The 72,089-nt window shown below is 36.1% G+C and overlaps 2 protein-coding genes across 4 annotated transcripts in view; both read right to left on the minus strand.

Annotated features, from left to right (window-relative positions):
• Positions 1-3,099: 3,099 nt before the first annotated feature.
• On the minus strand, positions 3,100-35,252 carry LOC121427420 (E3 ubiquitin-protein ligase Trim36-like). Of its 3 annotated transcripts, none has more exons than XM_041623805.1 (10): positions 35,180-35,252; positions 12,488-13,124; positions 11,977-12,120; positions 9,561-9,756; positions 8,862-9,008; positions 7,688-7,783; positions 6,651-6,904; positions 5,913-6,040; positions 4,908-5,270; positions 3,100-4,526 (listed from the first exon to the last, which is right to left on the minus strand). In XM_041623805.1, exons 2-10 carry the CDS (start codon positions 13,099-13,101, stop codon positions 3,880-3,882), a joined length of 2,589 nt encoding a protein of 862 aa, XP_041479739.1. In that variant the 5' UTR covers positions 13,102-13,124; positions 35,180-35,252; the 3' UTR covers positions 3,100-3,879. The 3 variants fall into 3 exon arrangements, with proteins under 3 accessions (XP_041479739.1, XP_041479738.1, XP_041479741.1); XM_041623804.1 differs by lacking the exon at positions 35,180-35,252 and adding an exon at positions 24,580-24,649; XM_041623807.1 differs by lacking the exon at positions 35,180-35,252 and adding an exon at positions 20,609-20,676.
• Positions 35,253-56,123: 20,871 nt separating this feature from the next.
• LOC121427365 (beta-1,4-galactosyltransferase 6-like) overlaps positions 56,124-72,089 on the minus strand; it is a 33,149-nt gene continuing 17,183 nt past the window's right edge. Inside the window, exons 4-9 of the mRNA XM_041623721.1 lie at positions 64,852-65,117; positions 64,034-64,150; positions 63,151-63,338; positions 61,893-62,117; positions 60,870-61,392; positions 56,124-56,373 (exon numbers count right to left, since the gene is read on the minus strand). Coding sequence (XP_041479655.1) covers positions 61,167-61,392; positions 61,893-62,117; positions 63,151-63,338; positions 64,034-64,150; positions 64,852-65,117 — 1,022 coding nt within the window. The 3' untranslated portion in view covers positions 56,124-56,373; positions 60,870-61,166. The remainder of the gene's footprint in view (positions 56,374-60,869; positions 61,393-61,892; positions 62,118-63,150; positions 63,339-64,033; positions 64,151-64,851; positions 65,118-72,089) is intronic.

Genomic DNA, 72,089 nt, shown 5'->3' on the forward strand with positions numbered 1-72,089 from the left:
TCTACAAAACCAAGTGCGCTTTGTCTTTGCTGAATGACAAAAAGAAACATGGAATATTACTTGAAATGAGACACGTTGGAGGTGTGGGGTGAAGTGCCAGAGTCTCCCGGCTCTGTTAAGGTTGAAACATGTGAAGAAGAAAGACACATCATAAAAATAAATAGTATTGCTGTGGCAAAGATTTATTCACAATATGACAGCAAAATGCAGAACAGTTAACATAAATGAAAATAATCTACTCGTATAAATCTTCACAGCTTAAAAACAATATTAATGATCAAAATTATATTATTTGAAGAACATCCGTTTCCGTCTCAAAATGAGCTCCGTTATTTTCCTTTTCATGATAAAATTTTCATAATTAATCTCTCTTTCATCATATTCATTGTCTCTCTTAAAAATCGATAAATGTAGTAAATGTACAGATGATTTCAACAATGATTATGATAATATGATAAAACAATTCAATAAAAGCTATCTGTACACTGAATACACATAAATGTTCATCTGAGACCTTTCTAGTTAATAGGAAAGCATGAATACTAAGTCTAAAATGCACATTGGGTTTTACACAGCAAAAACTGTGGTGTTAACCGGTGTGCATAGAGAACCACACCAGTTATTTTACACCGGTGTTAAATTTGTGGTGTTAGTTTTAAACCTATAGGTGTTATTACAACACATTTTGTTGTTACATTTACACCCTTTGGTGTTATGTTTAATCTCTAGGTTGTAATTTTAAAACCTCAGGGTGTGGTCCTCTATTAACACCTTTCGGTGTCAGTTTTAACACCGCAGTTTTTACAGTGTATTTTTCAGCTCTTTCTTTTTAATATATAAACATTGCACGTCATTTTCAGAGGCACTTTATCAGCAACAAATTAAGTCTACAAATAGCGAAGGTGAATTACTCGGATCGATTACAGACCAAAAGCCAAAATCTAGCACAGGTTATGCTACAAGACATTGCACACTAATTGATTCACACATAAAAAGCAAAAGGCATATTCCCATCATGTTTTGGTTAGAATGTATAAAGCGCTTTAGGTGCTATTCTTTCTATCCCATATAAAACTGTGTAATACATGTATCATAAAGTATTTAAAAACACACATAGACATGACGAAACGTCAAAATTGTATAAATATGAACGTTTGAGTAATTTGCCGAACTGCCCATACTTTTTCTTCTCCGATTATAAAAAAAAAGTTTGCACTGAAGAGAATAAAAGAGCATGAGCAATGTGCGATAGTTATTTGTACGCATGCTAAAACGCACATTATACCCTGTTCACATAGTAACTAGCAACGAAGAAAATGCTGTCATTTTCTTTATGTGCTACAGTTACAGTCATGAAGTCATAATGAACCAGCATAGCACTAATGCATTAATGCCATTTTAATTATTTCATTGTATCCAAGTGGATGAATACGAATTGTATAAATCAATACTGTTCTAAAATCCCTTAGTTCTATAATGAAATATATCACATTTAGTTTTACAGCAATATTTAATGTAGAAACATTTAATTTCTTTGAAGGGATGAGTGAAAAACTATCGAATTAAGGTACAGAATATTAGTTTTTAAAGATAAGATTAAATCAATAAAGGGGGATTAACTTTGATGATGGTAGCGGTGGTGTTGGTGGCGATGGTAGGGATGATGAAAAAGACGATGTGCGTCATGATAAAATGTTGATGAATAGAATAATGATGATAAATGACAGTGATAAATAATGACGGCAACGATGATGATAATGAATGATTTTGACGACGACGATGATGATGATGATGGGTGGTTTTGACGACGACGATGATGACGGTGATGATGATGATGTGTGTTTTGATGGAGATTGGAGTAATGCCCTGCCAATTACATCGCTTGCAATGATCGATATGGCCATGAATACACAACTGACATTAATAATAAATAGCATAATACTATAATCTTACATGGATGTCGGATAATCTTCATCATTCATTAAGGATAAAAACTAAGTTAGTACACAATATACAAATAAAATAATCAATGTAACTATCCCATAATTCTCAGGTTCATATTAGTTTCTTTTGGAGCGAAGCGATGGCCTCTGTATTTCACTGAATCAACATTAAGTAAGGTACGGTCAAATCTCAAATCAACAAAAACTGCCACATGCAGCTTTAAAAAAAAACAAATATTGTAACTCCAGTTGGCCCTAAAATCGGAAACCCTGCCATCTTTCAAATTCAATATAAAATATTTAAAAAGGCTTTTATCTTGACCGATGTTCACAATATCTAAAAATGATCTGCGTTATCACGCAAAATATAAGTTAAGGAGAGATATCAACTTTGCTCGCAATAAGCGCACAACTTGTTCATACTGACACCACTGAGTTAGAATATAGAGGGGCCTTAAAAAGCACTGAAAACCTGGGGGTTTTTTACAATAAAAAATGAATACAATGTATGTGTATATTAATGCTTTTCTTTCGTCGATTTTGCCTAGATGATTGTAACAAACACATAATAATGAATAGCAAATTTGCAATATTGTAAGATTCACAATGTATGTGTATATTAATGATTTTCTTTCGTCGATTTTCCCTAGATGATTGTAAGAAACACATAATAATGAATAGCAAATTTGCAATATTGTAAGATTCACAATGTATGTGTATATTAATGATTTTGCCTAGATGATTGTAAGAAACACATAATAATGAATAGCAAATTTGCAATATTGTAAGATTCACAATTGAATTTGTAACCTAATCTTGACCGGTAATTGATCACGAGTTTCTTGCCCAGTTCACAACGCACATAATCAACGTAAATAATCACAAAAAGAAATAAGAATGTTACAGAAGATGTGTATTTTGTATTGGTCCAAATGTTTGGAATGATCTTTGTTTATGTTGGATTCGTTTTGTGTTTAAATGAATCAGATCTAGTTTTTCAGCGATAATGTGAAAAATGTTAGGTGCTGTATAAATATGATATGTTCTGATACACACAGCTTTTTTTTCAATGTAGGGTCAATCTATGCTCCGAAAAAAAGAAGAAAATATGTGTGCAAGGAAAACGGCCATTTTAACAAAGTCTAAAGCAATGCAACATTTTGTATCATTGATTGAACAGTTACCTAGCAACACAAAGACCAAATCGAGGGGAAAAATGATAAGTGCTTGATAATGTTAAGTTATAGACTACATAATGATAACTTAATCATAACAAAGGCCTCTCGAACATTGTCTGTGAAGAGTTAGGTCTACGACTTTGGCAATAATTATTTTCAATTTCAGAATTTGGCGTTTAGTTGTATGAAAATAAATCCAGAGGTCATTGTTTGAATATACGCTGATACTAAGGTTTATTGAGATCACTTCCACATAATTAGATCAGCGACCCCCCCTAAAAAAAGAGAAAATAATAATAGCGTAATGTCATGTATCGAAGCCCACGAATGAATACAGCACATTACTCTGATAAAGCTCGTTCATCGTAAGGTAAGCCAGCGTCCCAGCCACCAGACGACTGATGATTCAAGGCAAATGCCATTGGACATTTACCATAAATGTTCGATTGTAAGAGAAGGTTGGATCCCACCAGATACCTTGATCTTCCTGATGGGAAGCGGCATTACCTCGACGAACCATCATGCGAAAAAAAAATCAATAAGATTGGTGGATCAGGGGAAAATAGCAGCGGATAGTACACCATCGCTAATTCATTCTAACTGTTCCTGACCCGACGGTGGTTAGAGCTGGTTGGATCCCACCAGATAACTTGATTTTCCTGATGGGAAGCGGCATTACCTCGACGAACCATCATGCGAAAAAAAAATCAATAAGATTGGTGGATCAGGGGAAAATAGCAGCGGATAGTACACCATCGCTAATTCATTCTAACTGTTCCTGACCCGACGATGGTAAGAGCTGGTTGGATCCCACCAGATACCTTGATTTTCCTAGAGAAAAGACATTCCTTTGAAGAACCATCGTAGAAGGACACTCTACCTGCTTCAGCGTCTAAGAGCACACCAACAACATTAGATTGAATACTACATGTCCTCGGACTCGAAGGTTTCGACGATGCCTTATTCGAGGTCTTTCGCGGTGATGACGTCGGTGACGGCAGCGTCAATTTGCCCATGCAATGTGTGACGAAAACCGTGGGATCTTGCAGCGAGACCTCGTCGTCGAGTTCGTCGCAACTGTCGTGTCCGCTGTCGCGATCTGCAATGGCGTCGCCGTCACTGCTGCGGCTGAAGCGCTCCGCCATACGCTCACTTGCTATACCAACGTGGATAGCGAGAGTGGCCTTATCAACTTGGACCTCCCAGTAGTGCTTTCCCGACGTTAGTTTCTTGTCCCCTACAAAGTGGACGGGTTCCAGTGCAATGGGCGAGGTCGGGAATGAGCCGGAGTTCGATGAAAACATGGTTGATGTTGGCGACACCAAGACCTCTTGGCCATCTTTCCGAACCTTTGATGAAATATGAGGCACGCTTGACTGGCATTGGGTCCATTTAAAAGGTAGCACTGAAAATGAAATACAGTCAGAATAATCTTAGTTCCAATAATAACTTCAGACCACTATATTCTTACATAAAAATTTCAGAATAAAAAAAGGTTCTTGTCAAATTAAAACTTGCTCATGATAAAATTTTAATGGTAATTGTTTTGAGGATACTTTTATGATAGTGCTTTGTAGTGACTGCACTACGAGTGCTGATTTTCCGTAGTTTTTTTAATTTGAATGAGAAAATCAACACTCGTAGTGCAGTCACTGTACAAGCACCGTAAGTGCTAAATTAGCACTTCATTTTTTTACAGTGTATGAGCGATAGGGGAATAAACTTGTTAAATACATACACTAAAATATAACACCTGTAATCTTTTTTTTTATTAAAGTGAATTTACCTGGAGCCGGTGGTGTTTTCAAGAGTATGCAATCGCTGGACTTGGTACCAGCCGGATTAAAAGCCTTCACTCTGAACTTGTAGGAGGTGTCCATCTCTAGATTCCTTGGCTCATACCGGCAGTCTGTCAGGTCCGAGACCTTCGTCCACTCGTCATCACTTTCAGACGCGCCTTGGTCGCCATTGCCATTGTTGAGCGGGAGACTGGTCGGTCTTTCTAAACCTTCTTCCGCCTGTTTGCTGCTTTCCAGCTTCAGGTACTCCACTGTATAAGAATCAACAGCGCCCCCGTCGGTCGATGGTATCCATTCAAGGCAGGCGTGGGGATTGGAAGCTTTTGGCTGTAATACTGGTTGTCCCGGAGCTGAAAGATAAGTACTTTTTATGTTAACAATGCATGATAAACTTTACTATCCACGGTGGCAACGCATGGACATCTAGATCAAGAAATCCCGTCAAGTTTGGTATCAACACACAATGATCGACAAAAACGACATTGGAAAAAACTGATATACATTCAAAGAAAGATAAGTACTTTTTATGTTAACAATGCATGATAAACTTTACTATCCACGGTGGCAACACATGGACATCTAGATACATTCAATGGCGCACTATTACCCATGACATTCGGTGCATTCAAGGAATTTATCCTGCCAGGTACCCATTTATCTCACGTGGGGTGAGTTCAGCACAAAATGGGTAAATATTTTGCTTAAAACACGTCATGGCTTGGTTCGAACCTACGTCCGTTTGATTGGAAGACGAGATTCGTAACCACTAGACCACGACGCCCCCTCATCCCCAAGTAAAATATCTATACCCCTGATAATAAAAATGAAAATTATGGAATCATGAGCCTGTTTTTCAGAAAAGATAGAATCATTTCCTAAATGATGATGATGATGTAAAAGGAGTGGTGAAATCATCTAAGATTTGAAACTGATTTGGCATTTAATCCGACTTTGCAGCGGATCGCAGTATCAGGTGAGCTTTTGATAGTTACCTTTGATGAAATCAAGTTCCCGAAGAGATTTGAGAGCACATGTCGAGTCTAGCTGGAAGTCACCAAATGTCTCGTAATTTTCACACATCTCCTCTGTTTGCTTGAGCGACTTGGCCGTTTGCACCAATCTGTGAAGAAAATCAAGAAAAAAAAGTGTATAGATGGATTTTGCTTTGTCATTGGTGATTTGATGAAAGGTACAGAAAGACAAACATTCCTGAAATCGGATCTAAGAAAGATTCAAATAAAAAGATCAAAATTGATCGCATTTGGGGAAACGCTAACGCATTACACGTTTTTGGTTTTCATTACACCTCCAGACCAATCAGTATCGACTCTGTAAAAAGCATGACGACGTAACTCTGTATTTAACCTGCAGAAAAAATTCGCATGTTCTACATCAAGGCTATTTTTTACAGACCCGATGTCAAGAACATTCATGTCCCACTCCGAAAGTCCATAGCTCAGGACGTAGAGTTCCCCTTCATATGTAGGTTTGGGTGATATCATTCACCCATAAAAGCGATGAATTAATATTTACAAGATTTCAAGTTTTGTTTTACAAATAAATAAAGTATGGAAGTAAATGCATGATCAGATTGCTTTATAGAATATCAATGTGGTAGTGTCTATCTTGGAATTGATTTGGTTCATATTTGCAGATACCGTTGGAAAATAATTATCATTCATAGATATGTACAAACATATACCATATTCATGAGAGATATCAATACAAACCTTCCAACGAGAGGTTTGGCAGCTTGTACAAACATAGCCTTGTCAGTTTCCTTCAGCAGTTCAGAAGCCAGGTCGGCAACGCTGCATCCCTGGAGGACATCCTTGTAGGTGTCCAATACTTTGCGGATGTTCTGTGTCCTTTGGGTCACCTCCTCAGACGCCCTCTGCGTCAAGTCAGTGTGTCTTTCGCTGAGCGTTGATTGTAACAGTTCCAAGGCTTCAGCCAACGCCTTCTGCATTGCGCCTGCACTCTCCTACAAGCAAAATCATGTAATAAGTCGCGACATAAGATATTGAAGAACTAGATTGTGTATAGAGACATATTATATTCGATGCATGAATATATCACACTTGTCAAGCTGCTCCAGCAATTGAAGATGTTTACACTCTTCCTTTAAGGAATCTAGAACATTATAGAAAGATACTACCCACACAAATTCACTATGTCAGTCCACTAACCATGTTAACAGTATCCAAATTGAAACGGGCATTAATTAAAAAAAACAAGATACAAAATCAATAAATTTCATAAATAAGTATGCCTTGTATGAGAGGGAAGACAAGACAGACATTGCTTAATCTAAATTAAGATTTAAAAAATCATTCAGCAGCAAGGATGTGAGCACAGCTTTCGTTTCGTTTACCACTACTGCAATATTTCTAAACATCAACAACCAGTGAGTAACAGTGGGTAAGATCGCACTATCGTCCTGCATATCATCCATTCAACGAAGAAAATGATCAACAACCTATATTAGCTATTTCTGTATACGATTAGCCATTATGGCAGTTGAATAATATTCTTCGACCGTATAGGTTTTACCAACACTTAGGGGTCGTTTCATATAGCTGTTCCTAAGTTACAGCATGATTTTAGGTATAATGGCGACTTTTGCGAAATAAATTTGTTCATTTGTAGATGACTTAGCACCTGAGAGTGTTCCAGTTATGCATAAGGTCGAACGTAACTTTGCAAACACCTTTAATTATTACACACCACCCTGGATGAAGATAGAGGATATCCTGCTATGACTTACTTCAATAGAAGATGAAATCCTCTCAAGTTTCTCCACCTGATCCGTGATGTTTTGCCGCCGTTTTGCAATGGCACTGATCGTCTGTTCCATCTTTTCCTGAAATAAAAAAAACGGACATGATATCATTCAAATGATATAATCGACAAGATCACACTAATCAACACAAGTATAAAATGTTTGATTTGAAAATTTATCAGCTAACCCAAGATCACATACTTTGACAGAATTAAAGTTACATTCAGTGATCAGATTTATACAAAATATTACATGCATCGTAAAAATATTTTGCACAGAACATCACACTCGTACTGTTTATTATTTTTCGGCACTTAAAAACGCATAATACTCTATCAATTAAAGAAAAAACTCCAGAGATTATATACAAATCCAGTTTTCGTTGTAATCCAACCGGCTGACCAGTGTATCGAATGGCGACTAAACCTATTCACTATAACGACGATCAGTGGCAGATACAAAGAAGAATGTTTGTTCATTGGTTAGATTTATATGAACTCGTTTTTGCATGCATCATGGAATCAAAATTTCCCTTTGGGCACACTTAAGTATCTCAAGTGTATCTCCAAGTTTCTTCATTGTACTTATTCAAGACTCCATAGAGAATAGAGTCAAGGCTTTTCGTGCTGCATCGCTAAACATCAACAAGATCGATTGGAAAGTGGACCATGATGGCTATCTGAGATGATGAGCACAAGGTCCAGTACTTTGATATAAAACCCGGGATAAAACCTGACCAAGCCCGAAATTTACAACGTTACACTCAGTACTTGATAGAGACTATAACCGATTATGATAAACACTTGAAACAAAATAAAACTTGATAATCCAGAGAGAAAAATTGGGGTGTTTCCTGTCGGATCTGCACGAATTTGCCATGCATGCATCATGAAATCCAAATTTGGAGACAATAGTCATGATCATGATGATAGTAACCCTGAAGGGATTATTATACAAATCTCCGTCGAGAATTGAACCTTTGGTAATTCATAAGATATCTTGGCAATATCCATCTGCCTGCAGATGTATTATTTCGGTGCCAAAATACCATAAACATGGACAAACTTTAAGGCATCATTATTGCCGAATAATACCAGTTCAATGCCAATCATTGACAGTGACTTAATTCCCAATTGTAATAAAGTTAAACAATTATTACCTTCATTGCAGCGTATTTTCTTTCTATGATGGAAACTTTGTGATCGGCATGTGACCCGCTGAACTTGCACCTGTGGCAGATTGGTTTATGACATCCCTCACAGTACATGGTGATCTTCTCTCCATGGTGATCATTGCACATCAGGGTCTATACAAGAATGATCATAGTAACAAGTTATAAATAATTAAAACAAAATATTGATGAAGTGCTACTGATTAATCCGATATTTCTTAAAATACTTGATTTGATAAAAGGCAAAGGGCTTAAATACCTATTATGGTTATAGTTTAACTTCTACTCCATGTTACCTTCATAGATATACCAATACAGAACTGGAACACCCGTCAGATAGCACATAATTTTCAAACATTATGATAATGAGGTTTTGTTCGTATCCAAACCCTTAATTTGAGTTGATTTTCCCTGAGACCTATTAAAGCTCTTGCTTCAATAAAAATAAACTTATATAATAATCACCCCCATAGTTTACCTTTGAGCTAGTGACCATCTAGCCGCCTTTGGAACTGAAATGAAAATAATTTCAGGTTGCCTAAAGGCTTACATCTTCTACATATTTTCTTCTTTCCCAATTTGAATCATGAATTGGCAATTTTTGGTGGTCACTGGTCCTATTGGCATCAGTGCCTTAGACGATGCAACAAGATGTAGCGCTATAATTTTCAGATTGGATTAACATACCTTTGGTCTGTAGTTATAGGTGGGACCAATGCAGACATGTTGAGCTCGTGGTGTCCCCCAAGGATGATATATGGCGAAGCACTCCGTACAGTAAGGTGACTTACAATCCAGACAGCTTTTGGCTGCATCCTCAGGCGGTTTTTTCTTGCAAGAGCCACAGGGGATACTAGCGGCCTTCTTGGCTGCCAACTTATACCTGATGAAGATATTATGAAAGAAATACAGACGTAAAGGTGATATGATCCGGGCTAATGGTTCCATTACTCACCATATAACATAATTTTTCTCTCTGTAGGTCTTTACAATTTTGGTAATCGTTAAGTAAGCCTACTACAACCGCTCTCAGTCTTGAAAAAACATTTTATCGAAATACCTCAACGACGGGCCCATTGGCCAAAGCACGGAAGAGAATATTAATCTACGTGATATAATAATGAAATATGAAGGAAAATCGGCCAGGCTTCCAAGTGAAACTACGCAATAATACTTACATCATCATTTCGAAACTATTTATTTTTCTTCGTTTTTTTCATGTATTATCGTTCTTCGTAATGGTCTCATATCGCGAAACGACTTATGTAGAATTTCAATGAAATGTCAACTTCGAAATGGGAGTGGCAGCAAGGATAGCTGAATAAGAATTAATCCCACGCACATACTTCAGCTTACATTTACGTATTTGGCTTTGAGACAAAGAATATCTTATTACCCCCAATTATGATATCAGTAATTAATCTCCGTTGGTTTGACGCAGATCTGTAGCTGCAGCCGAATTCTTTGGGCAGTTCATGAACTCTCTCAGTTTGATGTGTTTGGGGCTGTTTGGCATGCTTGACGCAAACACACACCAAGTAACCTCATAGCCACGAATTCATTCACGTACAAATCATGCACACACATCTCACCCACACCCAACCAACATGTACCCAAAGCACAAGCTATAAACCGCAACGCACACACTCACACACACACCCACACGCACCCTCACTCACACACACACACACACTTGCACCCTTCCAAACAAACAACAAAATATGTACACACTAATTGACACTGTCATGGGTGGGTGCTGTACAATGCCTCGTGAAAGTTCAGGAATGTCGTGGGTGAAAAGACAATGTATGAAATTCTGACATGCCAATTGCGAAGCTAAATGACATTGGCCCTGACATATTCATTAGCTTGGAAGTTGTTTATAGTTTAGTTTTGCTGTTGTCTTTCAATACAGAATGTATTATTTCATTATCCTTACGTCCTTCCCATATCTTGCTATATATATACAAGAGTTAACACTTAACAGTAGCGTGAATCTGACCCAATTTCTACAAAAAAATAAAGTTTAGGCCTGATAAATGGTTACCCGAGCTAAACCTATACAAAGGCACGAGCTTCCTTTATTATTCAAACTTCCTAAGTAGGCTATATATGTTTCGTCCGAAACCAAATCTGTGAGGATTGGCAAAAAGATCGATATCAAATTCCCAAATAATGTTTGAAGCAAACAAGCCCAAAATAAAAACATTGGACCTCGACATCTAATAAAACTTCTTATTGAAAGGCAGAGTAAAATGGAAAATCTGGTAGGTGTTTTGGTGAATCTGATGAGTAAAAAAATCGCATTGTCGAAAAGCCATCCACATCCTACATGTCCTACATTAACTTTGTTTAAACGTTAATGATACTCTTTCTCTAAGTGCCCTGCACCGGATTTACTCTTACCCCTCTCCTTTTCATGTTGTCCGTGATCAAAGCAAACATAACTGTTTCTGATTCTGGACGAAGTTATGCTAGATCGTCCTTGCTGATATACAAACACATTCAGAAATGATCCAGCAGGTTTTGGACATGGTCGTGCTTGAATCTCACTGCCGAACTTGATCATCTTGATCAAGCCCAGTAAGATAATCAGTTAATCTTCCATAATCATCGTCAGTCTTCCTTAATCAACATTGCTCTTGATACCTTCTTAAACATTTCGGAAGCAGGAGGTTGTCGAGCCCCAATTACATTACCGAGGTCATAGAGGTGGGCCGAAAAGTAAAAAAAGAATCTTAATTGACCCTCATCCTCAAGATCACATCTGCAGTGGGCCCTAGTCAGCATACTGACTCCGTTTTCGAGACAGCTGGAATAACCAAAGCTTGAATTTGATTGATCGAGACTGAGAGAACACATCAATAGCGGTCAGAATCTATCTGATCTTAGTTAGATCTAAACATACCGAAACAAGATAATGAGCGTGCTGATAAGGCGCGCAGCAATGGATGTTACTTTTGCGGAAATGGCTTTGATGTTTGCCTGGTCTTATCACGCATTAAAACGAGTCTATGACCTTAAAATGAACATGACGTTTGTATCGACCTCTCCTGATCAAGACGGACTGCCTGATACTGTTTTCAAATAACTCTTAATTTACCTGTCGACAACGACCTCCAAGGCGAAGTTCCTGAAGAGACCATTGATGCCTTTATCTCCCAGATGAACTTCCTCATCGCAGGTCGGGCAGTGGATCGATGTTGCCGTCGGGCCATTCAGTTTTCCCGTCGATGGTGTTCTTCCTCTGTGAGTCAAAGTAATGATAAACATTTTTTTTTCGATCACGAATTCATCTAGGATGAAATTACATATATCAGTTATATAAAATGGTTGGACAACTCTAGAGCAGAAGCTATCCAACAACCAATACAAAGAAGATTCGTCGACAGTTTAAGATTTCATTTCTTTGTGAGCTTTTCATAAAGATATTACAGAAAGTCGTCTCTTCGTCTTCTCAGAACAACATGCTGAGGAGAGCATATCGTTTATTTATTTGGGGGGAGATGGGGTGGGATATGGGTAGGAGATTGAGTGATCAATGAATGAGAAAAGATCTGGGTCATTTTACATTCTCCATCGGTTTAATTTTAAATTTCCGACAAGGTTCTCACCTCATTCCAAGCGTTCCACTGAAAGAATCTGATCTGCTTCCCAGACTGGTAACGCTACCCGTGGATCCTTTTCGTCCCCTTGGAGTCTCAAGTGGACCAGTCATCGCATCACCTCTGGGTGAATCGGGACGAGAGGATTCAGAAATAGGCGATTCTGGCCTCGATCCTAATCCTGATGTGCCAAGCTTTTTGGACTTCGTGCCAACTTTATCCCTTGGCGTAATCGGACCAGAACCCGTCACACTCTTCCTTTCCCGGAACGATCTCCTCATCGAACTCCTGTTCGCCGTGTTGAAGCCTCCGCCGGGCGTGTCCAACGGAGAGGTGGGCGTGCTCGATAGTGACGTCAGCGACAACTTTCGGGACTTGCGATTGGCTGCTGCGCTGCTCGGTCTCGAGGAAGTGGGCGTGGTCGTCTCATGGTTGGTATCGACTGACTGGAGACTTTCGCTGGAGGCGTGGAAGCTGCAACGTCCGGAGTTACCGGTGAGCTGTGCCTTGGCACATCGGTGGCACACATTGTGATTGCATGGAAGAAGGAGTGGTGTGGTGAAGTAATCATTGCAGATCGGACAGATGAGCTCTCGCTCGAGGTGCTCCATGTTACTAGCCATGGTGGAAAGACGGTTTACAATATCTGCAGAAAATTAAGAAAAATGAAATGTTAAAAAAATGAAACGACTTGCAATGGAGAAAACTAATCCCAGAGTCTAAAAGCAGTTATCATTGCCTCATCATGCTAAAAAATAATCCAAATTGGTAATGTAATTTTATGTAAACAATAACCGAAAAATAAAGTGTCAGAGTGATCAGTTCAGGTCCAAAAACTTATCAAGACGGATTAATATACGCGAATAGAAGACAGAGATATGATTCTGATATATTGCACGAACACGTCATATTCTATCATCCCTAGTAAGAACTTTTCGGAGATCCATGCAGAGATTCGAGACCAAATGAATTCAGGTGAGCAGTTACCCAACGAGGTTTTGATCCGATCAGAGGTTCTGTTCGATCATCATGATCATGAACCCCTCACATGATATGATCAACACCAGCATCAGCTTGGGAACATTAGTCATTTCGATCTTAGGGCCTATTTAATTAACTCAGCTATACATTTTATGTCCCCTATTACATAGAAGGATTGAACAATATAAAAGATCAGGGGTAGTTTGATTTGGAGATGGGTCAGGTGTCGTCGGCGGTTTATGATGTCACTGTACGTATTGACTGCTTCCGTCTGACTCATTAAATCTGGCCAGACTACATGGAGTTCAGAGAACATTTTGGTGGGCCGTTGGAAGGGTTAATTGCAGATTGGTCTACAAATATTTCGTCTACTTTTCGTTCAGTCTTATGCGATATGGTCTCACCGTCTGGTCCATTGGCGTACAGATGGTGGGGGGGGGGGTCACTTGTGAGCGCTTACCCCCTCCCCCCAAAAAATCACGACAAAGAAAAAAAAAAGACAAAGGGGAAAATAAAGAAAGAGGGGACGGTTAAATATTTCATTTTCTGAATACAACGTCGAAATCTATTACCAAATTTTTTTTTATAAAAGTTTCGAACTATTTGCCCCATCCCGATACCCCACTAGCCCTCTCAAAATATTTGGTCTAATTGCGATTTGGCATATTTATCACTTTGCTTAAATTCTAGTTGGCTTTACCCATTTCATCGAATATCCGTTTGGTCTAACATCACTTGGTCGACATGGTAAGATGGAGTTATTGATCAAATTCTCATTTTTACAATAAAAAATACCAAGCAGCTAAAGTGGTAATAAAATCACTACTAAACATGCTAAATGTGTATTGCAACAGGTGTAGTGTAGACGAAACATCGAGTAGACAATAGACATAATTATGTAGAAACTTTCTACTGTTTGAAGAAGGGAGGGGGGGGGTTGTCGGCAGATAGTCTACTCAATACGGTCAAAGATCTACGTGATATCATCAAATCATTAATAATGTACGTAACGAAGGGGGGGGGGGGGGGTAAAGTGAAAGGTGACACGTTGACGCATCCAAGGAAGTATGCTTTGGAGGTTTGACAGAATTTTTCTGGTTTCCAATCGAGTTGAGTCAAACCTCAGACAAGAACAGAGATGTTACTCATCAATAAATTAAATTTGACACATGACATATTACAAGTTGAACCAAGAATAATTAAAGGAACGAGAACAAGAACTTTGCAATCTGACCGGCTACACATAGTTATGAAACAATATTAAATTGGGCAAAAGTTCGAGTCTGCACCCGAACAGCATCCGAATTCGACAAATAGGGAAACACTCAGCTCGAACAAGTACATGAAATATAAATCTTAACAGCATAAGTTTCACAAAAATCGTGTTGAAGGAGGAAATCAAAACCGTAATAAAAAACAAGGATTGTATGGAAAGAAGGGTACTGATATGTCACACACATTATTATTTTTTTGTATCAGAAATATGAGATTAATAACGATTCACTGTGATCGTGATCAATGATCCAATATCCAATGTGAAAATAGGTTTAATAGACCGTTGTATTCAGACATTGCACCCACGATACAACATAGACTTCTTACACAATGATAAAAGTTGATAGTAAGCATGGTAAGAGAATTGAAAAAAAGAATACAAAATACATTGACGCACTTTAGATTAGATATATCTTTATCACGAATAAATGATGAAAGCGTGTAAAATTCCATTTCTGTTAATATGTTGTCATCAGACATAAGCAAGCAACGAACACAGTAATCATAATATGCTTGTTACCATTCGGGTAAACGCAATCTGATGTATATAAATTTCAGTAGATAACAAGAGGCAACGAATTCCGTATACGAACTTACCACAGCCTGAGCATATTCATAGATAAATGAAATTGATTGCATATCCGACTACAAACGTGTGATAGGTAAATGGTTAACACTTGATGTCACAACATGTAGCTGTCTTGAACGTTCGTAGAAGATAGTCTTCTCCGAATAATCTAGCAGTAAAAGCGTAATCAAAAGCGAATGGTAAATCATTTCGAGCACGGAGACAGCGGATTAACAGCTATGAGATATGAATTGATTATGATTAGCGTGCACACTAACGAGATCGAGTGAATTTGTATCACCTAAATTGAATTAATTTGGTACAAAGTCATCAAGCTTCTGCCAATCATTGTTCTGACTCAATGCGTGAAATATTCAATCGGTCTGCGTTGAGGCGTGTCCCACTACATACATAACTCAATAGACTGAAAAATCTAATTATCAAAGCTTCTGGATATATGCATTAATAATTATAATAGCACTCTGAAAAATATAATGTATTATCATGATTATTATAATCATTAATATAAACATATGCTTCGCAGAGGGAGAGGTATAAAGTAAACACATTGAAAAATTAAAAAGGAACATTATTGTTTTTGCATAATTATGATTATTATTATCATTATTATTATCATTAATATTATTGTTATCATTATTATTATCATCACTATTATTATCACTATTATAATTACAGCATCTCACCAGTATTATTATTATTATTAAAAGTAGTAGTAGGAGGAGCAGTAGTAGTAGTGGTGGTAGTAGTAGTAGTAATAATATTAGTAGTAGTAGTAGTAGTAGTAGTATCAGTAGTAGTAGTAGTAGTAGTAGTAGTAGTAGTAATAGTAGTAGTAGTAGTAGTAGTAGTAGTAGTAGTAGTAGTAGTAGTAGTAGTAGTAGCAGTAGCAGTAGTAGTAGTAGTAGTAGTAGTAATAGTAGTAATAGTAGTAGTAGTATAGTAATAGTAGTAATAGTAGAAGTAGTAGTAGTAGTAGTAGTAGTAATAGTAGTAGTAGTAGTATAGTAATAGTAGTAATAGTAGAAGTAGTAGTAGTAGTAGTAGTAATAGTAGTAATAGTAGAAGTAGTACTAATTGTAGTAATAGTAGTAGTTGTTGTAGTAATAGTAGTAACAGTAGTAGTAGTAGTTGTAGTAATTGTAGTAATAGTAGTAGTAGTTGTACTAATTGTAGTAATAGGAGTAGTAGTTGTACTAATTGTAGTAATAGTAGTAGTAATTGTAGTAATAGTAGTAGTAATTGTAGTAATAGTAGTAGTAATTGTAGTAATAGTAGTAGTAATTGTAGTAATAGTAGTAGTAATTGTAGTAATAGTAGTAGTAATTGTAGTAATTGTAGTAGTAACTAGGAAGAGAGTGTGTGTTAGAGAGAGGCGATCGGAGATGTGGGAGAAAAGAGAGGAGGGATGGGGTAGAAAATGATATGGTAAAGAGGGTGGCGGTAGATTTGGAAGATGTTTTAAAAAAAATTCATGTTTAATCCTGTTGAATTAAGATCTATCTTTATTCATCTTTTGATTAAAATCCATATCATTCATGTGGTGCAAAGAATGGTATTTTTTGTATACTTAAATTGTTTTTAGAATTATCACTGTCAATTGTAAATATTATTGTTATCTGAAACTAGTATGGTAAATTGGAATTTACATTGTAAATTTTGTTAATTTATTTGAAATTATCCTCATGTATGAGCAACTAATATGCCTTTTTTATTGTGAATTCAATGGCAATTCAGTCTTCGGGTGCAAATTGGATAAAATATATCACAAATCTTGAAGTTTGAAAAGAGTAATAAAAATAATGTGCGATTCCACATCCAACTTCAAAACGTTTCTCTCCCCCAACGTAATTGTATCGCTTTTTATTTTAAAAGAATGAAAATAAAATTTCGCCACGATACCCGCCAGCTGTGTGCTTTTTTTACGTCATGTGTGTTTGATTTTCAGGTTCAAACACGGTGTGAAAAACTAACATATTACTACATCGAGAAATGGAGACGAGAAACAAGAAACGTGTATTGTTGAGAGCACTGCAGCTGTAGCTATACCGAGAGACGTTTTTTTCAATAATGGCGTGTCCAGTGGTAGAAGGAAGTATGTCGACCTTTCCTCGTAATATGTCCATATTTCCTTGCCGGCAATTGCATTTTCTTTCCATTTTTTGTGCTGAAAACTAGCACTAATATAGCTGATTTTATGTTGTTCGTTTGGGTCTCAAGTTGTGTATCATTCAATGGTGAATGGATATTTACGAATATTTGATTTTAAGCACAGGATAGTCATGTTGATGACGACGACGACGATGATGATGATGATGAATGATGTTCATGGTGCTTCTGCTGCTGCTGATGATGTTGATGATGCTGATGATATTGATATTGATGATGATGACGATGATGACGACGATGATGATGATGATAATGATGGTGTTGATGGTGAAGACGATGAAGATGATGATGGTGATGATGATGATGACGATGAAAGTGATGATGACGATGCTGTCGATAATGTTAATGATGTTGATGTAAATATTGCGGGTGATGATAGTAGCTGATGACTGTGATTGTCAGGTCAATGTATGTTGGTGGTGACTGATAGTGCCGCGGAGGTGGTGGTATATAATGATGATAACGATGACGGCCACGATAAATATAAAAAAATTACAAACGTTCACATATTTAATATCTTCTTTATAATCTTATCGCGTCATTGTATTTGACTTACTTTACTGCAAGATCGTCGGCCAAAATGAGAACATTTTCCACAGAAATGCTATTGGAGCCCATTTTATATAAATATATGTTTAAGGATGACGAATCACGTTCCTCGAAAACATAGCATACACTTTACCCACCGTTGATCCCGGGGCGTTGATTCAGATACATAAGAAATTCTCAATTAGAAGAAAGGGCACCTATTACCTTTTAACATCGTCATCATATACGGAGAGTCGACAATGGAAACACAATAGACGTGTGTCTAGGGGACTTCATTCATTTAAAATGTCAAACGCCTTACTGCCATGTACACAAACGAACCATATAACGAGCAGAATATAACAATGTATCGAATTCATCAATACTGCTGGACCATATTGGACACTCTTTTGTGGGAATACAATTTTTTTTCATCACGTTCAAATGAACGTGTCAAATATTCATCCAAATAATGTATACAATGTTCTTAAAATGATTAAAAATGATATAGTTAAAAATGAAATGTACAGATCAACATGAGAGAGAATGTGGAGAGAAAAGAGAGTGGAACAAAGAGACAATGCAGTTGTGGCAAAGAGAGGGAGAGATAGAGAGAGAGAGAGGGGGTGGGGAGGGGTGTAAAATATATAGGAAGCATAGGGAGTTTGAGGTGAGAGGGATTTAAAAGAAAAATCATCGGTAAAAAAAGAAACACGTTTTAAGCTGAAAGATCTTAAATAGCAACGTCTAGAACAAGTGAAATAGAAACTTAATTACATAAAACTAACTAATTACATAAAACTAACAAATTGAATTACACACACAAGAAACTAATAGTGACCCATTGAAAGCCCGCCGACGTTATATTAAAAAGTGTTTAATAGTTGTCAAAATATGGATACAATAATGCTGTTTTTCGCTCTTGCGCATCGACAGCCATCTAATCAAATTGACAGAATTTACATTCTAACAGAGGAATTGTCAATTTAATTTACAATATATCCTACTCACTCCTCTTATCATCTCATTTCATTGGTATTATATTTTTCAATCTCTTACATTGTTCAATGATCACAGAATTCAAATTCGCGATCAATATCATTTATATTCAAGTCCCTGGATAAAAAAGATCGCGTACCGTTATTCTTTCCACTCTATCCATTTTAATCAAAACGTCGATGTAATCAACTTCGTATTTTTCAAAATTAATGTAAATTTGGAGCGTGAAAAAGTGATGGCACTTTCAAAAAGACATTTGCATAGAATTAGAAAGTGTGTACTCTATGATTAAAAAAGGATATTTCCAACCTTACATTGTGGTATTTTTTATGTTGAATTATATTTTCGCTATGCGTTACAGAATTCATAATCCAACGAATTTGCCTTATCTTGTTTGTTGTAATCGACATTGAAATCACGAATATTATGATTTCGTTTTTGCTCAATTCACCAGTAACATGAATTAAGTAAAAACAGACAAATTTATTGCAATTCCAGTCTAAATGGACGAGATAGTTTTATAAAGAAAGAAAGAAAACAGCTGAAATTCTGATAAAAAATGGGCAATCAACGATAAAAGTTGAATCAGCACTCCTATCACCCACTTGCATTTAGAATTGGCCTCATTTATTTAGGTAAGTTTGTTTTTAGAGATTGCATTACTATTTAGATTTATTAAGCATTGTGTAATTATGAAATTTATTTACACTATTGCACTTGTAAAAGATTCTGCAATTCAGCCTCTGGCTGTGAGTGAATTCTTCAATAAACCTTGACCATTTGTCATTACTTCTAATGATCGTGGAAATGTTAGGACCTACTCTTTCTTTTGCTCCCGTCCTCCATTCTACTGTCAATTTTGTTATATATATTTATACCGTTTACAAAAAAAAAATTGTTTTAGTACTTAGTCTTCTACAATGGCATACTGATGGAGGGGTGGGTGAGGGAAGCCCCTATATCCATAAAATTCAAATGAATCAAATTCTGCTCTATATGCTCTAGTTGTTTTCAATGCATTGCTAAAATGATATTTTTATACCATTTTCGCCCCTTCTTAAAAAAAGCAATATACAGATAGAAAAGATCTCGTCCGCTTATATTTCATAACAAAATGCGTTTTGGTAATATTCACGCTTGATTTTCATGATTGATTGTACATTGTAGTCAATGCAATCAAATGTGTCTACGATCATTGCTAAGCTTTGTCTTACGGACCCCTGATCTCAACATTTCATACTGTATACTGATTTAAAGGTATTCTTTCTAACCAAAACTGCTTCATTGCTTGTATATATTAATTTTAAAATATGAGAGGACAAATAAATATCTTGAATTGTTATAAAACAATAGTGGAACCCTTTTGTCCCGCATTTGGAATCCTCGAGAAAAACGATTCGAAAACAGGTTCTTTACAGGCTCAAGAACCTTAAATGGTTAAAAGAACATAACGTTCCAAAGTGGCTGTTTAAGGGAATTAACCTTTATAACCTTTTAAGAAACTTTAAAAGGTTTCAAATAAAGGGCAAGCATAGAAATGACAGGATTCTCTAAGAACCAGTTTTCTCTAAGAGTGTAAGCCCAACACTTACCATCTTGACACCATGTTTTCGAAACAATGAAGGCACCAAGATCCAACTTGAAAAATCCCGACTGAGCCCCCTCCTCATCATCCCCTTCATCATCATCTACATTCTCCTCCGCTATATAATCCAAAACATCTTCATCAGTAAATCCAATATCTTCCATGATGGTGGAATTAGTGTGCTTCAAATGAGTAATAATATCACGTATTTCTATCTGTCGTAGTATTTTAAAATGTTATGTACTACAACTGGATTCCGAAATAATATAGGCGCCATTTACAGTCAGAAGAATATGCCATCTTTGCAAGGAATATTGCAAGCGCGTGGTATTGCTGACGTATCTGATCTTGCAGAGAAAGGGCTGATTTCAGGTCCTTTTTCAAATTCTGCTTTTTCTTTAAAGTTTATGGTTTGGTAAATAAAAACGTATTTCATGATACGTAATCCTTTCGGTAATAATCTCAATTACACCTCTCCAGATTCAATCCAAGTGATTTGATGATGTGTATCCACAATGCTTGTGTCATGTACTTGTCTCGAAAGGAAAGTCTGCGTTATACCACTGCGGTATACGTCTATAAAATTGACAGGATTGATACGATGAATGATATCCCTCCTCTCTACTTGAAAATTATAATTTCATTCTTTTGTTAAAAAACTAGCGTCGCGACATGACAAGGACGCATCGACTCCCTTAATAATGAAATAAGGATAAAATCATCATCATCGCGATGTTTTACTTCCTATGTGTAAAGAACACGGAGAGAGATTTCCAAACGTTGAATGGACTAAGGAAAGCATTTCGAAATAGTAATCTCGCCACCCTCAATTCCAACCAGTTGTATCGTCTTGTGGAATTTCCATTACTGAATGCTTCACTTTATCTTTCTCTACTAAACAGACTCCAGAGGAATGGTAATCTAAAGCTCAGTGAAGTTCATATAGCATCAATGGTATAACGAAATCCAAATCTACACTGTCTTCTCCTGGGCGTGGTTACAAACATGAATACACTTGGTATCAGTGTCACCATATAAAGAGTGGTAAAAACACCTGTAAGTCAGTTTACCATCTTCCATCAAAACATAAGATTCACAATTCATTAGTATCAAACTGATGAAATAATTCGATATTGAGACACAAGCGATTAAAATCCTCTGAGCGATTGCGAAACAAGATACAAAACACCACAACCACTTGCTAGCTGATCATAAAGCTCCAATGGAGCAAAGGGCACATAAATGTACTCATATAATCATAAAAAATATGCATATTGCCATCGCGCGTCATAGTTGTAATGTACATTCGTGTACTGACGGTGACGATGAGCGGTTTCGGCGGCAAAAGGCACGTCTGAAATATTGACTGTCAACATACGGGCAGACGACCGAGCACCTGTAGCAAGCGACGATGAAGAGGCTTTCAAGTGCGTTTCCATGGTAACATGCCGTACCGGGTGTGACAAAAACTGGGTCTACACCAGCTCCATCAATGATTTACAATTTGATTTCAAAGTATTCTTTCGACATAATGAAACTTTTTTTAATATTAATATTCCACATTCGCGGAATTGGAACTGGAAATTTCCAACGCGTACCGGCAAGGGGTCCTTATTCAATCGGAGATGATATTCATTATTTTAATTAAACATCACCTTTTAATTAGAAATATTAAAAAGTAATAATCATATTGCTACATTAACATGTGCTATTGATTTTTAATAAAATTAATTTTATTATTATCAATGTTTATATTATTATCAATATAATTGATAATGACTAATTTATAACACCATTATCATCATCATTGATAATATTACTTTTTATAATCATAATTATTATCATTAAATTTCATTATTATTTTCATCATCATTATTATTATTTTTTATTATTGTTATTTATCATTATTATCAGGAACAACAGCAGCAGTATTCTCAGGATTAATATCACCTTTTTCAAGTATTAAGTTTCAAATTCCAACAAACGGCTATTGCTTAAGAGACGATTTTTTTCGAGATGATGTATACAATGCGTGGACTTAAATACACAATTCGTAATACGCATTACATTTGAATGATGCATTTCAACTCAAAGTCCATGTTTTAACATACACCCGTGTTGAATTACAGCATATCAAAAACGACGTCATAATATTATTTAGGTTTATATGTCTTTATCAGAGAATCATCTGTATGTTGTGGACACAATACTTCAGTTTGTGAACTCGGTTAGATTTGATGAAGGATGAGTCAATATCAAAACAAACACGGAATGGTTCTTGTAAATGGAGTTGTTAATACGATTGTGTTTGTTTCTACAAATGATAGATGTCTTTATTTGTCCATGTAAATATCATCGTTATCATGTTATGTACACGGAAGTTGAAGGTCAGACGTTGAGACTGGATTAAAGAATGGAGAACCATTGGGGTTAAACATCATGAACAGGAGAACTTAGCAGGAAAGGGAATGTTTCGCAATTTACTGCTAAAACTGCTTTGCCAGACGAAGTTACCGATAAGACAGTGTCAAGGGAAAAACGCTGTAACTTTGCATCTTAGCATTTAATTGCCCTGAATAACAAAGAAATGTATCTTTTTATACCGTATATGATTAATACTGTGGCTGTAAGAGTAAATTTGACAGTGGCAGGAAACTGCTGTCTCATTCATGTTATTCGGACAAAATGTCTCGAGTATAGCTATCAGCGGCATAATCAGACGGGTAGCGGCGTAGTGAAACAAATGCTTTGGAAATAATCTCCGACGAGCGAAGCGAGCGAGTTTAGATTTTTTAAAAAAATCTATTTATGTATCATTGATAGAATGGTAATTTGAATGTGTAGAGTACAAATTGGCAAGATTTAAAAGGAAATTTTATTTAAATTTAATATTTTTCAAATGAAATATGCTTTTTAATAAAAAAAGGAATTTGGGGCAGCAGCCTAACCTACCCTAATCAGTCTGCCAGTATAGACAAACTAGATTATTTCAACAGTAACGGAGGTGTTATGCAGGTATTTGTATTCATTGGCTGTGAAGTCATGAAACAAATAGGGGCTCTTTTTATAAGGTGCACCAGTTTCTTACAATATGATGCAAGCGAGCGAATCGAGGGAACGAGTTAAAAACACAACTTCCAATATTTTGCCACATATTTTGAATGTAAAAAAAATCAACTTAAATACTACAATCTCTCTTAGATTAAAACTAAAGGCAGGGCGACCCCCATTTAACACGTCTACAAATTTAAAGGAGCAAATCATAACGTCTTTTAAGAATTCATTTAAAAATCAATGTGTTGAGTTGGAAACTGCCTTTCTACACTTGACGGCTTCCGCGAGCGGATATCGTAGAGTTTCCGACATCAATTAGCTTACACCTCCGGGGAACGATGAATCAACTTTGGAAGGGAAGCAGCGAAATTCCTCATTTCCCACCTCCTAATTATAAAGCTTTTCATCCCGAGAGCTTCGGATTCAGAAGCTTGCATTAGTGTCAATTGGAAAATTTTTATGTGGGTAGCTGGCTACTGCATAAGAAGGCAGAGATAGGGAATGGTGTGTCAACATGATCAATGTATTGCTACTTTTTTTAGGTGATCTCTCAAAATTACGACTAAACAGAATTAAAGTATAGTATCTACCATGTCTACGACGCAGACTGTTAAAACACCACCAATAAACCTAAACGTGTTTTGGTGTTGTAATCATATGACATCCCCTCTTAAAAAAGGGGCATGTTATCGGGTGGGGGATACGAGAGATTACCTAAATGTTAAGTTATTTACTTCTACGAATGAATAATGTCCATTATTTAAAACTCTCAAATTATAAATGTGAAGGTTTAGCCTCGCCGGACAAGATAAGTTACGGTATAAGTTCCTAAAAGCATACAATTTTATGATCGTTTATCATGCAGACAAAAATACTAATAATTTTTTCTCATAATTTCTAATCACTTACTTAATATACACTCACCAGCAAATCGCAAACAATAACTGTATGCTAATTTCAACTTCATGAAGCGATGAAATTTTAACACTCCGATCTATCCGTTTGAATACAGTAGCAGATCTGACAATACACATACTACAAGTTATCCATGTCCATGTAAAAAATAACAATCCAACAGGTCTTCCCTTTGTCTTCTGAAGATACACTGCATATATCTTTCTACAAATCTACCTTTACACGAAAATCATGTTATCTCCTCTGGCTGCTCTAATTAGTCTTATATCTCTCGCCCACAATCAATGATTGCGAATCAATTCCAGACGACCTTCTTTAGGCCAGTCACAGCAGGATTGACTCAAGTTTCCAAAACCGATCACAGCAACATTGTCATATTATTACCAATGACATACAATCGGACGGTTTTGAGTCGATTTCGTTGGTAGGACTGTAGCATTGGCCGTATTATCAACAAGGACAGTGAGCAAAGGGGATTTACCAGAGGTGATTCACTACCAACTAAAATCAATTTTAAGAGAAAAGCAATCAATATCATGGTATTTGATTGGTCTACCACATCTAAACATTGATTTCAACGGTATGTGAGTCACTCCTATAGGGGCATCTCTATTCGATTGATGACGAATGATGATGGGAGACTAACCGCCATTGAATTGTTTTAAATACCAAAGCGACCACGCCCACTTGTCATCTTGGCACATGCGTGGCGTACCGTTATATCACGACGAGTCTGGTTTATTTACGTTATGATCATCCGAGTGGAAAGAACTTTTAGAATGTAATGTAATGTACTACAAGTAGTACAACAACTCAGGGGCGGATCCAGGATTTTCCAAAAGGGGGGACGGCACAATTTCCCGAGGAAAAAATTGACAAGCAAAAAAAAATAGGTTTTTAACAAAAGATTAAAGACACTTCGTCCACTAAAAAGTTTGACAAGTAAAAAAAAAAGTCTTCACTTTTAAAGGGGGAGGGGGCATTTGCTCCCTCCCCCTGGATCCGCTAGTGCAACTATATTACAACAACTACTACAACAACCAGACAACAATCATGACTATAAAAAAAAAAAAATCTTACCATGGTCCATGACAAATGAATGGTTACGTGTCATTTTCTCCCAGCGACAATAATTGATATACCTTTTCTCGGACAAACCATGGACCTATTAGTCCATGTACAAACTTTTACCATATCCCTGCCCAAAACAAAAGGATCATCAGCCACAATATACTTTTACGTAGAGCATTATGTTAAACAAACTGTCAATAGTGAAACGACATAAAACTGATAGATTTGTTATCCAATGAGACTCATCAATCAATATTGACACTAACAAATTTAAAGCAAAGCAGTCATTTCTGCATCGAAAAGAGAAACAGGGTAATGCGTTTCCGCTCTAGAAAATCTCCCTGACAATTACAAAAATATAAAGTAGAAAGGAAAAATAAAATAAAAGCAGTAACTATCAAATAGAGGCTTCAGCTTGCAAACATCTCATTCGGACAATATGATATGACATTGATTCAAGAAATGAACATGACATGTGTAATGATTAATGTGTGAATATGTTACCGGATTTAAGGTTGTACAACAAACTATCACGACCGCACGAATCAATCAAAATCATGTTAAAGACACATAATTTTCAATCGATATTTGTTATACTTATGAATACTTTTTCATCAATTCAATTTTATTTAGTTTGTTTTCCCATTTTTTTTAAAAGCCTATGATTTTGTGAATCCATACACGCTTTTTATATGGTTAATCATATGTCTACTGCCCACCCTACAAGGGATGGGTATCACATCAAACTTGATTAAACATAGAATGATAATAGACATTTGTCGTTTTTACAACAATCGACATTCGTCACCGTCCGTGGGGGAGCTGAAATATTTTCAAAATGAGGTGTAAACAAAGGATAAAATTTCATTCTCTTTCGTCAAAAGGGCACTTCCAAATAGTTCTACACCATGACCAATTTTATGAAATTAATATTCTGTTACAATGGTATAATAACCTGTTGGGGAATATGCATTTACATACATGTATATACTTGCACAGTAAAATCGCTGTTTAAGATTTTATACAACGCTGTTTATTATATGAACCTTAAAGTATTTGTTTACCCGTTTAAACAATCATGTTTAATTTATTGAAGACTAGATATTGAAAATTGAACTTTGTTGCTTAAGATTTAAACACTTGTTTAAACTGTTTAAACAATTACTGAAGGTTCCACAGCGTTGTATTTTTTTTACTGTGTGCCATCAAATGACGTTCATATTACAAATAACCGGATATTTTTTTTCCCTGATAAAGTCCAACAAGAAATTTTGAAAACATTAGGCCATTATCCACGAAAAATGATTAGAAAAATATGTTATTTTCACTGACGAATAGAACAAGCAGATCAACCTATTTCCTGTTATCTTTACAAATTTCTCATTGGTACTTATTCACACAAGTTTAATGTTCAAAGTAAATGTATTTCGGTCAATGTCCATTTCAACACTATCACATTACTGTTGATCATATTCCGAAATGCCATGTTGATATTTCGTGCTCGTGACGCATTTCTACGTCTATTCTACGGAATATTTGCATGTAGGCATATGCTCCCTGCAAACCACAACTATGTAATCATTACATGAATTATGTATGATTGGATTGATTCAACAGAGTTTCGTAGGCCAAAAGTCATCTTCTTTTTAAATTCCAAGAACCTACTATATTCGACTTTTATCAATATTCAAAATATGTTTTAAGTACCGGAAATTCAAGTACATGTTCCCAGATTCGTTTTATGATATATTTAGATTGAGTCAAAACATAGTACACACTCACATAAGTAACTATCATTAAATTCATAGATATTTAAATAGAAAGTTACATAATATGAGCACAGAACTCACTTCTTCAAAATCATGACAAGGATAGTATTGTTTCGAACAGTGTCTGCGACACAATTACGTTCATAGTTTAATCGCAAGTTCCTCCTTGTCAAGTTTGAATGATAAAGCCCCCGTTCCCCTCCCCATTCATATTTCCTTGAGTCAGTCTACTTTATCTTAGCAGTGATTAATTTTATAATTTGTTCATTTCTTTGGGGTCGGTTGTTTCGGTTTGTTGTTGCTGTTTTTTCATACTATTGATAAACAAATGAAACTAAAATTAACAATTGAACTTAAGCATGAATTTGTTATTCTATCACAGTTCCAAACCTTAAAATAAGCTCAAATCCTTCAGAATTATCTGAAGTGTTGGTATATATTATTTAGCCATGAAATTCTGGTAAAAATCGCTGTGAAGTGTTCTTATGAAATGATGATCAATCATAACATTCTCGGAATCAGATCTGCATCAATTTTAATGTCAACTGATGTTACTCTGTAAAAGCTGTAGTGTTAAAAGTGGCACCATTGGTGTCTATAGAGGACCACACCCTGAGGTGTTAAAATTACACCCTAAAGATTGAAATAACAACCCATAACACCAAAGAGTGTAAATGTAACGACCAAAGGTGCTGTAATAACACCTATAGGTGTTAAAGTATCACTGTCAATTTAACACCGCAGTAAAATAACTGGTGCGATCCTCTATGTACACCGGTTAACACACCAGTTTTTGCTGTGTATCCATCTCAGGATAGCATCATGCAAGCGTTCGGGTTCTTAACCAATTTTGAAAAAATAAGATAATAATAATCTATTGAAATTGAAAATGAAAGCATGACCCATCTACACTGTAAAAAATGAAGTGCTAATTTACCACTTTCAGTGCTTGTATAGGGACTGCACTACGAGTGCTGATTTTCTAGTTTAAATTTGAACTAGAAAATCAGCACTCGTAGTGCAGTCACTAAACAAGCACTGTAATACCATGGTGACATTTGTTCTACGGAGGCCGTACGGCGAGTCGAAACCAGCCGTTTTAACATTTTGTACCAGCTAAGTATAGGTGGTTTGAATAGAAATGAATAAAACGGCCGTTTTCGACTCGCCGTACTGCCGCCGGAGAGCAAATGTGACCAAGGTATAAGTGCTAAATTAGCACTTCAGTTTTTACAGTGTATTCCATGCCCATGAATGATCACGATAGGACATTTTTATTTGTTTAAGTGGTTCATTAATTGATATAATGAGGGATTATCCATGCAGTGGGTGCATATCAAAAACTATTCACTGATGACGAGGAACTCCCGATGATGCCTAGCTTCCGTCGCTTAATTGGTTGCTATGGTAACGTGAGTTATCACAGTCTCATCACTGATCGATACCATGATGCTGTCCCACCCGTACCTGTACACTTTCCAAGGGTTGTTTTCACGAACCGTCATGTCAGTGAGCTTTACGTACAGATTTGATATTAGCCAATCCTATACAAGGATCCTTGTAGTTAAAAAATATCGTTAGTGACTGCTCGCTTCATGAAAGTGTCTTCTGATTCTAACCAGATAAACGTAACGATCAAACAATCATGAACAAGTTCAATTTTGTCATTCTGATTGTTTAAAACTGAATATGTGACTGACTTGCAGAGTTGCGTTTGATCACAATTCTTTCTTGAGTGCGACTGAGGACAGAAATAAAGTTCACGTAATGTTTGCTCGAATGAAACCATCTATTCAAATCATTACAATCGAAATCAGTATGGAAATGGTGAATGTGAATGCGCAAAGCAAGAGTGAATGCAAGCGCAAAATTACCCTTTTATGAATTTAATGAACTAAATTGATAATTAATGAATAAACTAAATTTATGACTGAACTAAATTTATTTATTAACAAAAATTATGAGCACTTACCCCAGAATAAAAAAAAATCAAATATACAAATGAAAACTTTGCTAAAACTATCCAACAAAATGCTTTAGTCTGTATGTCAACGCACGTTTTTCGCGTTGGCTTCTGTTTTCGTGTTCTTCCTGTTATTTCTAGATTTTGGCGTCTGCGAGCGAGAAGAGAGAAAATTGATTTAATTCACTTCTTCCTTGACAAAAGCCAAAACACTAATCTCAAAAAAGAAAATGTATCACAAGATGTCTCGATATATCCTATATTTTAGGTCGCTGTACTGAATATACATAAAAAGGAAGATGTTTTGTATACAGTTTAAATGATCTTATCGAAATCACAAATACTCCAAAAGCAATTTTATATTTGTCTCGGGTAGTTTGTTGTTAGTCATTTTCTATATAATGTGGTGAGCAAAGTAATAAAACAACAAAACGACAAATACATCTAGCTTTTCAATAAATCTCTCATTTGATTATTATGTAGAACCAAATTATTTTTTAGTTTATATCAGTACAATCAACATCAGAACCATTCTCGAAAGCTTAATTTATTTTTCCTTAATTATTTTCAGATGGGCACATGTAAGCAGCGTTTTATATTTTTGAAAATATATACTGATAATGTCCGGTATCGCCTTTACTGCAAGGGCTATTCGAAGGTTTTCAACGAGGTTACGATGTACGTATAGCTGGATATCGTTGGTGATTAGCAATATCGTTACCATGGTAACTTATAAGGTATTTATAAAATTACAGGAAACCTGATACAATTAGTTTACTGTATTGCTGCTGCATTACTATTAATATTTCATACGAGATACTCTCAGGAGAGAAGATTGCAACGAAATTAATGAATGGTTTTGTTTTCTTCTCGCAGAAGCGAAAGGGGGACCACCCACATTGATAGTCAAGCTTTGGATAATCTGTCATTAATCTTAAACATTTCTCGTTTCTCTGCCTTTGTAACTCCTTTGATGGCATCTCAGCGCTCTCGACGTGCTTGTATGCTCTTTGATGGCAGAAAATTTGCTGATGATTCCACCAGCTGTAAAACGTATCACGTGTTCGTTGGACATGACTGACCTTAACCTATCATCAATGACCTTCACATTAATTCCCCAGCCCGACTTATATACAGTCACAACATCGAAACCGACTATCAACCGGTCGATAACTTCTCGATGGTAATAGCGTAGTAATATCTATCGGTCTCGTGTCGGTCTCACAGGTATGACTGGATAGCACTCAACGACACCGTTTAGACCGTTACGGGAATCGCCCACTTCACATATTTTTTCATTTGCTTTTTACCATAATTAACCAATACGCGTTGAAACAATTATGGTAATCAGCGATTTCTAGTAAATTAATAAATGAATTATTTCTATTGACGTGGAAAAGCTTCCCAATAACGGGGAAGGAGATGGGGTCGCCCTACCTATACACATTTTTTGAGAGTATGTCGGTAAAACTTGACTTCAAAATGAAGCGTGCAGAGAAAGAATGTGATCGATGAGGTCACATGTTCCGTTACATCAATCTGAGACCGCACATGAGCACAGGGGACAAATCTGGGCTGTAATTGAAGTTTGATATGGAAGGTCTGATTTTCAGACTAGCATACCAACTGTCTGATCACACATGTTGACGGGTGACTGATTTATCAGAGACATGTGAGTACCGCAACCAAGCTCGTGATAGGAGAGGCATCCTTCTAAAAGAAGCAAGCACAATCTCACAATACGTTGACCGGATTGACTTCGCACAACCAATAATTGCAACTGAATAATTTTGTGCGTTGAAATGTTTTCCACTTGTCAATATCTAATTCATCAGAGCAGTGCGAAAGCTCTATAGACATAATAGGGGCACCAGCAAATCAGCACTGCGTATGCATCAATTAACAACACAACCACTGTACACACAAAACTTGAATTGAAATGAATGAATATCGACTCTGAATTAGTTAATGAGTTTGGTTTCATTGAAATACAAAGGCAACGCTCATTACTTTTTATTTAGATTCGAAACTAAAACCATAACATAAAATGAAACCAAATTCACAAAGCCTCTCATTTGTTTAGGAATATCAAGTTACTAATCCAGTGTATGCTTATAGGATTCTGTGCTCGAGTAGTAAATGATAATTGTTTTGATATCGAAATATGTAGTTCAGTCGGGCAAAAACATCGTCCTATTCAAGTTGTCAATAACAAACACAGCAAAACTGTGGTGCTAATAGTGTACATACACTATAACGAAATAATAAAGTGCTAATTTAGCACTTCCAGAGCGTGTATAGTGCATACTGCACTTCGGAATGCCGAATTAGTATTTCAAATTTGGACAAGAAAATCCGTACTCCGAAGTACAGTCACTATACAAGCTCTGTAAGTGCTAAATTGGCCCTTCATTTTGTGTATTTTACTGCGATGTTTAATTTGTGGTGTTATAGTTTAAAACAAAGTGGTGTCATACAACACCCGTAGTTTTTAATTCAACACTCTGTGTGGTGTTAAGTTCAATCTCTATGATGTAATTTTAACACCTAAGGTGTGGTCCTCCTAGTGACTCCAACTGGTGTCTTTTTTCTTTTAGAATGTACGTTACCATGGTTACGCCCAATAGGTCCCACTTATCATCTTGATCCAGTATTTCACCAGTATTTTTTCTACAAATTGCAGATGCCTCTGGAAATGGGCAGATAGTGGAAAATGATATTCATAAACAGATTTCCAGTAACTGGTTCCGCACTATCAATCACAGACGCAAGCTCTAATTGCAAGATAAACACAAAAACTATGCTTATATTTACTTCATAATTGCCAATAATAATCAAACCTTTCTGTAATTCATTTAATCCCATTCTTAAATCCTTAATTTCTTTTTAATCATACGTAATATATTTTTATCCGTGTTATCCTTATGAATTCAAAACGAGATTTTGCGGTCATATATTGTTTACTGGTATCAATCAGAGAATGAATCAATATTAAGGATGCATACAGGTTTTTTTTTTAAACATGATATTTTCTAGGTAATTAAACAATAAGTTTATTTTTGGTAAAACATACAAAAGTGCCCAAAGTAGCTCTATGGTTCTACTGTCGATGCAAGCCACAGTGGAATTCAGTGGTAATGTGAAAATGTGATGTCTGTATTTGAGCAGACGGCAAAGTGGAAAACCATACGGTAAAGTTTAAATTAGATTCAACTTGATCGAATCCAATTCAGGCATGATTACACTCTTCTAGTTTTGACTAAATCAGATAGCTCAGCATTTTTTTTAATGCGTCAACAACGTACTGCATGATGTATTTTGTTTCTAGCACATTTGTTTGTCTTTTTAAGCTTGAACATAATTATCATTGGCTATAATGCCTCTTTTTGAGAATCTACCCCCCCCCCCCCCACCTCTCTCTCTCTCCTCTTTTCTAGCATTCTGTAATTCTCCGAATTCTACATTGACACAAAATGTCATACATACATACTGCATCATATGCCTCACGTCCTTACTAAAAAAAATGTACACTATACTACTATGTGATAATGATAATGGGAGGTGCCCGATCGAAGGTTTCCGCTTCGGGATCACCCCCCCCCCTTTTCCCTTGTCATTTTTTATAGCAACAATCATGCCCTGATATGAAAAAAAAATACATCTCTTTTTTTTTGGGGGGGGGGGGTTATGGGCAAACATGGTGTTTTGGGGAAAGGGGGTGGAGTCTGGGATAGGTGAGGACATCACAAAAGAATGATTTCAATTAATCAATTCGGTATAATGAGTCATGCAAGTTCAGGTTAAGGTCACACCACCACACTCGAGTCCATCACAATAGTTAAAATCGATAGATATCGCGGTGTTTGAAAGAATTAGCCGAGTTGTAATCATGATGTTAGAGATTGATTGTTTGTCACCGGTATTGATATATGCCAAAATCATATCGGGTTGGTTTCATCCTTGCAATTTTTGTCTGACCAAATATGTGGGTCCTTTCCAGTGGCAGGGGGGGGGGGGCACGTGCCCCGGCGCCGTTTATCCTAGATACGCCACTGATTGTTACTCTCTTTGCTTTCTAGGAATTAAGGGAAATTGTAATGCTCTCATGCTTTCATGAATTATTGGGCAGTTTTGATACAATGGGGGTTGCATTTTATGGAATTGCCACTTTTACTTAGCGAGTACTTCTTTACGGAATTGGTCGTAGAAAATTGATCAATTTGCTTTTCGTTACGCGAAATTTCATTCTATCTATAACGCACATGGAGATCAACCAAAATAAGAAGTGGTCTCCTTGATCATCAATAAACTGAATAAGCATTTCTATTGACATGGTCAGCATATATTTCCCCCCCCCCCCAGTTCTCCACCCGAACATTTCTTGGGAACCTACTATCGAACATGAAATTTCAGGAAAGTCCCTATCATCAACCCAACCTTGTGCAAATTTATGCATTTTCCGTCACGACCTGAAGGTTTATTCGCTCGGGAATTTTACCTCCGTTGTCATGGTGATGGATATATCAACGATTGTCAAGGATTGGTGGGCACTAATCGCCATGATCATCACTCTCCTGTATGGCGTTCAAGATAGTTCTGATTCACTGAATACATCAGGCTAAAATAGCAATTCAAGAGGAAATACTTTTTGTTTACATCAAGAACTAGGGGAGAATCGGGATTTCAAAGGGGGGGGGGGGCATGGGCCGGATATGCCCCTCCCCCTGGATCTGCAACTGTCAAGAAAAATTAACATTCTTTGCTACACTGTTAAAAAACCCGTGATTTTACAGAAAATAAACAGAAGATTTTGCAGAAAGCAATAACAGAATCATTCTGTAAATTCATAAAACAGGATTTTTTCTGCAATTTAACATAACAGGTCTGTTAAAAAAAGGGGAAAAGGGTGTTTTATTCAAGGAAATTTGTAAGATTCCATACACCAAATACCAAATTCCTGTAAGATTACGCAATTCAATAAGATTACAGATGATCTCGAGACTCTGCTGCAGGAACTTCTTTTATTTTAAGGATAAACTTTCTAACAGTGTAATAAACATTTTAGGGGTGGTGTTTTCCAATAGCCTGTCATATAATCCGATCTTACTCATATATATATATATCTATATTATAACGAAACGGTTAAGGCATTTCAAAATCTCATATAGTGCCTCCAATATCTGTTGTGATAATAAAAGTGATTTTCTTTGTTGAGAATAAAAAGATGAAGCATTGTCGTACAGATCATAATTATTCACCATTTAATGATTTTGAAAAAGACACCCCCAACAAAGTTCAAAAGTATCGAAACCCATAATCATAATCAATCATTTTGAAACATAAATGCAAAACGTTGGATGAATATTACAATGTGGCGGAGGGGGTGATCCGTGACCCTCTGTATTGATCAATATATAATAAATTCTTTATCAGTAACATCGCTGTTGGCTTTTACTGATGTTTAGCACAAATCGTTGAAGGCATGCTAATATATATTCTATATAAGCCTATATATCTCCATTTTAGTATTTACATTACACTCGTGTATATTAAAATGATTGTCAAAACCGAGTGGGCTCTAGTGCCTGCATCTTTTATTATTATTTTTCCAATAATCGGTTGTATGATTATTTTTACATCAATCGGTTGATATCTATTAAGACAATTATGATGATTACAATAATCAACACTTTGATTGTGGGTATCAATGGGAATACAAGAAAGAAGCAAAATGAAATAGCTATGCATAATTTTTTTTACCGTTGTCATCAAGACATCCATTATGAAAGTGAATACAAAAACTTACCGTTTGTAAATGGAAAATACTGCACAGAACTCTCTAATATCGTCCTGATTTTTTCTCGTAATAACTTTGCATGGATCAAGATAGCATCGGTCGACACACCCCCTGATTCTGTAGCCGCTATTCCATTACCGCAAAGCTGACAAAAAAAAACAGAAAATAGTAAACTGCATTGTCAGTAAATGAGGGCGTAGTATGTTATATTACACGCAGCACAATATTACTATTATGTCACAAGGTGTTAGTAACCGGGAATAGAAACATAATATGCACGCGTTAACAGGTGAAGGATTGTACTAATACCCGTTTATATTCGATATTGAATATACGCTAGTAATATAATTAACATGATCTGATGATTGGGGAATATCCGTTCGTTAGGTAGATGATGCCATCGAGAAACAAATATGATTTTCGTTTCCAAAAAGTAAAATTCAACAAATTTAAATCCACTGTGGTAAATGAAGATGAGTATTTAAATAAAAAAAGAACACAAACGACAACGATAAAAAAAAATGATGGGACGTCCTTTCTCTAGTTATCATAATAGGCCTATACCTGCGTAATGATGTGAAGCAGCAACAGCCAAATGATGCCAGCAGCAATTATTATCATCTGCTAAAATTAAAATAACGTAAAAGTAAATAACCAATACACTTTCACTTCCGAATATCGTGCTGACAGAGATAAAAATCGAATACAACTTACACGTGTCACAACAGGGAATTCCCTCCTACATTGTCAATATGGGGAGAATATTATGCGGGAGCTATTTGAGCCAAAGACCGGCAAACTGAATGAGGATTGCCTGAATCGTGATTGATTCGGGGTCGTCGATCGAGAGCGCGCGCAAACGCATTTTCGTTCTGATGGTTTTCGTTTTTGCAGAGGAGAGAGAGTGACTTCATCCCACGTTTTACCCCACCCTCGAACTTCTTTCAAACACTTTCCTTGTGTCTTTCTATTTTTCCAGGTCTCAATTTTTCTCCCCCCATCATTATCTTGTCCATGCTTACTTGTTTATATATGAATATCATTTTGTATATCAACTATTATGAAATTTTGGGGATACATTGTCAGTCGGCTGTCTGTTTCCATGGTGACGATTGAAAAGCTGCTTCTGTTGTATGATAGAAGACTTGGAACCCAGTATGCTGCATCCGGTACTTAATGATATGTCGGATGATGATCAACTAAGCCTTAATGTTTCAATACACTGAGTTAAAAAGTATGAAAATCTGAAGATTATATAAAACAGGTACTCACAACTCAGTATACTCTGTATGTCTGTCTCGGTTTGTGTCTCCCCCTCTCACTGTCTGTTTGTGTCTCCCCCTCTCACTGTCTGTTTGTTTTTGCACACACCCCTTTGTCTCTCTTCACATGCAAAGACCCACACACTCGCTTTCTCTTTCTCTTTCTCTTTCTCTCCCTCTTCATCTGTCGTTCTCCTCCTCCCTCCTTTTTCACCCCCTCCCCTCCCATCACAATACCCCTCTCCACTATCTTGCCCCCTCCCCCACCTTCCCTTGGGGTCACCCCTCCCCTACCCCCTCACCCCAGTCGGCAGTCATTCATTGCACTGTGGTGGGTGAGTCAGAGGTAAGGTTCCCGCTAGGTATACTTCCTTCTGACAGACTGGAAACCCTTCATTAGTAGCACCACCTGTGGTCTGTCTTACCTCTCACACTATCGTTAACCAACTTAAAATCATTAACAGTTGTAATATAATTAATCATTTCACGTGGTAATATTACGTTTTTCATATCCATATAGATCAATAGATTAGAAGTAAACGTTTCAAGCCGATTTTTTTTCTTATTTTTCTCTTAGTTGAGTTCAAATCATATTACTATCATCCATCTACTTTATCCATATTTTACTATTTCTCAAATTATGGTTATGTAAAAAATTCTTATGAAATGCGTCACATTGACAACTTTTTTCTAATCATACACCAATGTTTTTCAAGTGTTCCAAAAGTCAATTGAAACATTAATCTCGACCTTGAAATTACCTATTATATGACTTGTTGATAATTGGTCACATCATTCACAAACACTGCTTGGTGTGGATATACTTTCAGAACAGACAGAACATTATAGAAAAAATATAAACCAATTGTTTGTTGTGACTAGACTTCTGTCTCCACTTTATGAATAGAAAACGAGATGCATATCGCCATTGTTCATATTTCGAATCATGGCCGAATGGTATTGACATTAACACAATACTACCACTTACATCTATTCTTCTATTCCTACCGTTTTAGTCTACCATAACTTCGTTTTAGGTCTTGAGCAGATATTGAATTCGATTGAAACATATACATCACATACATAAACAATGTGTAAAGGGAGACAATAGTGTGATGAAAGGCAATGAATAAAGAAGAAGAAAAAGAAGGCAAGAAGAGGAAGAGTGGAAGAGTAGAAGAAGAACAAAAAAGTAGATAAATATTTTTTGTACCATACATAAATTTTTATATCTTATAATGAAGAAAAGACAATTAGGAATAGGTCATTAAAGAGAGTAAAGGATTACATATCCTTCAGTTTAATTGTCAGAAAGCTCAATAGAATATAATGCTGAGAAGTGTTTGAACTTGCCATCACAACCCGATTAAGCATTTAGGCCTATTTCTTCTTTGAGTAAAGTTTTTTTTTATTCCCCTTGGTCCATATTTATTCTTATGCCCCTTTCAGATGATTTTTTTTTTTTGGGGGGGTCTAGCCCCCCTCCCCCTGGATTTCTAATGGGGCATCCCTAATGACATTTCCCGCAGCACCTCCAACTTTCTTCAAAGATTATTTTAAAGATGTTTATTGTTGAAATAACGGAGACCAGTGAGCATATCAGTCGTTGTTTTCTTTAAAAAAGGCAAGCTCTATTAAATTCTTAAGCGCACTGGAATATAGATGGGGCTCTTGGGGGCACTGGGGACCCAAAGAAATCCAGGGTCAAGGAAAAAAGGGAAAAGCATCAATATTTTTTTTATTTCTTTTAAATCAAGGCAATAATGTTCACTAATTCGCAACTTTATTTTCTGAACAGAACAAAAATATTGACTAACTATACCATGCACTGACTGACTAAGACGGATCATATACTACCCTATTCTTACTTCTGATTTTCAATTTCTTTAAAATATCTTTCTCACTTTAGAGAGAACGTAACTTTATTTTCATCCTATTTGCCCATGATAACAATCTATGCAATACAATAAAGAAAGAGACCTGAGGGAAAAGGATAGAGAGTGGACTAAAGACAAAAATAAAATGCAATATTCTCATCGAGATAGTTTTTATTGTCTGCTCAAACTCCCACGGGCAACAATATCAGTAAGAAAGATTGGTTACGAGAGTTTGGGGTCCTCGAATGTGACAGTTGAAAATTTTAATCAGATTTATTATCTCGTACACAGTTTAATGAACTCAAAGTGAATTAATGGAGAGTTGGTTCATATCGAAGTACAAAAGGTGAAACACACGACCCAACATTTAATTGAAACGTTCTCAAGCCTATCTAACTTAATCAGATATTTTAAAAATAATTATTTTGGGTATCCAGAAAGTCCTTATAGTGTTCTGATGTTTAATAATGGGAGCGATTAATAACCACATCGATGATGAAATATTCCTCGTCCCTCTTTCATTTCTTTCTTCCTTTTCTCCTAATACCCTCTTTCGATTTCTTCTTCTTCATCGTTTCTTCATCTTGTTCTTCTCCATGCATATACCGGTATACTGTTTATTCTTTGCCTTCCCTCTGAATAACAAGCTCCCATCCCCTTATTTTTCTAATTTCCTCTTTCTTTCAATCCTTCATTGAATCCCCTTCCTCATTTTGTTTGTACAGTTAGCTTAGTGCTAAAGTTATCTGGAATTGCTTTACAAAATGTTTCAAACTTTCGTGTACTTTCAATAGTTGCGCTAGATATAAAGTTGACATGCGCAATAAAAGAGAAGCCTTTGCTGCGAATCCACTCTCGTCTTCGATAGGCATGATAGAAAGGTCATCACTTTGCAACGTGTATAGCCAATGGTGGTATGAAGTCATACTCTAAAAATAGTGCATGATGCGATGTCCAGGGCAAGGTGATATTTCAGCCCCTGGGTTTTATTTTCGAGGTAGAATAATTTCTTTTTAGTTCGAGATATCGATTTAATTCCACAATGGTGAAGAAAATAAACACTGACTTGAACACGATAAGGTCTATGTAATGCAATGAGTCATTTTCTATAAATGCCTCAATGTACAAAAAAAGTTCAGGCAAAGGAACCGAAAATCGTGACATTACACGAGCTTCTTCTGTCATCATTGCAACCATCATAATACTAATTAAAGATACTGTCGTATACATTTACGAAAGAAATTACTATTCCATGTAAATATAAAGATTAAAGTAACATGATTTTCCTTAAAATATTAGCTTTCTCCATTGTATAAATTTCAAATAGATTCACTCATCCTTGTCTTTTTAATTGATTTATTAAAAATGCATTAAATACATCATTCAAAGTTTACTTAATGATGCTTTCATCTCGTTCATTTAGAATTATTAAAGCATTATTGGACATTCTTTCATAAACTATGGGTTCCAAACGAAACTGATCAAACTTGACAGGGGCACTGCACAAATTCCACTCAGTCAAAATGAACAATGTTTTGACACAGGCTAGCTCCAATAATCATTACTAAGCCTATGTCAATAATTAATTAACTAATCACAGACAGGCTATAGCCCCTCAGATCAATCAGTTTCAGAATCCAAAGTCGCAAAATGGCAACAGAAAGACCAATGAACATGAAATGGGATTATAGAAATTACCCAGTTCTTGATTTTTTCTCAAAGTTTCTGAAAGTAGTCCCTCAGTCTTATCGTTCTGTCATTAATTTTGCAACTGTCTTTATGGTCCTAACTAGTGGATATTGCTTGATTTTTCTGTTTTGTTTTATCTTTCAGTGTCTTTTTGGAGTCATACCTCTGAGAAAGCAAATTTCACTGATCTTAAGTTGGAGTACTGCATAAAGACGTTGCCAACAGTCAGTCTTGGTCTTTCAATGGTCTTCGCGCTATTTTTCTCAGGGGTAAGCTGAAATTAGCGATGTAGACACAACCAACCCCTTCCAAATATGAAACTAAAACAGTTATTACCACTTCAGTACCACAAGGGCAACTAACATTTAAGAATCAAATAAATCAGCGTCCTTTTGCATCTGCAATAATTACCCATAACCTCCCCTGGCTCTCTTATGGGTTTTGATTAGATGGGATTCGATTTAATCCCGAGGAATAATTCAATTTATTAATACACCAACGGTCACAAACATTGCTTGCCCAGCAATTGACATATTAAATCAAATGAATGTAGACTGGGCTTCGGTATAGGTGAATGTTATTTACCCAGAGTTATGTGAGGAAACGTTTCCAATAAATAACATAACATGGCCCTCCCATTTTACCAAGATGTATCTTTGACAATGTTTTGAAATAAGAGGATGTCGTCGTGCTGTGGTTGAGTAAGCCTTTTTTACATCACGGTAGAAATTGCAAATGTATATGACCCAGAAAATTCTGATTGCTTCAAAAAAAAGTTTACTAATTACTCACTCGAGCATGATGATTGCTCATTCTCAGGGTTATTTTCATATGATAGAAGGAATACTCCTTAGAAGTCCTTTACCTCAAAGCAATTTTCGTAAAAAAGTACACTATTTTGGTTGAGCGAGAGGGTTGGGAGGTCATGGAAGAGTTGAGTTTATGTTTTTTGTGTTTTACATCACAACATCACACCACACGGCAATTCTTTCTTCAGACATGTCAGATGCCATCCTAATTTTGTCAAGATTCAATCTCTCAAAGAAAAGCTGACATCACCTAAACCAAGATAGAAAATGACATCAGTCGAGTTGATATTTCTTACGGATCGTCACGATCGTACAGAGCAACTCGAGATCCCAAAGCGACTTTGAGGTTAAATCGAGGTTTCTCAAAACAGGAGAGCTCAGTGCAAATAAGGAGATTTTTTTCATTTTCTTTCTAGTACACGGTTTGGCAATCATCGATTGTAAGCGATGACGTAGGACGAGTAGATGCATCGTGAGGAACGGGGGGGGGATTCTCGCTTTCTACTTTGCACAGTAACAGTTTATACCCCCAACCCCCCCCCCCTCTCTCTCTCTCTATTTACATCTAAAGATCAAAATACCTATCCAAACACCTGTACTTTCCCCTGAATTCGGTAATTTTCTAGTTGCAATGTTCTAAAAAACACACACGTGGAAATAAGCCACTGCGCGACCGAGGTCGGACTGAATAACGAATTCAGTGGCAAAATACCTGCCCTCGTGTCCCTGTGCATCTAGAGCATTGACTTTGTGTTCAGAAGGCGAATGCCTTAGATGACAGAGTGGTGGGGAGTCTTCGCCTTTCATTAAGAAAACTAAGATGAGTTACTACCATGCATCTGGTCATGGTTTGTTAAATTCCTCTGTCCACTATCATCATTATCATCATCTTCATCATCATCATCATCATCATCATCATCATCATCATCACTATCATCATCATTATCGCTATCATTATCGTCGTCATTATCATTATCACATCATCATCATCATCACCATCATCATCCCCCTCATCATCCTCTACCTCATCATCATCACCATATACCATCATCGTCATCACCACCATCATCATCATCATCATAACCATCAACATCCTAATCACCACCACCACCACCATTACCACTATCCTCATATCATTTGTCTACATTGCGATCTACATCAAACTGCAGCAACACTGGACAGTCAATGTGAACATGGTGAATGCATGTGACGTCATTTTACGCACTGAGCGCACATCTCATGAAGACAGTTAATGGTAGGTCTAATGCACACTCGATGCCAGCTATTACGTCATCTGGTCTATAATGCATTATAAAGCTTTTCGATTTCTCACATATCCACACATATTATCAAACGGAAAAAACAGATGAACGCTGTTATTACATCAGTATTCAATATGGGACCAGATCGCATGTATCGCTTCAGTTAGTAGGCATAAGGAATGTATACGACATACATGTACTATACCATCCGATCATTTCAGGCTATAGGTCTAATATTTGGCGTAATAATTTGATGAGTCACATTAATCTGCATATCCACATGCATTTTGTATCTATTTGTCCGTTTGCCTACCCCCCCCCCTCCCCCTCCCTCTGCCTCATTGACTAATAATAATAATACACAGTTCTTGTATAGCGCATATCATAATTATGAAAAATGTCTCTATGCGCTTCCAAAGGACTTGGATATTATTGTCCGTCATTCAGTCTCTTTTCTCTCTAAATATTTATCCCTGTTTAGGTCCCTTTATCTCTCTCTCTCTCTTTCACACACATCCACACACACGCACAAACACACGACACCCACAGAAACAAACACACCCTTTTGGGCAATTTGTACTCCCCTGCTAGTACCCCTCCTGCAATCTGCACCTATTCCATCCCTCTTCCAGCTTTCTAAAACATGTAACCATCACTATGACCACCAAGATCGTTTCCAACTCGCAAAACAGTGCTAATCGGAAAACATGACTATACATCGAAAACTCAAACAATGCTCTTTCAATTTCACACAGTGTACCTGGCAGTGTTTAATAATGAAAAGGATCGCAATATCAACAACAAAAATGAGCGATGCCAAAATCTCATTCCCGAATGTAAACGTGCCATGCATTTCAGTTTAACTGAGTATAACGTCTTCACACGTTTATATAGCGATGAAATGGCGCCTCTGTAGTTGTCGAAATTGATATCGGCGTACACAGAACTGAAGAATATGACATGATCACCCCCCCCCCCCTCCATCTCTCCTCCTCTGTCTTCTCTCCCTTTCTTATTCTCTCTCGGGGTAATGTACTGGAAATATGCTGGCGATAGACACAGCTCCGTCAACTCTAACACGTGGTCGCGTTACATCATCATCATCACAGATTTCATCAGTCATTACTTCTTGACTCGATTATGAACTCTCACGAATACAACTTTTATTAAAAACCTGTCTCGGTATTCGGCACACATGATGTGAAAGAAATAAAGGACAGAGAAGGGCGTTTTATTTTATTTTTCTTTCTCAAGGTCAGATGAGTGTGAGTCATTTTGCCAAAGCCTTGAGCGATTATAATTTTTCAGCCCATAATGTTCACTTCATACGCAATATCACTTTATGTACCTTACGGCATTGGCGGCGGAAGCCGAAAATTTCTTGGGAAACAAAATTGACAAGCAGAAAAAATTTAAAAAAGGTTATCAACCAAAATTTTCAGGGCGGGACTACCAACAATTTTTGACATGCCAAAAAAAGGCATCAAAAAAAAAATCAGGGGGGATCGTCCCCCATCTCAAATTTAGAGGGGACACGCCCCCCCCTGCTTCCGCCGCCTATGCCTTACGGTAATATGGAATATATTTTATTGCAAACTCAGAAAATCTGAAAAAAAACATCGTAGCTTCTGACCAGTGATCTTTTCTCCAAAAGTCGTAGAGGTTTTCCTCAGCCACGGCACTCGCCATCTCCATTCCGCCCCAACTCCCCCCTCCTCCATCCCCTCTCCATCTGTATTTCTACCCATCCTCTCCCTCTTTGCGATCCATCATGCCAGTCGGATCATGACGAGGGTGGATAATAGCTAGGGACTTACATTAATGTCAGAGCTATGGTTTATGGTCCCATAAAAAATGCAAAGGTCGTATTGTGAATAGAAGCTTGTGAAGCTACAAAAGTGCAATAATCGCGTGGCATAATTATGTCATTATACGAAAATTCATACATCGAACCATAAAAGCAGAAATGATGGAGATTAATACAGATAATTTTTAACCAGAAAGGTCAATGATATATGAAATAAAAAATCATGCGCATTAGGCATGTTTGGGAATGGTTCACTAAAAAACGAAAAACAAGAGCACATCAACCATTTTTTTTTCTAAAATTCATTATTAAAGATATGTTTTTTGCATTGATTAGGCCGCAAGAATTTTTCAATAGACTTTCGATGACGATAAAATGGCACTGAAAGATTTATTCAATACGAGCATGAGATAAAGAAAAAATACACTTTGGACGCTCAAGAGCTGTGCGCCGTATCGAAAATCTTCCTCAAAACTATTGCCTCATTGCACTGGAAACCAATGATCTTGATGTTTGATATTTACTGTCATCGGTAATGAGGACGACGGTGATGGTGATGTTGAAGTTGATTTGTTGTTGGTGATGACGTTGATTTGTTATTGTTGTTGTTTGTGTTGTTGTTGATGATGGTGATGATGTAGATTCGGTGTTGATGATGTTGTTGTTGTTGTTTATGATGATGATGTAAAGAGGGAGGATAAAAAATAAAAGTTGTGAGAACGAAAAATATACTAAACCAAAAAAAAAATCGAAGAAAGAAATTGAAAAGACTTCTTACTTATTCAAGTTCGGAGCAATTATACACAAAACAAGAATGATACGACGAAAGGGTCTATATAGGACGTTAAAAACAAAACAAAACCATTAAACAAAAAATAATGGATTCATTTATTGCTGAAGAACACATAATTGGAGTTTTCTTAGATCTATCTAAAGCTTTCGATTCTATGGGCCACTCATTACTTTTATTTAAACTTAATCAATATGGAATTCGAGGGATCGCGTTAGACTGGTTTAGGGATTATCTTTTAAATAGGGTTCAACATACATTTGTCCACGGTGTCTTATCTTCTTCATTAAATATTTCCGTTGGGGTACCGCAAGGATCAATTTTAGGCCCCTTGTTATTTCTTTTATATATAAACGACCTTTGTAAATCATCTAATTTGTTAACCTTTTATCAATTTGCTGATGACACAAGTATTTTTTATTCTTCTAAAGATTTAAATAATACCATCCACATCCTGAACAATGAACTCCAAAATGTTTCCGACTGGTTAAAAGCAAATAAGTTGTCCCTGAATATAAATAAACTAGATGCATCTATTTTCAAAAAAATAAATCTTTAACACGAACCCATACTGACAAATCTAATAATAATAATTCAATTGACAACGATCGTATTCACATTTATATCGACAATAAACGTATCGAATTAAGTAATTCCATTAACTTTTTAGGTGTCACATTGGATAATCTTTTGAGTTTTAAGTACCATATGATAAATGTATTACATAAGATAAGTAGGAATACTGGTTTACTTTATAAACTTAAGCATATTTTGCTTCATAAAAATCTGATAACTGTATACCATTCCTTAATTTTCCCTTATTTAAAATATTGCAATATTGTCTGGTCTACCAATGTAACCTCATATGAATTGGACTCAATATACAAAATTCAAAAGAAATGTTTAAGAATAATTACTAATTCCCATTACCTAGCACCATCCGCACCTTTATTTAAGACATTGTCTTTACTTAATATATATGATATCAATAAACAAGAACTCGCAATATTTATGTTAAACAAGAACTCGCAATATTTATGTATAAGTACAAGAAGTTGTTGTTACCCACTCCTTTTTCAGATCCTTTTCAATATAATAATCAAATTCATAACCATAATACCCGTTCTTCCAATAAATTTCATCTATGGTCTATCAAGTCTTGTCACGAAGCTAAATCATTAAGTTATGTAGGTCCCAAACAATGGAATGAGATTCCCCAAATAATATCTAATTCACAATTTATATCTTCCTTTAGAAAACAGTACAAAAAATTTCTAGTGAATGATTATTAATTTTCGCAGTTGATATATCAATGCATTACTTGTACCCTATCTACCCCCCCCCCCTTTGATTCGTGTCTTTTTGTATTTTTTTGTTGTTTTCTCTGTCCCTTTTCCTACATTGTATTTACTACAATGATATGATATTCTGGTTTTTCTTTTTCATTAATATTGTTGTCTTTTTACTATGTTTTGGCGATCCAGCCTTACAGGTTTCTGATAACCTTCATGGAAAGCCACGCAATGTATTATATTATCTAATCACATTATTTGATGTTTCTTTGTATTTTTATCCTATTTTGCGAAATAAAGATTGAATTGAATTGAAAACAGAAGGGTCTTTAATAAAGAATTATCCACTTTACTCAATCATGTGTGATGGATATTTTTTAAGTTTATAACATAAATGTATTACTAATCATCATCTGCATGCTTTGCTTACATAGAAAGCATCGTGATTAATATTTTAATTTACGACATTCACTTTTTCCAATTGTCGTGATTTTTACAATGAATTGTTTTCAATCTTCCGATTTCCAAAAATATCCACAATTTCCTCCTTGCTTAATGCTGGATTTAATAGATTTCCACTTAATCTCCATCACATTCATAACGGAGCATGACAAGAGATAGTCATCATCTAATGTTTTGATCATGCGAAAAAAAAATCACATTTGTATTATTTTACTTTGTAAGAAATGTATGATTAGAAACTTTCCCTTGTATTAAAAAAAATATCCGATAAAGGGCTATTTCAAACATTTCTTTAGGAGCGCATTCCTATTACATGTATTAGCAGAAAGAGAAATATTTGTTAAATCATGCATGTCTAATCATGAAAATAAAGAGGGAAAAGTTGGCTTGTAACACTTACAGGTACAGCTTTTTTCACGTTTGATACGTTTGAAGAAGATGCAAAATTAAAACCATCTAATTGTATCGTAAGTTTTCATCTCGAGGAATTCATAATTGCACAATTTTCCTAATCATTAAGACAATTCTGGCGAGACACTCTCGAAGTTGTAATATGCAATCTGAACAAAAAAAATGAGTACAATATACCAAAATTTGGGGATTCGTTTGAAAGAATTTTCATCCATCTAAGGCATGTCGGGTGAATTTCAAATGCAAAATAGAATATTCTTTACCTAAATTTTCAATCGTCTGACGATTAAATATGAATGTTTTTATTCAGTATCTTCAAAACTTGCTTGAGTGTGAATATACACCGACATTGTTTTCTCGAATTTCCCTATCCTAACTGAAGTAACTGATTATTTCAGCTACAAAGGAGTGCACGGTGGGGAATGAAATAAAATGCACCCGTCTCACTTCAGTTATCGTACGCAGTGTGAGGGCATGACCGGTTTAAGGGGTTTTATTTTCAGTTTTTAAAGGTCAATTCTTTATTTTGGATGATACCTTATACCATTCTCCTATACCCCCAAGGAGTTCAGAAGCTATTCTGTTTCCATAACCCAGGTCAATGCATGCTAATTTACCATTTTACACCCTGTACACTGGAAACCATAGGGTGTTCATAACACCAATCGGTGGTAATGTAGAACCATGGACTGGTGTTAAACTACACCGACCCTGTCTTTAGAGGGCGATGTCATTTAGTTCAACACCGAATAGTATAGTGTAGTACAACTTCAAACCTTAACGGTGATTGAACGCAAAAATATGTTGAAGGAAAATACACAAAATATGTTATACACTGTAATTATAATAATGACACACCACGCCCTGGTGTTAAAATTGCACACCATGCTGTTTAACACTGAGAGGCGCTATACCTTACAACATTACGTTTAATACCAAATAATATTGAAATAAAAAAAACATTTCCAAACCATCCATGATGTTGCATATAACTGTTTAATGGAAATAGGCGAAACTTACAAATGTCATAACTCTATTTCACATCCAATTTCGATTAAATTTTCAGTGTTATGCTTGTTGGATTTTTCTCTTTATATTCAAACCGACTTTTTGTTGGTGTGGACTTGTCCTTAACGTTTTATTCAATTCATGTTTTTACAGCATAATTCCACTTACCTAAATTCATTCCTTCTCATTTTGTTACACATTTCAACGTTAACATGGGTTAATAACCATAATCCAATCTCGATCCCGATTGCAAATATTCAGTGCACACAAAGACCGGAAATCGAATCCTCAGGCAGAGTCTTGTAAATACAACACAACGGGAATGAAATTATCGATTTTGAAAGCAAATTTTCTCTTTCTCTTTGCATTTTGCACCTTTCGGGGGGAGAGAGAGAGAGAGCAGCAATTTCCGAATGATAATGGATGTGCCGCAAGGTCACATATTTACCCTACATCATAAGATGATCCTTGCTTAATATTAGAAGTAATCTCATGATCACTATTTTGAACACTCATTCAATGAACAAGGTTATGATATAACCTTGTTCTCAGTTACATCTCCATGTGTGGCAAAACAAGGTTGGCAATGTTTGGCTTATTTTCGCTTTTTCTATGGGACAGATGCTTGATTTTTTACACTATCAGTTTCCAATACAGCAGTTCATCATATAACTTGGCTCTTATGTAAATTTGATTCTTTAAATTATTTTTTCTTAATTAAAAATAGAGATTGGAAAATGATAATTTTCTTGCCATAATTACTTTCCACCAATAGAGGGCGTACACAAAAATATGCCCAAAATTCAAGTTTTTTGAGCGCTCTGGTGAATACAAAAATTATTCCGAAGTTAATAATGAAAAATAAATCGCAACATTAATTACTGACATAGCACCAAATAATGTCCCATTCGAAGAAAAGCTGACGACAAAGTAATGATAATCTGCATTTAGCTCGCGAAATGGAATGACCAGAGAGAATAGTGATATATTAAGAGTCATGTTTACTCTGAGTTTGTTAGAGGTATGACTGGATTTTAAACATGGCTCATCATTACAAACAGGTTGATTATAGTTTATACATACCTGTGGCACGAGAAGCAGATATTCAAAAAAAATAAAAGTGCTCATGTCATTCCGATCTGCTCGAATAAGTACCTGATAAATGCTTGCCCGCCATATACTTTCGGGTGATACATCCCCTAAACATGCTTAAGAGATATGCCAACTTTCACAGCTTAACTAAATATTTAGAAATGTCAAGAATCTGAGATTTTTGGTCATTTTACTGTGATTTATCCATGAGACGAATCATAGTGCTAAACCTGAAGGTCGAAACTAATTAGCATGCCATTTCATTGTATTTCAATGACGCTGGTGTGCTGAGAAATAATATAAGAAATTACGTTTGTATCATCCCTTATAGATAAAGTCTACTATAAAGAGAACTATTCCTAATGGCAACCATATACCTGATGGACTTCCAAAGAGGGAAAAATCGCCTTTTTTTTAAATTGTTATACAATGGGCTGACTGACGTGCGTTGTAATGTCAAGTGATCATCATTTGTCAGACATACTTGAACACCCCCCCCCCCACACACATTCCCACAAACAGACACACTGACCCAGCTAGAAATAATCACATGCACATTTACAGCACCTAAAACAAATTGATCTATGCAATACAGAGGCTTGCCAGTCCCTGTTACTTTATAAGTAAACCTATTAGGCCCGCATATTAATTATAGAATCATTTACTCACCTGCACTTCCGTTCAGTTCAGAAATTCATCTTCGTCAATAATTCAACTCTCTATTTTATTTTGTCTGAACGAAGGTCCTGTGGTGTATAGGCCTACACGTAGTCCAAGAAGTCCTGAGCGTCTATAGTTTCACTGGTATACAATTCTCAATTTATCTCGATGAACCGGTAAACGATTTCGTAAATGTACCCCCGTGTCCTATAGGATATAAACATTTTATCCTGAGAACATGCTAATCACTATTTTTCAATGACACAGCGCCTATATAATGGCAATGTAGTCTGCTTTCGAATTTCTCCCCGCACGTTGATAGCTATGCGCGTACCGTTATTGCATCCTGGATGTAAGATCCAGAGTGTTGAAGATGTGTCAATTTATCTTTATTTTGCTTCTCCTAAGTGATCCAGGCCTGTTAATTCCCGTCTTAACTGAAGGCACGTCAGAGTACTCTCTGATTAGATTTGATCAACACCCATTGTCATTTACAAAAGCACATTGATGAATGTACCGGCCGGTATAATGTACTCGTGCAGCGAGTACATGCATGCCTTTACCCATCATGCCCTTTATGTTATTGGATGCAAATCGATTGGGACAATCGCGAAAAGCACGAGCTCGAGAGGCCCTGTTTTCAAAATACCGCCGCACGTCAAATTCTTTGGGCAAACCATACAAATGTATCTTGGATCAACACGCATCTGTATCCGCAAATTATTTGTCCTCTTACAATGTCTTAATTGGGTAAAAAAAATCGCCCTATCTATGACCGACTTTATCAATGTGAATATGGTTTTAAAAAGCCCAGAATTATCTGCGTTGGCAACTGTGCAACAATTCGTTTAAGTGAAATGATTTACTTTGTTTGATAAAGTATTGAGGCGTAACGGACATCATAACATACAATGCGTTTCATATTTACTTTCTGTCATATTTTTGATTTTGTTTGACCATGAGCCAAGAGTGTGCCGATTACTAAATGAAATAGTATTTCAATATTTAAAGCAAAAGTACATTGAAATATTATAAAAAATGGAGTTGATCGGGGAGGGGGTGTATGTGAGAAAATAACTTGGGGGAGGGGAAACAGCTGGAAAGAGAAACAAAAAGAAAAATCGATGCATAGTTCGTTGAATGGCAGAACACTAAAGCCCATTCAAATAGTTTGTCTCCCACGTTACAGGGCGTGTGGCATACTAGACTCCATTATTATGCTAATGAGTATTGATTGCAGGCCTTTTCTTGCGCACCCCCAACAGAATGAAAATATAAACGTTCGGAACTGCGAAGGTGGCGGTATTACAATTATGATAAATTCGCCACTCTGACCCCTTCGTTCAGACGCGAGAGATCTCGTAACGATATTACCGCATAAAATGATTTTATTCAGTGGATGAATACATTAATTTGTTCGTTTCTTTAATCATGTTAATACTCTTTTATTGATGTCATCCAGTCGGAGCTATTATATCACACGACTTTGACCGTACAGAAGTCCAGAAATAAAAATATTTGAAAATTAAAACAAAAATAATGTCGGCCTATCATAGAAATAATTACTTCGAAATGAAAGTGACAAAATTCGTCACCTATATTTGAAAACCTATTAAGATTAAAAGTAGGGGGAAGAAGGACGGTGTTTTCATTGAAGTTATTGATTTCCTTTTCTTTTCTTCTTCTCCTATACCACTCTCTTCCAAACTACTTTCTCGTCGAAAAATAGAGCACATCCCTGAACGAACAGCTCCTGTTAATAAACCTGTAAGGTCAGCCGCCAGGGTCTCAACAAGAGGCTACTGCTTACCATACGAGTCTTTTGGCGCCATCTAAATAGGACACAACACCTTTTTCATTATTTCTTTTCATATAATATCAATATACACCAAGTGATAATACAAATATTATGTACTTCACCTACCATGTCAACTTTTCATTTAATGCACATTTGTGTTTAGTCGAGCACTTCTATAAATACTACATGGACAAATAATCAAACAAAATCATTATTGCATTGGTGCTTGCATATTTTTTAAATCAAAGTAATATTCAGTTTCTAGTCGTTTAACACTTTAAAGGTTTTCCTCTTCGATTATATTGAAAACCAAGTCATTTGTTTTTCTTTAACATGATTATTAATTGTTTGTTGATTAATATGAAGCTTTGGATTTGTACGCAGAAATTTATATTCATGTCAGTATGTGGATTTGTGCTCACATTCCCACCCCCACTGTTCGACACTCGGCTATAGGTGGCGCACTTATCATGCACCTCCAGGGCAAGAATGAGGTAATATCATCTAAATTCTAGTGTACAGGGGTGGTGTAGATCAGAAAGAGTTGCGTTTAAACGCAAGTAAAAAATATTAAGCGCAAGTCCCGAATGCGGGTGCTTCACTGGCTGAAAATCAAGTTGCGTAAGATTTTTGAGTTGCATTTGATTGCAACTCTTTCTGCAACGGGCCTCTGATCCATGGGTAGGGTTAAAACAGGGATTAATTGTGACATAAAATGGACACTACATAATAGGCTTATGCCAATGGATTTAAATCTGGTTCTCATTGAAAGACTCGAAATATGGAATCAATGTGGTTAACAAATCCAAGTCAGATTAAATCATGTTAAGCAATAATAGAGACCTTGCACGAATCAGAATACAATGTAAAGCCATTGCAATTATACACTGCAAAAATTCCGGTGTAGATTTAACACCAGCCCGGAATCTATGTAATTATGTATTGAAACAACGCCAGTTTGGAATCAAACCGATGCTGATTTGATACCAATTGGCATGATTGGTGTTGTATAAACACACATGGTGTTAGACTAATACAAAAACCGGTGTTGTTTAACACTTCTCTGGTGTGGACACATACAGATTCCGGGTTGGTGTTAAGTCAACACCGGGGTTTTTGTAGTGTACTATATTATTTCAGAGCATTTAGAGATGTGTTATAAAGTAAGTAAATAAGTGCTAAATAAGCAAATAAAATTACTATTCTTATGTAGTACTAAAACTCTATAAACAACAACAACAACAATGGAAAACTAGGGAAACGTGTTTGGTTAAAAAAAAAACGAATTCAGAATAGTAAGAATTTAGGTGCAACTTTGCACCTTTATGGCGTGTAGAGTGCGAAGGAAGAAACTGAAACGATGCTCCCATAGCACAAAAAAATAAAAAGCTGTGCCTACGAAGCCGTAGGGGAAGGCGGGGTAAGTTGAGCATAGGGGCAAGTTGAGCCACCAGCCCCAGGCCTTACAATGAATGAGTCAGACATTGTGGTGGTGTCATGTATTGATGACCCATAGCATAACCCCTAACCCCACCACATTGTTTCCAACTTTGAAACAAAAAGTAGTTTTTAGAGGGAAAAATATGAATTTTAGCCAAAAAAGTAAAAAAGAGTGTGAAATAGATAAGTGCTTTATAAACACACACGTCTTTAAATATAATAAAGACATGATAACAACATTATTAGTCCAGGTATGGATCTTCATTCTTGTCACAGTCTTTTAAATGATGGATGCATAATAAGTGTGTGGATACAAAATTATCGCACTACTTTCGGACTGGGGTAAGTTGAGCCAAACAGCATGGGGCAAGTTGAGCCATGGTAATTCCTATGGTAATGTATCTTAAAAAACAAACAAACCATAAAAATCGATTGAAATGCAGGCTGAAAGGAGCAAATTTACATGACTGCTCTTTTCCTTTTACAGGATGTTAGTATTTATAAAGAATTAGCAAGTGAAAAGACTTTAAACAAAAAATTGACATGCTGGTTCTCCCCCATACATTTTGTACATAGTTTTTGTGGCTCAACTTACCCCAGAAGGTGGCTCAAACTTACCCCATATATGGGGCAAGTTGAGCCATTTGACATCGTTTTTTTCAAAGGCCACGATGACTTTCAGTGTGGGGATAGAAAGTTATATATAGGTGGAAAATATTTCAGAAGAATTAAATTTCAAGGCAAGGTACTTATTTCGACAAGATTATTAATCATATCAATTCTAACAAGCAAAAAGCAAAAACTGTCACAACTTACCCCGCCTTCCCCTACCTATTGTGACAGTAATAAAAAATAAAATATTGAACCTGTTTTTCTTTAAGTTGTTTATGACTACATAATTGCATATTTCTTTGACATGAATCTGTGTAGGATTTAACTTGGCACGATAATCTTGTCGCCATCCATGTAGGCTTGCAAATTATATTGACAAGTATTGGTAACAATGACAATATTGCGATTGACCTATGGAATATAAAAATTCATATTTATTATCGCTATACTGACAAGAAGAAAGGCATTTAAAGTTTCATTTACCTTTGGAGTTAATTGGAGCGTCAATATTTACATTGTACATAAAGATGAAGATGGAGTGCAAAGTGAATGACCAACCACTTCCCCTAAAACATAGAGATACAAACTTAAATATGTTAAATACTGAAAACAGATCAAAACATCTTACAATATTTATCATGTTTATTAAAGAAATTATACACCAGTCCTGAAACGGAACATGTCTAGTATTTCTTTGAGATTACCCGCGAAACAAAGTGAACCCGTTAATCCTCCATCCTCATATACTATAATATGTAATATCTTCTTTTTCCTTCTTCCTCCTCTTCCTCCTCTCCTCCTTCTTCTCTTCCTTTTCTTTTTCTTCTTCCTCCTTTTCCTCCCCCTCTTCTTCTTCTTTTATGTCTTCTTCTTCTTCCTCTTCTTCTTCTTCGTCTTCCTATTCTTCTTCATTTCTTCTTCTTCCTTGTTCTTTTCTTCTCATTCCACTTTTCTTCTTCTACCTTCTTCTTATATTTATCCTTTTTGTTCTTCCTTAGCAACCACCAGGAATGTCATGAATACATGGTTCAGAATCAGTAAGTTAACTTTATAAATCTATTTCAGCGATTCAAATCCATCATTACCTCGATTGAAAAGAAAGAACAACGTTTTGATGACTGGAAATTTGTTACTTTTCAAGTCGATAGTCTGTAGGGAAAGGCGGGGTAAGTTGAGCCTGGGGATAAGTTGAGCCACCACCCCCATTCCAATTGTGAATGAGTCAGAAATTGTGGTGGTGTCATACACAGCAAAAACTGTGGTGTTAACCGGTGTACATAGAGAACCACACCAGTTATTTTACACCGGAGTTAAATTGGTGGTGTTAGTTTTACACCTATAGGTGTTATTACAATACCTATGGTTGTTACATTTACACTTTTTGGTGTTATGTTCAATCTCTCGGGAGTTATTTTAACACCTCAGGGTGTGGTCCTCTATCATGTCTATTAACTCCAATTGGTGTCAGTTTTAACACCACAGTTTTTACAGTGTATATTAATGACCCATTGCACCCACCACATTGTTTTCAACATAGAAACAGAAAGTAGTTTATCAGAGGGAAAAATACAAATTTCAGCCATAAAAGTAAGGAAGTGTGAAATAGATAAGTGCATTTACACCAAATGCATCTTTAAAGGTCAAGTCCATCCAAGAAAAATGTTGATTTGAATAAAAAATATTAATAGAGAAAAATTTAACAAGCAATGCACAAAAAAAAAATAGCAGATGTAAAAAATAAAAAAAGTTTTTATATTTTTCTCATAACAGTTATAAAATTATGCATAATTCAGATTATGCAAATGAAAGTCAATGATGTCCATCATTATTTCTCACTATTTCTTTTGTTTTTATTGTTTGAATTGAATATTTCCATTTTTACAGAAGTGACAAAAATGTAAAACTTGTCTAAACCTCATAATGTTAAACGATGTTAATTCCACATGCTCAGGGAGGAATAAAACTCGATTTCACATGACAAGTTGGAGAAAATCAGAATATTTCATATTTCCTATAACAGAATACAAACAAAGTGAGTGGCTGACGTCATCAGTTCCCTCATTGCACACGGACTAGGATGTGTATGTTTTGTGAAATTAAGCAAAATCTTCAAATGTCATTACTTTCTCATCTTACATGCGATTTTGATGAAATTTTCAGTGTCATGCTTGTTGGATTTTTCCCTTTTTATTCAAATCAACTCTTTATTGGGGTGGACTTGTCCTATGACAATATTGTTAGACCAGGTATGGATTCTCATTCTTGTTAGGATGATGGGTGCATCAAACACGTGTGGATGTAAAATATCTCATGAAGTTAGGACTGGGGAGAGTTGAGCCAGCCAACATGGGGCAAGTTCATTTGCTTGTCAATTTTTTTCCCTACGTCCCCCCTAAAATTTTTGGGTTGAGAACCTTTTTTTTTTTTTTGCTTGTCAAAAAATTGTTGGTTGTCCCCTCCTAAAATGTTTGGCTTCCGCCGCCAATGGGCAAGTTGAGATATGGTAATTCATATGGTAATATATATATACCTACATCATGTATAACAAACCTCAAAAGGCCGTTGATATGCAGACATAAGGGACCAAATTCACAAGAAAGTCATATTACTTTTGGAGGATGTTAGTATTTATAGAGAAATAGCAAGCGAAAAGATTTTTACATAAAAAAAGTAAGGCTGGTTCTAATTTGTGGCTCAACTTACCCCAGAAGGTGGCTCAATTTACCTCATGGATGGGGCAAGTTGAGCCATTTGACATCTTCTGTTTCAAAGGTGACATTGCCTTTCAGTGTTGGGGTATAAATTTTCATGTAGGTAAAAATGATTCCCTAGAATAAAATTTTCTTTTTTTGCAAGGTACTTATTTCTTCAAGATTATTAATTGTATCAGTCCTAACATGCAAAAAGAAAAAAAGGGCTAATCTTACCCCGCCTTCCCCTACTTATTTTTTTTGTAATTCAAGTTTTATTGATCCTTTTCATCAAAATATACATAACAAAACATTCATGGTATAATGGATCACATATTAAAGTTCAGATGACGTTGGCATATAAAATAACATGTCTAACATACAAAATAGTATAAAATAATAAAAAATATGTTTGTTTACAACAATAACAACAACAAAAAAATTCAGGCACTTGGCCTATAAAAAAAAATAAACATAACAAAACAAAATAGCCTTCTGCTTTATCGCCTCTTTAAAGTATTCAGAATGATAGCCCACTTGCCATCATGTTTTTCTAATTTGCATTTCCTTTGTGCAATGGTATGTTCAACAGTTTCAAATGATAAAAGAAAGTTACAAAAATGGGAGAGAGTAGGTTTTGTTCCGTCACATCGGCATCTAAAAATATATTGTTTACCTGACAGGAGCAGAAAGTTCAATATACATATATTTCTGGGAATTTGGGGCTTACAGATACCAAAAAGAACATAACTTTCTAAGAGGAAATCAGGAAGATCTAGTGAAGCAAAGAGTGTACCAACATTATTCCAAAATTGGTTAACAACATGGCAAGAATAAAAAAGATGCACTAGAGTTTCTGGTGATACTTTACAAAATGTACAAAGTGTATCCGTTACCTTTTTAATACGGAATAACCAAACCTTGGTAGGAATCAAATTATTAAGAATCTTGAATTGTAAAGCTCGAAGTCTCGTATCTATAGTAGTACGTAGAGGTAGTTTTAAAAGTTCTCTTACTTCTTCTTGTTGAAACCCATAGGTGTCTTTTAAACGTGTAAATATATTTGAAATTGATGGGTTATTTTCCTTCATAAAAAATGTGTAAAATATATACTTTGGTACACCTGTTACTTCTCTAGTGATGTCATCAATAGTTAAAGTTGGAATCGATGAAATATTGTCAAGAATGGGATGAAAATTTTGAGATAGAAAAAATAATTTCCATTTTGATGGCATAAACTTGTAACAGTCGAGAAGCAGAAAGTATTCAACAAATGTTAAGCCTTTATTTTTGGCATCTTTCCATCTTAATGGTCTGCCATACTCATCCAACATATGTGACACCTTAACAAAACCTTTGTTTTTTATCTCTGGCTTATAAAAAGATTTTCCATTTTGTAATATACATCTGTTATTCCATAGTATTTGATCACATATTTTAATGTTTTTCTGAAATACTGTGCTCCAACTAATCATGACATCTTTATACCATTCAGGAATTGTCAAGTTTAAAATATTAAGATCATAATTACAATGAAATATAAAGTCACCACCTACATTTTGAAGCAATGTCAACAAAATAATCTTCCATCCCTTAGAATTGGATGTAAAAACTCTCTGTATCCACTTGACTTTTTGCACTTGTAAAAGAGATTTTAAACAAATCATTTTGAGCCCCCCATCTTCATACTGCTTAACAAGTATCTCCCTTTTGATCCTGTCAGGGCCGTTCCAAATGAACCCAAAAACTAACTTATTAACTTCTTTTATATAATAATCTGGGATTTTTGACAGACTTGCAAGGTAAAGTAATTGCGAAAAAGCAAAGGTTTTGACAATTTGTATTTTGCCTATTAAGGATAAATGACGAGCTTTCCATAAATTCAATTGTACTCTAATTTTATCAAGTGTTCTTTGCAATTGTAAAGAAAAAACATTGGGTGAATATGATATATCTACTCCAAGAATTGTCAAAGACTTCTCAAACTGAATATTCTCTAGTGAATGTTGATTATCTTTACAGGCTCCTATCCACATTGCCTTTGTTTTGAAAATATTGATAGTGAGTGATGATTCCTTTCGGAAATTCTGAAGTGTATTCAAAAGATGTCTAAATGAAATATTGTCTGAAAGGAAAACCGTTATGTCGTCCGCGTACATCGACAATTTCAATTCTAAATTGTCAGATATTTTTAAACCATGTATTGTCTTATTTTCACGAATATTTATAGCAAATGTTTCTATAGCTAAAACAAACAGATAAGGACTCAATGGGTCCCCCTGTCTAACACCTCTTTCAACGGGAAAATAACCCGATGACAGACCCCGATTCATTACTGCACTTTCTAAATTGGTATATAAAACTTTAATAAAATTACAAAATCCTTCACCAAAATTGAATGATCGGAGGACATTCAACAAAAAAGTATGATCTAGTGAATCGAACGCCTTTTGGAAGTCCAAACTTAATAATATTCCGGGGATATTTTTCAATTCGGAAAAGAAAAGAGCATCTTTAACTGTCCTGACAGCTTCTCCAATAAATCTGTCCTTTATAAATGCTACCTGATCAGGGTGAATCAAATCCGGTAGAACTTTCTTTAATCTTTCTGCAAGTGCTTTAGAGCCAATTTTCAAATCAACATTCACTAGAGTGATGGGTCGGTAATTTTCGATTAACATTTTGTCTTTACCTTTCTTTGATATGAGTGTAATTAAACCTTGTCTTTGTGAACTAGAAAGTTGACCTTGTTGAAAACTGTAGTTAAGATTATCTACCAAAAGCTGTCCAATTTTACCCCAGAATTTGCGATAGAACTCAACCGTTAAACCGTCGTTTCCCGGTGACTTGTTTTTTGACATAAGTAATAGGGATGATGTACATTCCTCTAACGTTAACGGCAAGTCACATTTACTCTTGGCGTCCGAGGGTAACTTTGGAATATTTTCTTGTCCTAAGAATAAGGAGTTTTGCCTCGAGTCGACATTAGGCTTTTTATATAATTGTGTATAAAATGATTTTATTTCAGAATTAATATTTTTCATATCTGTAAGTATGGAATCACCTTGCTTCAGCTTAAAAATTGATGATTTATTTTTGTGGCCTTTTTCTAAATTAAGAAAAAATTTAGTATTTTTCTCCCCAAATTCCATCCAATTTGCTTTAGACCTTAATATGATACCTTGTGTTATATAATCTAAATAAGACTCATATTCGCTTTCAATCTTTTTATATTCCTCAACATGCTTTTCACCCTCGGAATCCAACAGAAACTGCAACCTTTTTAGCCTGTTTTCCAGTTCTCTTCGCCTTTCTTTCCTTTTCCGTGCCTTTTCAATACTGTATTTACGCGAAAATAGGCGAATATTATACTTGAGAAATTCCCAACCTATTCTCATATCATCAAATTGTGAAATATCTTTAATCCACAGATCTAAATTTTTCGTCATTTCAGAACAGAACACTTCATCGTCGCATAGGGTATTATTAAATTTCCAATTCATAGCATTACATCTTGTTTCTTCTTGTACCTTAAATTCTAAAATAATAGCCAAATGATCAGAACCCACTCCGGGTATCATATCTACCTTACTAATATAATCCTGCAGGGTCTCGGAGACAAACCAAATATCTAATCTACTTTGGATTAGAGGCCGTAATTGTTTCCAAGTATATTTACGCGTGATAGGGTTACGTACACGCCATATATCAATGACATCTAAATCACTCTGTAATTTTTTAAGTTGACTGATTACTGCTTGCGAGGTAGTTGGATGACCACCTTGTCTGTCAACATTCACGTTTAAAATCACGTTAAAATCGCCCCCAATTAAAAGAGGAGTGGTCGTAATGTCATCAAAAGAATTCAAGGTACATAATAAATGATCAAAAAATATTTTTTGTTCATGTTTCTTATCAGCTGTTGGTGCATAAACGTTACAAATTATAAATTCATTGCCGTCTATTATAATTCTTAAAATCAAATATCTACCATTATCTGAAACATGTTTGGAAATGATTTTATAATCTAGTTTTGAATTGATAAGTATCATGACCCCACTACTATGAGGAGATCCGTGACAAAAGAGTACATCACTGCCCCATTCTGAAGACCAACTACTTTCTACGTCTTCTGAACTATATGTTTCTTGTAGGAGAGCAATGTCTATTTCTTTTTCTCGTAACCAACTAAATACCTTTTGCCTCCGAAACCCTGATCTTAGACCTCTGACATTCAGAGACAAAAAGTTAATGCTCGTTTCACAACCCATAGCAAGGTATCATATCTGTAACTTGGATATACATGTACATGTACCAATCCACAAACATATAACCGTGCAACCTACATGTACTTACGACAGGTGTCAGATGTATTGCTTTGGCTTGCACCTGTAACATATAGAAGCCTAAATATAACTTTCCACTGTTGCGAACACCATTCCTAAGTATCGTTACAAATGCTAGTGTAAATTTCAAAATTATACATTGGGCAACTGCCTTAACTGTACTTGTTTTCCAACACTTGGAATTTGTTTTGCTTTCAGCTGACGCAAGAGAACTATAAAAAGAACATCTTTGGCAGAGGCAAACTATGTACATAGAAACAGTATACAAAGAAATTTTAAATGTGTAACACTTGTACACAAACAAATACATTAATAAATGTGAAAAAATTAAGACACGCCTGACTAATCGAATGCTTAACATGAGGAACATGTCAAAGACATGAAACCTTAACCTTCCCCTACTTATGCAATTAACAGTACTTCCGTCTGTAATAGAAAATTGACAACACAATCATCTCCTACTTTTTTCTTCCACCTTCTGCTTTTGTGTAAAATTCCCTTTTTACGCCGTCTCTTAGTCTATCCTAGAGAACGTTCATGACGTTTCATCCGACAAGTCTTGTTTTACCCGACAGTTACCATAGGAAGTGGGCTTCTCATCCAATCAAAATCAAGGAAAGCTATCAGATCTGACAACTTGTCGGACGTAAAATGTTGATGAAAATGCTCCCCATGTCTTCCGGTCACAATCAAACCATTTCATTGCCGTTCTGCTCGTTACCGTCATTTTCATGATTTTGAGTGGCGAACGGCAAGGGGTCGCACTTGGTCCACCTTTCTTTCCAGGCCTGTTTCCGGATATCAACTGATATCTTAGTAAATAGAGGAGTCAATTCGATGTCGGGCTCTTGGTATGTTATGCTATTCAGACCATCATCTTCAGTACGTTCGAAGCTGTGCTCTAGAAGGCATAACCTAAATGACATACAGATAGATAGTGGAAATGGGTATCAGTGCATGCATCTAAAGTGTACGTACGTTTTGTTGAATACAAGTTATTCGTCGTTACGTTGAACATAATAAGCAAATGTAATCTTTGCAACAAAACATACAAAATGACCAGAAAAAGTTATTCACCTGAACAATGGTACGTCTTCATCCAAAAGTCAATAGTCACTCACCACAGGGCTTTTAACATCTTTTTAATAAAATGATCAGTGCATACGTAAAAGGGATCCGAATGACGAACATTTTGCTTATAGGAAGCGATTTGAACTTTCTTCAGCAGCAAAGGACATGTGACTCTGTTAAAATTATAAACCATCAGTAGCAAACCTAATTTCCACTATTATCAGAGTAAAATAGAAAAAAGTTTAATCTTTACTTCTGAATAATTGCCTAAAAATTGTGGGAAGGGGTACGTGAAGCAAATAAAGAGGGTCCAATTTGGCAAAGTGCCCCCCCCCCCGACTTACAGTTCAGGTGATGCTGACGTTATAGTGTGATCATGGTGTATAGTATTGTAGTAACCGACCGGCCCCTCCGGTCTTGATCGAAAATATCCTTTAGCAAGTACCCTCTTGTAGATATCATCGTCCTCTGCACCCCACCCCCAGTACATATTTGAGAAACCGTTCACGTGTCGCATCTGTGATGTGGTAAGACCTGTGACTCCGCCGAACAAGGAATCGTAGAGTATACTGTTTGAAGAGGGAAACAAGAAGGGTATTAAAGGAAACCAAAACCCAAGAAGAGAAGTCATCTTATTGGAAAGAGTAAAATGAGAGGAACAATTTTTTAAAAAGTTCATCAAAATCGGTGAAGAAATAAGCAAGTTATGGGAATTTGAAAACTCTTGTACTTTCTATGTGCATCCTCAAATTGGCAAACGTGCTTCAAAATGGCCGATTTTGTGGACAACTCTCCATTTGTTTTTGTGCACAAATTTTCAGATTTTCCTCATTATCTTTCAAATTGCATCTTGCCCCCTTCTAAGCACAACATATGTCATGGGAAAATATAATCCACATCATATATGTCAAGGTCAGGAGGAGATAATGTGAAATATGTAAAATAAAGGGGAAAATCTGAAAATATGTGTACAAAACAAATGGAGAGTTGTCCACAAAATCAGCCATTTTGAAGCACGTTTGCCAATTTGAGGATCCACATAGTAAGTACAACAAGACTTTTTAATCGTCTATAACTTGCTTATTTCATAACCGATTTTGATGAAACTTTTTTTTAAATTGTTCCTCTCATTTTACTCTTTCCAATAAAGTTGCTTCTCTTCTTGGGTTTTGGTTTCCTTTAACGAAAATATATTAGGATTAAAGGTCAAGTCTTCGGAATGTTTAGTGCAAAATCAATCTCATTATGAGACTGAACAAAAAAAATAATCAATATCGAAAAGTTATGAAGGTTATATACTAGTATATCGTTTATATTCCTGTCCGACAAAGAATTCTAGCTCATCGGTCATACATCGGAAGCAAAATGTATTCCTTCCGGTTACCCTCGAATAGCCATCACACAACCTTGCAATGAGTCAGATTATTGCTGCGTCCGATCCGATCCCGAGATATGGAGAAAAAAGTATATCAAGCTTAAAATCACATGACAAGTATATTTCACATTTTTCCTCACCCATTTTTCCCCTCATATTCTTCTCCCCTTTTTTCTTAGTCGTGGAACATGTTTGGGGTGGAGCAAATTGGCCCCTCCTGTACTTACCGATAGTCCCAGTAGTCGTCGCCAGAGATGAAATGTCGTGGCATGGAATCGCATCCGTAGTAGTTGTTGGCGTTGAGGGCCAGGTGGTCGACATCGTGGAATACATAGCAGTCGTATCGTGTTAGCTTCAAGGCTTCCAAGAACCCGACGTTGAGTAGCATTGCTCGGTTGAAACTCATGTTGTTATTCTGAATGAAGAATACGAAGAATAAATCATACCTAACTCGATTTCTAACCAATCAGAGCGTCTATGAGACTGGTACCTGTTTGACGGTCAAACTCTTACGGCAACGGGCCCCCAGGATAGGCCAATGTTGACTTGAATTTGAAAGGAGGGCGAGTCAAAGTGGGGTTCATGCAACATGATGAATAAAACATACATTATTGTTAGTATTTTGCTTCATGCATTGGTATACAGCGAACTTCTACTTCTAACAATATATTACCGTAGTTTGATTAGACGTTTTCCAGCAATCATAAACAGGAGCCACAGAACTATTTTGAAAGTGTGTGTTTATGTTTGTGAGAGTGGCTGTGTGTGTGTGTGGGTGTAGGTATATGTGTGTATATCGGGTTAGGTGGTGAGTCAAAAGTGGGGATGGGGTTGAACACCCCCCCCCGAAAAAAAAAGGGAAAAAATAAGAGAGAGTAATTTTAGGCTTTTGTATACTGACGGGATAAAGGGGAAAGGGGCTTCAGTCAAGCCGGTTGTTACTTGGACCAAACCACCTCACGCACGTGCACAGATAGAATGTAGTACCCTTTCCCTTCTACATGACTTGTATTTAGTGCCCTGTTGCTAGTAGTCATTATTTTCTGGGCGCAATATTCATTAGTGCCTTAAGCTTGATACATGAAATTGTCCTTTACCATGGTACCATACCTGTTCGACAATGAAAATAGAGAATTCTAGTTTCTGCAGCTGTAGGATTGGTATCATATGACGAAGGAATATGGCAAGATGGTCGATTCGATCTCGAAATGGAACCACAAAGGCAACCTTAGAAATAAAAAGTGCATAAAAAGGACATGTTGAGTCATTAAAAACAAATCGCCGAAACTAAAACCATTGGCCTTTAAAATTGGTTTATAATAATTGAGTGATTAGTGAGCCAAGTAAGTGCATATACAATTTTGTAAGTGAAGACAAGCTCATAAGCGATTCAATAAAATGAATAAACAAATAAATCATTAATATATATTATTTAATATCTAATCATTTAATATCCATTACCCAATAACGAAACATAAATGAGATTATAATTATCTTATGCACAAATCAGGAATGAAAGAGAAACCGATTGGCAATTGATGAAAATTGAATGTAATTGTGGCGGACAAATGGATCATCGAAGAGAACTTGGTGGGTAGCCCTTGATCATGAAATGCATGAGAGAGGGTTCAACTAAAAGTAATCAAGTTTGAAGTGGAGTTTCACGAAAGAATACACTGTGTAACCTGGGGCCCGTTGCAGAAAGAATTGCAATCAATCACAACTCTAAAAATCTTGCGCAACTTAATTATCAACCAATCAACAGCGCGCATTTGGGACTTGAGGTTGATTTTTTGACTTGCGTTTACACGCAACTCTTTCTGCAACGGACCCCTGAACGACGAAACATAAATGGAATGAAAATAAAAGACTGGTGGATCAAACATGGAACTATTTCTGTGTTTAATAGCTCCATGGATCAAACTTACTTTCCATTTGGGATCACAATCGATTGGCTTCCAATGTCCCCCTGGTAGGTAGATGTACCCCTCCACGTCTATCATGAGCCCAAGGTCATGAAACACCTCATCAGCTGTCTGGTTCCTTTCCTCCAAGACAGCAGTCACGTTCATCTCCCCAAGAAGCTTGTTGCTAAGTCGGGACATCTTACCCACGGTTGACATGTTATCCCCAAAGGTCTGCCAGCACACCTCGTCCAACGTCACGAAAGAAACGTCCGGCCGGAGTCGAGCCGCTGGATAGAGAAACAAAAATGATTCAAACAACGCTGTTTAGTATGTGAATCACACAGTAGTTGTTTAAACATTTTAGTGTTTAAAATCTTAAACAACGTTTAATTCAAATAGTTAATTATCAATAATTTAAGCATGGTTGTTTACCGTGCGATTCACAGTAAACAGCTATGTTTAAATCATTTTTAACAGATTATACGGGAAGGCATGATTGATTGTCGAATTCAATTCACTTCAGCGCAGTTTGACTCAATTTAATTCATTTCGATAAGATACGACTCAATTCAATTAAGTTCAGTTCAATTCATCCAATTTAATTCAATATTGTATTGAATACAATTAGTTGAATTGAACTGTAACAGTTCAATTCAACTAATTCTATTCTGTTCAATTTAGTTTAACTCGCTTTAATTCAATCCATTTCATCTCTATTCGATTCAAGTCAATTCAATCCGGTTAAGTTCCAAAGGCGATTCAGTTGGATTCAATTCAATTCAGTTAAGTCCAGTTCAATTCAATTCGATTAAATTCAGTTCAGTTCAATTTAATTTAATTCTATTCAATTGGATTCGATTCAACTCGTTCGGATTAATCTATTTTCGTCCTACGTCAAGAATGAGACATCGGACGATAGACGAGCCGCTGGACAAAAAAAACACGGTACGAGAAACATGATAGATTATAGAATTCAATCAAAACTCAATTAAATTCAGTACAATTTAATTCAATTCAATTCAGTTCAGTTCAAATCATTCAATTCAGTTCAATTCATTTCGGTTCAGCGTAGTTCATTTCATTCAATTAAATTCGATTCAGTTCAATCTAATTCAATTTATTTCATTTCAATTCAAGCATTCGATTCAATTCGATTAAATTGGGATCAATTTAAATGTTTAAACATAAAACATAATAAAAACATATAGAATAAAGAAAATTAGAAATTTAATTTGTGAAGTTCAATTTAATTCAATTTGGCTCAGTTCAATTCAATTGAATTTATTTCAAATAAATTCAAGCATTCGATTCTAATTGATTGAATTCAGTCCAATCCATTTAAATCTAATCGATTCTATTCGATTCGATTCAATTAAATTCGATTCCATTCGAATCAATTTCCATTCTCGATCTTAAAACATAATACAAACCATAAGGCTTTGTAAAACCCGAAACATATTCACATTACATAGAGAGAGCAACATACATTAAAATGAAGAAAAAATACTCATTAAAAAGTAGTTATAAGGCATGATGATATACTTTACAAGAGAAAAATAATTTAAAAAGCAGACACTGCTTCAAACATTTCTCGTTCACAGCGAAACTTATAATTCGATTAAGTGCAATTAGAAAACTAGGATATGGTGCCGACCATTTTCAAAGCCGACCAGGGACGAGTCCCTCATGGTTTTACCACCTTTTATTTGCTTGTCAGAAATTCTACGAGGAAAATATTGATCAATTTTAGTTGATAGACTTTTCCTGCTTCTAACATTTTTTGATCGAGGAGCAAGATGGCGAAGTATTCTATTTCAATTGTACACCGTTTTATCGACGATAACCATTTTTTAAGCACAAAGTTACCCCCCCCCCCAAAAAAAAAAAGGTTGTACGGGCTTGCGATCCCTGCAAACGTTTTATAGGGTCGATACATTCAGGTTCAATGTTTCATTAATATGTTTTACAAGATGTTTTTGTACGTACTTATAATCTTAATGATCTATTATTATTAGTTATGAGAATTGCGTCCACAATAACGAGCTTGGGTGAATATTTTTGTCAGTGCAGAGGACTATCCTTTGCTCATGGGGGGGGCGGCGGGGGGGGGGGGGGGACTTGTCCCCCCTACATTTTTTTTTGATAACCTTTTTTTCTTTTTTTTTTTTTTTTTTTCAAATTTTTTTTAAACGTCCCCCCCTAAAGTCACGTGGAACCCCCTTGAAACGTGTGTTTTCCCCCCTAAAATTTAGGTTGATGACCTTTTTTTTTTTTTTTTTGCTTGTCTAAATTTTTTTGAGGCGGTTGTCCAATTTTTTACCTGTGTCCATCCCAAAATTTCAGGTGAACACCCCCTAAATTTTTTGGCTTCCGCCGCCAATGGGGGGGTCCCTGACGCCCAAGCAGGTTAGCATGTTAATAGGGGGTTATTTATTAGCAGTACCGCCCTTTCACAAGGGAAAAAAATCGTAATTTGAATGATGATTACAGCGAAATATAACGCCAATGTCGAATTTTAGCACGTGTGAACCCAAACCACAATCACGTACGCTAATCACAATCACGAATTCTAATTTTACTCCGGAGGTACCCACTTTGCGACAACGTTACGTCCACGCAGTTCTCGCTACGTCAACAAAAAAATTGCCATGACGCAATGGAAGCTGCTACAGCGTACTGAGATTGTAGCGAGAACTGCTATTGACGTGGCATGATCTGCATGATCTCCGGAGACCCATTTTCCACTACGTGGACTTTGAACATGTTCAAAGTCCACGTAGCAGGAGCGCCGTCTGAACAGTGCGTAATTATGCCGCAGCAAGGACCTCCTCAAGACCTATAACATCTCCAACGTCGTATCATAGACGTGGAAAGAACGAGCAACAACTCTGTCCATGTCTACTGCGCGGCCGCCACGAACATTCAGTTGCCGCTACACCCTATACATCAGGGGCGGTATTCTGAAAGCTCAATTAGCGGTCAATTAGCGGTCAATTAGCATTTTGGTATTCTGAAAAGTCACTTAAGTGCCCCTTTCCTTATTTGGCAGGGTTGCGTTGCGCGCACTTGCAATACTACGCGTCATGACCGCGCGAAGAATTAATTGAGTAGTTACGAGACTTTTGGTATTCTGAAACGTCTCATAGCGCTCAATTAGCGGACTTTCCAGTGGGGAAAGATAATGGTGATAAGAGGTCCATTAAGTCTCACCATATCTTGCTAAATGTTGCTTTCATTCGTATAAATATCATCAAATCGGTTTAGTACAAGGAGGAGGGAAGAGAATAAAGGAGAGAGCTAAAAAGGGAATAGAATAAAGGGGGGAAAGGTGGTGTATAGAAACAAGTAAAATAAGGAATAGGGCCTAGGGACTATATTTGGTAATAAATAAATTAGAAAAGGGGGAAAAAGGAGACAGAAATATTTGTGTACTTATAGGGAAAATATGACTATTATTTTTCTATATTTTCTTTTATTATTAGCATCATAAACTATTTTGTTTTTGCACACTTTTTTTTTGACAATAATGAAATTGCCAAATCACGGCAGATGCAGCAATGTGCAGGAGTGAATTAAACCTTGTTTCTGACAATGAAAAAATAAGCATAGACCCCTTTAGTATTTAAACGAATATAGAATAAAATACAAAAGAAAAAAATAGTGAAGTGATGCCATCGTTTTCTCCACCTATAAAAACCTATGTCATAACCATGATAACGTTTGTACATCAAATTTCAATAAAATTTCGGCTTTTTTAAAATTATGCTTGTTTGATTTTTAAAATATGTTTATTCAAATTTTGTTGGAGAAGATTTCTCATATAAATGAAAAGTATGTAGTTTTTAGAATAAGTAGGAATTAAGTTAAAGAAGACCCCCCCTATCATGGCCCCGAGACAGAGGCAAATAAAATATTGTAAAAAAAAAAGAAAAAGAAAGAAAGCTACAAATGGATTCAATGGATAGGGGGTTGTGAAAATCAGAAGCGTTCGAAAAAAAGAGAAAAGCTCAAAGGTACAATAAATGTGAGAGAAAGGGAAAAGACAACAGTTAATTTCAACAACATAGCGAACCTCTAATCTCCGATGCAAATATGCTTAAGCACAGTGGCGTAGACAGGTCCTTAGACCTGGGGGGATGATCCCTACTAGCTGGGTCATATATATATATATATATATATATATATATATATATATATATATATATATATATATATATATATGTATGTATAAATATATATATATAGAATATATATATATATATATATATATATATATATATGTATACGTATAAATGTATAAATTATATATACAAATTATATATTTATATATATATATATATAAATATATATATATATAATTAATATATAAATATAAAGAATGAAGGAGATAACGTACTCGATAAAAACAAAATATCATGGGCCAAAGCAGACGAGTTAAAGATAACAAAATAACACGATCTGCCTCATGGATTATCACTTTGCTTTCAGCAATAAACAGGGCATCCAGTAATAAACTTCCTTGCACATTTTTCATGGCAGTAATCTTTTGTTTGATTAATGACAATGAGTAAAGATGATCATAAGAGAAATGTAATTTGTCGGATGTCTAGTTATCATCTTGGTCATGACAGTCCTGCTAAACATGATCTAGAATAACTAGTATTCCTTATTTTACTAGTATAGTCAATGATAGTAGTATACTCTTTTAAAAGTAGCGATATTGTTAATGATCAAACGAATGAATCAACAACTAAACAACTATAAAAGGAATAAACAAATAAACAGCCAAATAACTAAAAAAATATCAATTACAATTATAGTAATAGGGGTAAAATAAAAAAAGCTCAACATTATATTTCTTATCCACGTGCAGATATGCGGACACTAAAATGATAAGCACACTCTGTTTAAAATTACCATGATTACAAAGGCTTGATTGAATTAAGTATGGAAATGAAATAAACCTCACCGGGTTGTCGGAAGTAAACTGTATAGATAATTTTTATCGCGTAAATGCGCGAGATGATTATGTTTTTTGTCAAAGGTCCGACAATGAACACGCTGAGGGTCGAGTTAGGCTTGTTCTGTGATCTTAGACCATAAATTAATCTTATCTTTGGATTGATTCAATCTGCCTTCGTGAATTAAGGCATGTCTATATATTGGATGATTCTACCTTCTTTGAAAAGTGCAAAGTACTCTGAAAAAATTAGTGAAATAGTTCACTCTTTAAGGAGTGAATATATGAAAGAGTGAATATTGAGTGAAAAAAACCTCGGATATCACTGAGGCCATCCAAAATTTGCACTTTCATTCCAAAATCATTCATTTACTAATTCGCTCCTTAGAGACTGAAAATTTTCACCTTTCCTTTGCAAAGTAGGGGTTGAGGACATGGCCAGCAGGGAAAAGGGTCAGTGTATGTGTATAGGTAATTTCTTATTAATTCGTTTGAACAGTGTTCATGTGTTATGAAAGCAATTGCTCTGAAAGGGAGTGATTAAGCGACACTTTCTTAAATCTGTAATGAAATATTTTGAACTTATCTCCTTTGCAAATACATAATTATTATAAGGAAATGTACTTGGTGAAACTCTGAATAACGATCCTTAAATGTATATGACGACGCAAGACAGTTGTTATTACTTAAAACTTGCAAGTTGTAAATACATATAAGATGATTGACTCTGAATAAAAGTCCAATTTTGATCATGTTTGTCATTGCTGTACGTTATGATTATTACTGCTATTATTATTGATTGATTTTAACTAGCATTCATTGCTTTATTACTGTATAGTTTTGCTTCTTCCCCCACAGAAACCTGGGGGGATGATTGTACACACCATCCCCCCCACCTAAAATTCTGGGGGGGATGCATCCCCCCCATCCCCCCCGCTATCTACGCCCCTGCTTAAGCATTATTTTTCAGCAAAAAAATTTGTATCAAGATCGTGGTGCAGTGTCCTGCAGCAGCCGGGCTGCAAAGTGAAGAGACACTGCGCGCTAGGAGAAAAATTTACGTTGTAAGAGCGCATTTGATTGGTTAATTCGGCTCAGTAGGGGAGTGGCCTAAAGGGACTTAATTGAGCGCTAATAGAGTTTTCAGAATACGAATTTGGAGGTACATTAGCGCTCCATTAAATGGGTAACTTAAAAGGATATTTAAGTGGAAACTTACGAGACTTTTCAGAATACCCCCCCAGGTGATGTTTCTGCTACGTTGTTGAAATTCCGAAGAAAATCCAGCGGCAGCTCCGAAATTGTCAAGTGCATGTTACGTCCGCGAAGTTTCAACTAGGTTTATTATCCCCGAAAAAGCGGTCCATGCTGCGTCGAAGCGGTTCCGCTTCGTTCTGACTACCTGTAGTCAGAACGTAGCGGGAACCGTTCCGACGCAGCACGGACCGGTTTTGTGAGTAAACTGAGTGGGCACACCACACACGCAGCATAAACTTTACAATAACGTCGCGCAAACGTAGCACGCACGTGAAAACTTTACATCTTTCGAGAAAATCAAGCAAAGTTGGCGCCACGTCCGAGGGTTCCTTCTGAAGTTGAACTCCAAGAACGTAGCGGGAACTTCATCTGGTGTAAAGGAGGTATGAGTTTCACTCAATTTGCGGTACGAATTTTACGTGTGAAAGGCTTGACCTCCAAAACATCTTGTAGGGGCGGAGCTTACGGGTCCTTTCAAGCACGTCAGTAAAAAATACAATTGTCATGCACTCATCTTGTCATGCAGTGCTTTGATTGATAAGTCACCACATACAACTTTTGCTCGGGAATTCGAATTCAAATCACAGTTTTCGAGTGAGCGTGTGAAAGGTCCAATGATTCTAAACATCGGACGAATTGCAATCATCGGTACAATGATGATTCAAGATTCACGTGCAAAAAGGCCCGTAGACTTCGTTCAGCTTACAAGAAACCCCTTTAACGTTTAAACTACCATGACTACGGATTGTTTGACTTGTAGATATGGTTACAGAAAACAGTGTGCGTGCCGTCGTTAAGCCATGAATACAGTAATCGGGCATCAGACACCTAATTATGAGAAGAATTTAGATCTAAATTAGTCACATTTTAAATGAATCATGTTTAAGCTTAATTGATATTAGTTACTCGAATGCGTTGATGATTTAGTGACATCAACTAAGATCTCACCCCAAAAGATGAATGAATAACAACAGTAAAATTTTTTTTGTTTTAAAAAAATGTTATAATAAGTGGTACATCAACATGGGAAAAATCGTAATTT

This window comes from Lytechinus variegatus, chromosome 14 (assembly GCF_018143015.1).
Source record: "Lytechinus variegatus isolate NC3 chromosome 14, Lvar_3.0, whole genome shotgun sequence".
Taxonomy (NCBI): Eukaryota; Metazoa; Echinodermata; class Echinoidea; order Temnopleuroida; family Toxopneustidae; genus Lytechinus; species Lytechinus variegatus.

Coding starts and splice junctions, on each gene's coding strand:
- LOC121427420 (XM_041623804.1), bottom strand. CDS start 24,622: ATGAAGTTGAAATTAGCATACAGTTATTGTTTGCGATTTGCTG. Junction 9,009..9,560: donor CCTATAACTACAGACCAAAG/GTATGTTAATCC, acceptor ATTCTTGTATAG/ACCCTGATGTGCAATGATCA. Junction 5,271..5,912: donor GGAACTTGATTTCATCAAAG/GTAACTATCAAA, acceptor CTTATCTTTCAG/CTCCGGGACAACCAGTATTA.